The sequence below is a fragment of the Mustela lutreola genome, chromosome 11 (assembly GCF_030435805.1).
Source record: "Mustela lutreola isolate mMusLut2 chromosome 11, mMusLut2.pri, whole genome shotgun sequence".
Lineage (NCBI taxonomy): Eukaryota > Metazoa > Chordata > Mammalia > Carnivora > Mustelidae > Mustela > Mustela lutreola.
In genome coordinates, this window is record NC_081300.1 from 36,955,263 (window position 1) to 37,025,953 (window position 70,691).

The 70,691-nt window shown below is 42.0% G+C and overlaps 3 protein-coding genes, 1 long non-coding RNA gene and 1 pseudogene across 7 annotated transcripts in view; 2 read left to right on the forward strand and 3 right to left on the reverse strand.

Moving 5' to 3' along the window:
• Nucleotides 1-3,645, forward strand: part of ZNF24 (zinc finger protein 24) — an 11,002-nt gene extending 7,357 nt beyond the window's left edge. For both annotated transcript variants that reach the window (XM_059139357.1, XM_059139356.1), the window contains exon 4: nt 1-3,645. This exon is cut by the window's left edge and continues 1,801 nt beyond it. The gene's annotated coding sequence lies outside the window, so the exon portion shown is untranslated.
• Nucleotides 3,646-10,626: 6,981 nt separating this feature from the next.
• On the reverse strand, nt 10,627-12,140 carry LOC131811149 (small ribosomal subunit protein uS2-like; annotated as a pseudogene).
• Nucleotides 12,141-14,941: 2,801 nt separating this feature from the next.
• ZNF397 (zinc finger protein 397) lies at nt 14,942-60,530 on the reverse strand. 3 transcript variants are annotated; one of them, XM_059139355.1, is made up of 6 exons: nt 60,427-60,530; nt 58,524-59,018; nt 58,133-58,256; nt 54,902-55,911; nt 53,910; nt 14,942-17,478 (listed from the first exon to the last, which is right to left on the reverse strand). In XM_059139355.1, exons 2-6 carry the CDS (start codon nt 58,938-58,940, stop codon nt 15,869-15,871), a joined length of 3,162 nt encoding a protein of 1,053 aa, XP_058995338.1. In that variant the 5' UTR covers nt 58,941-59,018; nt 60,427-60,530; the 3' UTR covers nt 14,942-15,868. The 3 variants fall into 3 exon arrangements, with proteins under 3 accessions (XP_058995338.1, XP_058995336.1, XP_058995337.1); XM_059139354.1 differs by lacking the exons at nt 14,942-17,478; nt 60,427-60,530 and adding an exon at nt 59,785-59,846 and having other exon boundaries at nt 52,300-55,911; XM_059139353.1 differs by lacking the exons at nt 53,910; nt 54,902-55,911; nt 58,133-58,256; nt 58,524-59,018; nt 60,427-60,530 and adding exons at nt 26,980-27,188; nt 27,838-28,282 and having other exon boundaries at nt 14,942-17,874.
• On the reverse strand, nt 36,136-38,184 carry LOC131811153 (uncharacterized). Its single transcript, XR_009345826.1, has 2 exons — nt 38,055-38,184; nt 36,136-37,791 (listed from the first exon to the last, which is right to left on the reverse strand). It is a non-coding gene; the product is annotated as an uncharacterized LOC131811153 (long non-coding RNA).
• Nucleotides 37,762-44,051, forward strand: LOC131811152 (zinc finger and SCAN domain-containing protein 30-like). The gene is made up of 4 exons (XM_059139361.1): nt 37,762-39,077; nt 41,109-41,190; nt 43,261-43,771; nt 43,992-44,051. The coding sequence occupies exons 3-4, from the start codon at nt 43,364-43,366 to the stop codon at nt 44,034-44,036; spliced, it is 453 nt and encodes a 150-aa protein (XP_058995344.1). The 5' UTR covers nt 37,762-39,077; nt 41,109-41,190; nt 43,261-43,363; the 3' UTR covers nt 44,037-44,051.
• Nucleotides 60,531-70,691: the final 10,161 nt, after the last annotated feature.

Genomic DNA, 70,691 nt, shown 5'->3' on the forward strand with positions numbered 1-70,691 from the left:
TATTCAGCTCTCCAGCAATCTTCAGAGGTGAGTCCAAGAAACTTTTAACACAGTTTGGAGGTTTGTGGGTCTTTTTTAAAAAAAACTAATCAATCTCTAATAGCATTGAGGTTGTACTTACATGTTAAGTTGAATGGATTGTTCTATTTAAAAATAGGTTATTAACAACTAGTTTATTAACTATCAGAATTGATTGAACTATTTTTTTTTTTTAATTTTAAGTCTTAACACATTTTAAAAAATGTATAAAAAGTAATACATTGTAGTAGTAGGATTATATACTCCTTGGCTGAGAATCCCAAGTACTGTGGTTTTACTGTTTAGTGGAAAACTCTGGAAGTTAAAATAGAGAATATGAGGAAAGACTTCTTTATAGTGGGCATTAATTGTGTGGAAAATGACCCATGTGAATAAAAAGATTTCACAGTTCCAGAGATTTTGGTTACATCTGGTGCTTGGATCAAATTTGAAAATGGAAGGTGAGATTTGCATGAGCCTGTTAAAAAGCATAGTAATAAATGCAAGGCCAGCTGGTGGAAAAGTGAGGCAGAATGGAGCTTGTTTATAGATTTCCTGATAACAATTAATTATAAGAAATGTGCTTTATAGATTAAGATTTATTGAAGTATAAATATGTAGTAATGATATAATGTATTTTAAGTTATACAAGAAAATGTAGGGACTTTTGTTTGGGTCTTTTTCTCTTTGTGGCTGAGAGGAAACAAGTCAATGTCCAATAAAGCTATAAACTCCTCCGCTCTAAGATAAAACGATCTTGAGTTGATTTATTTATTTATAACTGGCTTCTTTCCAAGTAGGTTTTGAAGTGGCATATTTTTACTACTTCTGCTGAAATGACAGAGTTCTTGTATCAGAGTAGGTAAGAAGGGAGCAACCTCTCAATAGCTAGAATTTCACCCTTTTTTTAGATCTTACATCTTTCCTGTATACAAAGAAGCTTCCCTGTGGTACATTTGTCACAAATGCCAAAGATGTTTGGTATAATGTCAGAGCTTAGAAAAAGTGGTGTTAGACTTGGCATATACGAGTTTATCTTGTCAGCTCTGATACCTGTGCGTTGTTTAGAAGGGATTCTGAAGCTAAGGCAAGGCTCTGTGGGGAAACTGGGCTGGACCCAAAAAGACTGGATTTTAGGGTATATGGGAAAAGAAGTGGTAGTCTGTGTAATCACCATCTTCTATTAGGCTAAGTCCCTAGACCAATTGATTTAAAGTAACTCTTCAGTGATGTATTATTTCATCCAGACATTAATTTATACCCCCACAGATAGTCATAGTTAGCAATCTGGGGGCTGCCCAGCTTCTGATTAAGTAGTGAGCTGTCCATTGCCAAGCAGTGCCATCTGTTTGGTTAGTAAAAGAGCAGTCATTGTTCACGGCACGCAGACCGCTGATAACTGCCCAGTAGTTACTGAGCATTTGCTCATTACTGCTAAAGTTTCTTTTGGTTTTCTTGGAGGTTAAATCCCCCGAATTTGATTTAGCAATGTGCATATCACATTTAGTAAATTGAAGGGAGGGTTGTATGCATTGAGATAATCTGCACACCAGGCCTCAGATCAGTCACTATACCTATCTCACTTAGATTGGTAGGCAAGGAAAGAAAGATTCCGAGATTGTGTGATTTGCATGTGGCCAATTAGAGCTAAAACTCAAATCTAGTTTGTAATTTACCCCTGTGAACTTAACAGGGGTATCTATCTTTTCACGGTGTAGTGAGTGATGGCTGTTCAACCTTGATTTCTAAATGTCAGTACAGAAGTGTTAAATGGAAAAAGGATATTCCTCTTCACACTCTTCCTCAGAAGTAATACTTACTTGGTTTGCTGTTCTTCCAGACTTAGGAATATACATATTTAAGCAAAATGTGTTAATAGTTGACACTGAGGTTGCTGCGCATGGGCACTGTTGGAAGCGCTTTACCATGGATTAGCTCTTAGTCCTCACAGCAACCATATGAGGTAGGTACATATCCCTGTTTTCCATGTACTGCACTGAAAATTGCCTCCCCTCCCTCTCACCTTGATGTAGACATTGTTCTTTATGGCTGCACACTGCTCTATTGCATGAATATACAGTAATTTATTTAACCCCTTATTGATGGAAAGGAAGTTCTTTCCAATTTTTTATTATAAAGGGATAGGTACCATCCTTATCCATCTATTTTGCTGCCTGTGTGGATACTATTTCTGTAGGATAAATAGCAGGAAATAGATTTATCAGGTCAGAGAATGTGCACATTTAAAGTGTTGAGAACTAGCACCAAAAAGATGGTACCAATTTGCAACTCCCATCAGTAGAGTGCCTATTTGCCCCCACTCCCACCAACCCTGAATCCTGAATGTTTTTCCCACTCTGGTAGGTGAAATTCGTCTTTTTATTAATAAGGAGGAACATCTTTTTATGTTTATTGGCCATTTCCATTTCCTGTTGAGAGCTGTTTGCCATTTTTCTTTTTTTAATTATGAAAGTATAAATGACTACCATCTCATTATACTAAATACACAAGTATAAGAGCAGAGAGGCCCTTCTCTCCAGCACTTCCAGTCACATTCCACCGTCCACAGTTTGACATAAATCCATCTAGCTGCCTTTCCATACATTTCCATATGAATATACATAACAATAAATGCTATTTTTACATAAAATCATAGATATGTATTGTTCACCTTCCTTTTTCTGGTTTTTCCTTTAGTCTCAAAAATCCTGAGGTCTTTACATTTCTTTAATGGTTGATTAGGATGCAATACTATGAAAATCCCATTATTCAACTATTCCCTTAACTTTTTCTCTTGCTATTTACACTGCCAAAGGAAACATTTTTTCATATATTTCTGTGCACATGTTAGGATGGAGTTGTATGAGGTGGATAGTTGGGTCCAAGGATATGCTTTCTGATAGACCCATCTTAGCCTTCCCAAAGGTCTTCATAACTTTCTGTTTTTACCCTTTGTATGGAAAGTGCTCATTTCCCCACATAGCCTTACCTACGCTTGGTAATTGCTATCTAATGGGCAAAAAAGAAAAAAAAATCATCTTGTATTTCCTGATTAATGGTGAGGTTGAGGTTATTTTCATGTTTATTATTGGCCACTTTTATCATGGATTGTTTGTTCATGTCCTTTACCTATAATAGCTTTTCTGTTGGGTTATGTGTGGATCTATGTTGTTGGGTGTTTTGGGGTTTTTGTTGTTGTTCAGCATCTCTTTTCCCATTGTCTGGTAACAGAATCCTTATTTATTGTGGGGAACCCATTCCCTGTGGCTTAGATGAGTAGGTGACCCGGTTTGGCCTTCCTGAGTCCTGCAGCTTCTTAGCCACAGTGATTAAAAGAATGGGCATGTAACTCAAGCCAGGCTAAAGAGAGCTCTCAACAGAACTTCTGCTGGAACTATTGGAAAGAAGGCTCTACAGAGATTCCGTGAACTAAGGACTGTGTAAGCCTGAATTTATACCAGGTGGAGAGAGTCTGAGGAGAAACTCAGAGGCTAGCAGAAAGAAATGAGAACTCAGTTCTGATGTCATTTTTCTGGAGGCCCTAGATCCAGCTGTGCCTAAAGCCTGCCCTACCTCCGAACTTTAAAGTTTTGTGAGCCAATAAAGTCCCTTTCTTGTTTAAAATAACTGAATTGGGTTTCTGTCCTGATTAATATAGGTTCTTTGTATTTTCTTACTGAATTGTAGAAAAACTTTGTAATTCTAAACTCTAGAATTAACACTTTATGCAATGTATAGGTTAATAAAATTAGCATGGCCTTCCATGACTTGGCCTCTGTCAGCTTCTGCCACTTGTTACTCCACCCTGTCTGTACCACATACATAACATTTTACATTCCAACAATAACAAAGCATTGGCATTGGAACATCTGCGGAAGAGAAGCTTTTTGCACAACTGTGTCTGACATTTCTCTTCCATCCTTCATATAGATTCATTCATTAATCTAGGACTCAGGACTGGGGATTATGCTGCCAAGTCTATGCTGTACCCACCTCCAACCATTGCTCTTTGAATATTCACCTCAAACTTCGCCTGTATGTGACCCTTGAAGCTCCTCCCCATGGCCATCATTTTACCCTCCCCTCCCCAAATACGATTCTCTGGGGCCCTAATTTTATTATCAGACCTGGGGATTTGAAGTTGCTAACATCCAAAACTTAAGAGTTCACGTCTATTGCTTCTGTGTGTGGAAACTACACACAGCAGTAGAAAAAGGAAATGCATATTCATATGCCATGTGAATGAATGATGAGAAAATATTGGGGGGAAAAGGGAAATTTGAGGAAAGATGGGAATAAGTATAAGAAAGCAAGCCATGAGACTGGAGGAGAGACATTCCATGCGTGGGAACAGCAAGTGCAAAAAGGTTGATGTGGGAGCAATGCCTGATTTGTTCAGGAAACAGCAAGAGGGCAGAGTCACTGACGAAGAATAAACATGAGGTAAAATAAGGGGTTAGCCTGCAAATAAATAAGGGAAAGGGGACCAGATCGTGCAAGACCTGGTTAGTCATTGGTAGGGTTATGATAGGAGACCATTTTTGGGCAAAGAAGTAGCATAACTAAGTGCTAAGAATAGAACAAAGTGTCCAGCTCCATATGTAAATTCTTAAATAATTTATTTATTTATTTATTTTGTCAGAGAGAGTGAGCCCAGGCAGACAGAGTGGCAGGCAGAGGCAGAGGGAGAAGCAGGCTTCCTGCTGAGCAAGGAGCCCGATGTGGGACTCGATCCCAGGACGCTGGGATCATGACCTGAGCCGAAGGCAGCCGCTTAACCAACTGAGCCACCCAGGCGCCCCTTTGCATATTTTCTTTATGAAGGTAATAATAGAGTTTAGAAGTGAAAATCACCCAAAAAGTGACCCATGAGTCTACAATCTTAGTAACATCCCATTAACATTTTAAGTTTCTCTATACACATATATAAATGTTCTGTCTATACCTATCCCCATCTGTACCTATTGCACTGATATTTACAACAGGGGGAAAAAGAGAGGGGTAAGGTGCCCATATCTTGGTTTGTTAATGCCTTCTTTCCTCTTAATTTTGGATCATCTGTGCTTCTGCCTGAATCCTCTACTGGCTTTAAGCTGTCCTCTCATACTTACTCAAAGACATGTTTCCAACATTCTCCATCTTGCATTATCAATTTTCCTCTCTTGGATTTTTTATGATGCAAATTTTGTTTTGTTTTTAAATCATGAACACAATCCATTGGGCCAAGATGACCAGATCTAACTTGCCTGAACAAATGTAAAATATATACCATAAAGAATCAGAGATGGGAGCCCTGAGAGATGGGAAACAAGTGAAGCAACCTTGGGTTGTCTCAGTTTACTACCTGGAGATAGGTAAATAATTTTTTTATTATTACTACCTGTGCTAGGCCTCAGCACAGGTAAGGAGAACTCAAGCGGAGCCTGGCACACTCCCTAAGTTCAGAAGATAGAGCAAGGGATTCTGGGAGGCCACAGTGGTGGCTTTTGCCAGGCGATGTACCAGATAGGAAAGAACTAAACAGGGAACACTGGAGAGCTGCAGAATGCACCCCCCCACCTCCAGCTGAGTACTGAAGAGCACATTTGTATAGGGAAACTACCTGAGGTAGGGAAAAAAACATCCATAAGGATGAGAGAGAAAAATCACTGGAGCTCACCAAGGGTACCTGTTAGAAAATCTCAATTCATAGGATATCAGAACCCTGGTTCTCAAGTGCAGTTTTGCCTGCCACTACTGCCCGCCCTCCCCGACATTTGGCAACATCTGGAGATATTTTTTGATTGTTACAACCAGACAAGATGAGTTCTACTAGCGTCTTGTGGGTAGAGGCCAGAGATGCTGCTAAATAGCCTACAATGCATAACAAATTATCCAGCCCTAAATATCAATCTTGCTGATGGTGAGAAACTCTGGATTTGAACAGTAGGAAGGGTCCTGCCTCCTTAGCAGAGAAAAACTGAACCCTAGACTCATATTCCCTAAAAGATACTTCAGAGTAAGACCTGAGAGGATAAACCTGTACCCAAATAATTTAAATACATCCCAGAACAAAACCCAAGAATATATATAAAAAGAGAAACTCCAGCGCCTGCTAAGGCACAATGCATAATGTCTGGCATCCAATCAGAAATTATAAATCAAGCAATGAACCAGGAAAATATAACCCATAATAAGAAAAATCACTCAATTACCCCAGAAATGACAAAGAATTAACAGACAAGCACATTAAGACAATTATAACTACATTCCATAAGATCAAGAAGCTAGTGGAAACACTGAACATGTTTGGTAGAGACATGAAAGGTATAAAAAAGCAACCAAACTAAACTTCTAAAGACAACTACAATGTCTGAGACTTTAAAAAATAAAAAGCAAAACCAACAAACAGATGGGATTAATTGTAGTTAAGGCATAATAGAAGAGATGAAGAAAAAAAAATATATATAAGACATACCAATAGAAACTCTTCAAAATGAAAAATAGAGGAAAATATTGAGAAAGAATGCATAGAGCATCAACTTGCTGTGGTACAATATCAAGTGCCTGATATGTGTAATCATAGTCTGAGTCCTCAAAAGCAAGAGAAGTATAGAGTAATATTTGAAAAAATAATCTATGGATTGCAGTACTTATGGGGAAATTTATAGCAATAAAACAGAAAAAAAAAGTTGTGGGGCACCTGGGTGGCTCAGTTGGTTAAGTGCCCAACTTGATTTCAGCTTAGGTCATGATCTCAGGGTCCTGAATCCAGTCCTGCATCAGCCTCTGCGCTTTGTGTGGCGCCTGCTTGGGATTCTCTCTCCCTCTGCCCCCTGCCCCCACTACTGTGCACTTGCTCACTCTATCCAAAAAAAAGAAAAAGTCTTAAGGTGAGCTACCTCACCTTCCATCCTAAGAAACCAAAATAAGAACAAATTAAACCCAAAGTACAGAGAAGAAAGGAAATAGCAAAGATCAGATTGGAAATCAAAAAATAACACAAAAGCTAGAAAAAATTTCTATATTCTTTTCAAACCAAGAGTTAACTTATAAAAAAGATTAATAAAATTAATAAACTTCTAACCAGATTGTTGGGGAGTGGGAGGGGGGAATGTGGGAAAAGAAAGAGAAAATAAATATTATGTCAGGAATGAGAGATGTGACATTACTGTATGTTAAACAAAATCTTATCCCCATAAAGAGTTGTAGTATAGTTTGCTCACCTCCATATTGCTGATTCCAATACTCATTTACTAGACATCTATTGATTACACCATCAGCAGTATTTTGCATAATTGACATATTTACATTTGGCTTCAAGAACAACATGTTTGGTTTTTCTCTAACCTCATGGGGCATTTCTCCTCAGTCTCAATGCAGCTCTCTCTTCATCTCTCTGGACTTCTATATGCTGTGGCGCTTGAGGGCTCAGGGTTCAAGTCTCTTTCCTTTTCTATCTATATTCTCTTCCTGGGTGATCTCATCTGGTCTGGTCTTCTTAAATTTTACCTATGACTGCAAAGTCTGTGTCTCAGCCTAGACCTCTTCTCTGAACCACAGGCTCATATACCCCAGCAATAGCCACTCCACCTGCTTTAGCTCGAGTTCCTAAGGAAATAGGACGGAAGATAAAAACAAAACCAAAAATGACAAAAACAAAACCTTATTGGTAAGACTTTTTTGGGGTGATGCAATCCCAGAAAAGGTTGAGGAGGGTAAATGGGAGGTGAAGGAAGGAAGGAAAGCACATACAAGCGGGTGTTGCTGGGGCATCTCATAGCTTCCCAACAGCTGTTTGCCTAGTCTCACTGTGTGTTCTGAGCACCAGCGCGGTGGGGGAGCTCACCATGGCAGCAGAGGAGGGAAAAGATGTTTCTGCAGACTCTCCTGCCCTCAGGTCTGTTTCTACCACTGAATGAGAATTCCTCCACACTACCAGGTGGTACCATTCAGTTTCACACAAGAGGAGCTGCAGGCCAGAGGTCAAGTACAAGTCAGTAGCTCCTTGGACCTGCAGTTCTGTGGCCCTGCAACTGCAGGGGTGGATGGTGCAGGCAGTAGTCTTAGAGGGTTATGGGTATCCGAGCACAACACCCACTCTGCAAATAGGAAGCATCTTGTAAAGTGTTTGGAGCAATGACTAATTCAGCATCTTAAACCTAACGTACCCCAATGTCAAACCTTTAGTTTCTCCCACACCTGTTCTTCTCATAGTCTCCTTTATCTTAGAGAGTGGCAGTTTTGTCCTTCCAGTTGCTCTGGCCAATAGTCTCCCTGCTTTCCTGCTTGCCCTACTTCACTCAGTTCACAGCACAGCAGTCAGCTCATACAGAAGCTCATAGAGAATGCAGACCATGTCACTTTGGCTTAAAATCCTCTTCTTTTTTCTCCATTTAATGTCAAAGAGGCACTGCATCTGCCACTTACTCTTAAACTATTTGGAAAAAAACTCTACAGATGATAGATAAATAGGTAGATAGATAGGTATCTGGTTAGATAAAACAGGTAGAGAATTACAAAGAAATTATAACAAAATGCCAACACCTGGGGAATCTGGGTGAAGGATGTATAGGAATTCTTTGTACTATTCTTGCAATTTTCTATAAGTTTGAAATTATGCCAAAAGTCAAAGTTAAGGAAAACATAATGGCCCAGTAAGGGTGAATTACTAAAGGAAAATCAGGGTGGGTGCTATTATTGAGAAAGCTTGGGGTGGGGCCGGGGTGGGGGGAATACTGAGAAAGCAACTATAAATATCCACCATAGCCATAATTTAATGTGATGTTGTAAAGCTGTGCTTACAGACATATAAAATGTTATTAACAATGGAGAAAATTCAGTTTACCATTACCAGTATTATTTTTGGAAAAATAATACATACATACACACACACACACACACACACACTATATATAGAATGGCACATATCAAATTTCCAGGTTCACAAAATAGACTTCTTGATATAGTGACTTTTATCTTTATTCTTTTACATATTTTACATTTTTTTGCTATTTACAGTAAGTTAGCAGTATATTTATAATCAGAAAAAAAATCAAAATCAATAAAATTAAGAAGGAAAGTTCTCATTTAGGTCAGGAGTCAGCAAACGTGGCCCTTCTGTAAAGGGCCAGATAACAGATATTTTCAGCTTTGTAGGCCCCACAGTTTCAGTTGCAACTCTGCAACTCCGCCATTGTAGCAGGAAGCAGCCATAGATAACACATGAACAAATGGGCATGGCTGGGTTTCATTAAAACATATTTACAAAAACAGGTGGCAGTACCTAGTACTTTGCTGACCTGTTATTTAGATGGGTAGGTACCCTTTTCCCTAAAGAATGGCTTACAGCAGGGTGCCTGGGTGGCTCAGTTGGTTAGAAGTCTGCTTTGCCTCAGATTATGATCCCAGGGTCCTTGGATTGAGCTCTGCAGAGACCCTGCTTCTCTCTCTCCCCTGCTTGTTCCCTCTAGCTCTATCACTCAAGTGGATAAATAAAATCTGAAAAAAAAAAAAAAAAAAAGATGGCTTACAGGCAAGAAATATTCCCCTTCCTATGGAACTTCGTATGGGGCCTCCTGGACCAACTGATGGTCTGAGAATTCCACTGGCTCCATGCTCTATCACTGAATAAGTAGGTTAAATGAAATTCAGTGAAAATATCTAACTCAAACCACATTTATAAACAAGTAACAAACCCTTTGCCTAGAGAAGCGGAATGTGGTAAGTATGCATTGTATGATATTGTAGATGGATTTGGTCTGTCAGAGAACTGGATCCCAACTGTCTGAAAAAAATACTCCTTTTAATATGCCCTGGGGGCTCAGCAGCACCTCCCTGACTGCTCAAGTGATCAAAGGCCTGAAGGGAGTGCGAAAATCTAGAAAAAGCCGGGGTCCTCCTGTTCTCATTCCAGGAATGAAATCTTGCTCTGTAAAGAGCATAATCTACAGCTTCCATAAAATTAGCTGGGTAATGTACCATCTTTTGCTATTGTAAGGGCCTATTTAGGCAGAGCAATTCCATCTGGTTAAACAGTGATTTTGTTGTTTACGCAGTAAAAAACTTAAACTGACCCTGCCACCACCACCACCCTGCCTCCCCCCCAGGGGAACTTACTTAAAAGCAAGTCCAGGAAACTAGTAAAATATGGTTGACAGTCCCAGGTAACAGAGCCCAAGCACGAGAGCAGGTCATGCCAGGTGGAGACATCCAATCGTGGAGTGCGCATACTGTCTCCCTAGCTACCAAGGAGTGTGGGCCCTGCCTTTTGGGCGCCTTTTGGGTGCCAATTCTGACCACGGTGATAGGCTAGTTCAAATATCTACTATAGAGTAAATTGTAATTCAATTGGCCACCCGTGTGTGACTTAGCATGACTATGCAACTTTCTCTGTGTGTTATAATCTTATTGGCCACCTGTGTGTGGCCAGGCTCAACCACATAGCCTTTGCCTTTTAAAAGGTAGTCTGTAAGGCAGGGAGGGGTCGCCCTCTCTGTAAGAGGCGGCCCCGAACAGTTTGATTCTCGATGCTTGGTGCGAAATAAAGTTTTTTTTTTTTTTTTAACATTTTTTTTTTTTAAGATTTTATTTATTTATTTGACAGACAGAGATCACTAGTAGGCAGAGAGGCAGGCAGAGAGAGAGAGAGAGAGAGAGAGAAGCAGGCTTCCTGCGGAGCAGAGAGCCCGATGCGGGGCTTGATCCCAGGACCCTGAGATCATGACCTGAGCGGAAGGCAGCAGCCCAAACCACTGAGCCACCCAGGCGCCCCCGAAATAAAGTTTTACTTGACCTTCGCTTTGTATCAATCTCGCTCCTTTGATTACGGACCCATCTCTATTACCTTAAAGACTGTGGAAGATTGGTTTACTTCTTCCTTTAACATCTGGAAGTATTCCTCACTGTGGTATCTGGCCTGGAATATTCTTTATAAGAAAAATTTAAATTACAATTTCCTTAGTAGACCCCAAATTGTTTAAATTTTATATTTCTTCTTGAACTAATATGGGATAACATTTCAAAATTTTTGATGAAATTATTAGTCGTATCCTTTATATTCTCTCTGTAACAGCTGTAGATGTGCATTGATGGCCACGTTTGTGCTCCTTACACTGACAGACGGTACTTCTCTCTCTCTTTCTCTCTCTCTCTTTTTTTTTTTCTTGATCAGTTTTGCTGGGGCATTCTCAATTTTATATCTTTCAAAAGCTGAACCAAAATATTTGTTTTCCGTTTCATTAATTCACGCTCTACAATTTCTTTCATTTTTTTCTTTTCTTTTTTTTTTTTTTTTAAGAAACCGTGTATTGTCTGTCGACCACATTTCCATTTTCTGTTTAATGGTCTGTGGAAGAACAGCTTAAAGCCACTCAAGAGTTAGTCATTCCTCTCCATTCAGGGACCTGAGCAGGGATCTGCTGACAAGGCACGGAGGTCACCCGCATGCCTTCAGAGCGGTCTGTGACCTCAGGCTGAGGAGTGGTAAATCCGGGAGCCGGAGCCGTCCGTTCACTCTGAAATTCCTCTGTGGTCACAGCCTTTTCAGCAGCGGTCGGCTCTGCCCTACAATCTCTTCAGAATCTCTGTGGAAGGAGAGGTCTGGGAGGACCTCCTCTAGCTGTACCCAGGACCTGGTGCCACGCATGCACAGACCTCCCTGGGTGGCACCCTCCACATCAGACCCACTGAGTGAGCTCCCTTGCCTATGGGATGGCGATGTCCACGTACAGCAGATGGGTTGCTCTACCATGGCTGTGGTGGGCAGGTCAACACCAGACACGTCTGTGAGAGGCCGGTGGTCAGCCCTGGCAGCAGTAACCACCAGAAGTCTTTGTTCCTGGAACACTCCCTGGACCTGGTTAATGAAGGCTCTCGAAGTGAAGCGGCCAGCCATAGTGGGGGGTCCAAGGACGGCAGCAAACTTTCGCACAACTCGTTGGCCAGTATTCCTGAAGGTCATGACCCTGACATCAGTTGGGTTTCTATGGCAACAATGGCCTGAGCTGCCAACAGAGGCTACTCCTAGGTTCTCTCCAAATTTATGCTAAAGATGCCATCACTTTTCCTTTTGTAGATGTACTATTCCACTTAGAAGTCAAGTTGGTACCACCTGAGTGGGTTCCCGCTGCGAGGAATTTGAGAACACCCTCTTCCTTCATTTGGAGAACATCAAATATTCTGGACATTGTGAAAATTTCCCTTTAAGCTACGATGGGAACCCAGAACAGCACTGTATGAACCTCTCTCTACATTCTTTCTTTAGATCTACTTACTATTCTTTTTCTAACTTCTCGCAATGGATATTTAAATCAGTGAATTGTAGCCCTGTCTTTCCTAATATAGGCACTGAATGCCATAAATTTCTCTTTAATCAGGGCTTTAGTTCTTTCCCACAATTTTTACTGTTATCCAGACAAAGATACCTTCCAAATTTCCACTATGCTTACTTCTTTTTACCTATAGGTGATTTAAATTGTCTTGATTTCTAAACATTTGGGAATTTATTTTTTAGTGTGTGTGTGTGTTACTGATTTCTAGCTAATTTTATTGTTGTCTGAAAACATATGCTAAGTCTTCCTGTCCAATGTGGTAGCCACTAACCAGATGTGACTATTTAAATTAATTAGAATTAAATAAAATGTTGTTCATCAGTCACATTAGCCACATTTTAAGGGCTCAGAAGCCACATGTGGCTAGTGACTATTAACTATGTGATTACTGTACTGAACGCTACTGACAAGAACCTATTAAGTTCTATTGGACAGCACTATACTAAATTATTTCAGTCTGATGAATTTGCTGAGGCTTGCTTTACAAACCAGCACATGGTCAGCTATGGTAAATGTTCTTTGTACACCCAAAAGGAGTTTTCTGCCAGTGTTGGTTGCACTGTTTTCTGTATGTTAAGTAGGTCATTTTATTAACATATCCTGTATGTCCACATGTACTATATTCTTAAACATTTTTTTTTTCTGCTTGTTTACTGAGAGAGCTGTGGGGAAGTCTTCCATTAGGATTGTAGATTCATCTTTCTCATTTTAGTTTTGCTGTCAATTATAACTTTATATACTTCGAAGCAAAATTATTAGATGTATCTACTTTAGAATATTTGTATTTTCTTGGTAAACTGACTCTTTTATCAATAAAAATGTCCACTTTTATCTATAGTAAGCCTTCGGTTTTAAGGTCTACTTCTTGTCTAATATTGGTACAGTGATTAACAGCTTTCTTTTGGTTAGTGTTTTAACGGAGTATCTTTTTCCATACTTTAATTTTGAATTCCCTGGATCCTTGCTCTTACAGTGGGTCTTGCTTGAGCAAGTACCCTATAAACTATAAGAAATGCAAGAATTTTTCTCAAAGTTCATTTATATGTAACGTAATTACTGATGTAATACAACTACTGATCTACCATGTTCCTTCTCAACACTTGTTATTGTCAGACTTTTAAAAATCATATTTATATATATGTAGTGTTACTTTTGTAACTCGTTTCTAAAACCTAGTGAGCAAGTGGATTTAGAAAACTTGGGAAAGTGGAGAGTGCAGGATGGCTGTACAGCAAGGTGCTTAGCCAGGATAGGGAATTCAGGAAGATGTCATGGGGGTGTATAGGAAGCAGTTGGTAGAAATGTGCAGTAAGCAGTTGGCTCTTAAAATTTATCCTCAGGAGAGAGGGGTAAACTTGATACAAATTTCATCATCCTATTTCTTCACTTTTTAAATCCCCCAAAGAATAAAGCTAATTAATTATACCTTTTCCTATTCTCTTCTCAACTTACTGTCATGTCAATGCCTCTTAGCTCTTCTGCTTATGACCCTCATGCTTTTATTTGCAGACTTCAAAAGTTTTTCTTTTTGCTCCTTCCCCATTTGATTTTACTCTTCCCAAGGCAGTAAGATGATCATACCATTCCTTGGTTCAAAGATCTCAATGGCTTTCCACTATCTTGAGAACAAATACAGAAATATGAAACTCAATCCTGTTATAACTAGTACTCTTCCATTTTACGTGATACTAAATGCCAGAAAGTTGAAGTGCCTGCTCATTTAGCATCATACTCCTTAGCAATCTTTTCTCGTACTTCATTTTGATTTCCATCTTAATCTTACCCTCTTAAGTACATGTTTTAGTCATTATTTGCAAAAACACTTGAGTGTAAGGGCAGGAACCCTTCCTATCCCCTTGAGTAGTACTCAGTAGTGCCTGACACTGAATGTGTATTGAATGAATTAATGACTAAGCACATACTCCACATCATTTCTTACACCCTCTTGCTGCTGTGACTTTGTTGACTACTCCCTTCCTGACTCTATGCCTCTAATCCCATCCTTCAAAACTCAAATCTCTGGAGCTCCCCAAACTTTCTTTCCAATTAGAATTGAACCCTACTTCCTCTTATAAGCATCTTATCTACCTCTACGATTGTATTGAGCCATGTGTTTTCTTTATACATCAGACTTTATCACATATGCTTTGTATATTCTCTGTGTATACCACAAAACCTTTAAAAAATGCCTTGCACATTGTAGATAACAATAACTATTAAAGTGATATAGTAACTGGATGATTATAGGGAATATTCAGCGTATAGCAGTGGAATCTTAACAAATGGTTAATACTAGAAAAACAATTTTAAATTTTTATTCTTAAATAAGTTTCTATTTTTCACTTAAAAACTTTGCATATAGTAGCCTATTACCATATGTATATCAGAAATCAATGGGGTGCCTGGGTGGCTCAGTGGGTTAAGCCACTGCCTTCGGCTCAGGTCATGATCTCAGGGTCCTGGGATCGAGTCCCGCATCGGGCTCTCTGCTTAGCAGGGAGCCTGCTTCCTTCTCTCTCTCTGCCTGCCTCTCAGTGTACTTGTAATTTCTCTTTGTCAAATAAATAAATAAAATCTTAAAAAAAAAAAAATCAAAACCAGTCTGATAAATGTTGCCACTTGAAAAAAATCGACATCTTTATTTTTAGACAGAATATGGTATACAAATTAGTCATGTGGGCACTACTTCAGCTCTCATTTTTGTTTATCTATAGATGACATAGTGCTAGACTCTGACATATGGAATTAAAAAAAATTGTCTCATATTTAAGAAACTGTGATTAAATGGTAATATGGAAGAAATGATTTCAAACCACTGGTCTATGGGCTGCATTACTGAAAGCAAAATAAGTCCATATTTTCTGTCCCTATTGCAGGAACCTGAAAATTCCTACTCTTTAGGAAAACCGAAACTAGGGCAAAGAAAAAAATTTTTCTGAGAAAATAGGGCACTGGAATTATGTAGTTAATAAGTTTAATACCAGAATGTCATTGCATGTTCACACACGGGGAATTTAAAACAGATTAAGTAATGTGAGCATAAGGTAGGACTCTCTGTTGTCAGGTGGTAAGTGGCATGCCGATTATGAGTGAATGCTAATTAAGATGTAGAAGGGGTTTAAGTTTTCCCCACATTCTCTTAATGTAACTTCTCTGATATGTAATAATTAGGGCTCACTCAAGGTTTGAGATAATGACACTAATACATTTCCTTCTGAGCTGACTGCACACCCCATCACACTGATCTTTACAGTATCTGATAAGGTTCTGCATTAATATTGTTATTCATTTCTTATAATGATAAAACTCTCCCCTTGTAGATTATATTTGAATAAAAGACCAGAGGCTTGTTTTGTTTTTTCATTATAACAGGCAGAAATTTCTTTCCATTGTTGCTGACATTCAGTAATATTTATTCATATTGAAGGTTTTCTCAATTACTCATGGAACTCAGAATCTTTCTTAAGTTTAGTAATGTCTGAGCTCTCAGTTAAACTTTCATTGTAGAACTTAGTGTTTTCTGTCCAGTGTGTTTCCTTTTAATGTAGCACAAGAGTTGAGCACTGATTAAAACCATTTTCATAATCAATAGCATTCCTAACATTTTTTTCTGATATAGTGTCTCTGGTATGAAATAAAATCTGTGAATACTCTGAAGGTTTTCCCACATTTATCACACTTAGCCTGTCTTCCTCAGAATGGACTGTCTCATGATTAATAAGCTCAGAGAGCTGGCTAAAATTTCTGTTGCACTGGACAATGTGGGGTCTCTCCCCAGTGTGGATTCCCTGGTGTTCAGTAAGCTCAGAGCATGTGCCGAAGGCTTTCCCACATGCATCACATTTACATGGCTTTTCACCAGCATGGATTCTTTGATGGTTAATGAGATCAGAGCGCCGACTAAAGTTTTTACCACACTGATCACATGAATATGGTTTTTCTCCAGTGTGGATCCTCTGATGTAGGATAAGAGCTGAGCACTGACTAAAAGCCTTTCCACACTCGGGACATTGATAGGGTTTTTCCCCAGTGTGGATTCTCTGGTGTTTGATAAGGTCTGAGTTCTGGCTGAAACTTTTGCTGCACTGTGTGCATGGGTATGGTTTTTCTCCAGTGTGAATTCTCTGATGAAGAATAAGGTCAGAACTCTGGCTGAAGGCTTTCTCACAATGATCACAATGATAGGGCTTTTCCCCAGAGTGCACTCTCTGATGTTTGGTGAGGTCTGAGCTTTGACTGAAACTTTTATTGCACTGGTTACATGCATACGGCTTCTCTCCAGTGTGTATTCTTTGATGTTTAACGAGGTCTGAACGACGACTAAAACTTTTAGTACAATCACTGCATGGATAGGGTTTCTCTCCAGTGTGGATTCTCTGATGGAGAATAAGATTTGAGCTCTGACTAAAGGTTTTCCCACACTCATCGCATTCATAGGGCTTCTCCCCTGTATGAATTCTATGATGTTTAACAAGGTCTGATCTTCGACTAAACATTTTGCTGCACTGGCTACATGGGTAAGGTTTCTCTCCAGTGTGAATTCTCTGATGATTCATGAGATCTGAAAGTCTACTGAAGGTTTTGCTACACTGATTACATGGATAGGGTTTCTCTCCAGTGTGAATTCTCTGATGCAGAATAAGTACTGAGCTCTGATTAAAAGCTTTACCACATTCATTACATTTATAGGGTTTCTCTCCAGTATGGATCCTTCGATGTTTAATAAGATCTGAGTTTTGACTGAAACTTTTGTTACACTGATTACATGGATATGGTTTCTCCCCAGTGTGAATTCTCTGATGCAGAATAAGATCTGAGCTCTGACTGAAGGCTTTTCCACACACATCACATTTATATGGTTTCTCCCCAGTGTGGATTCTTTGATGTTTTATAACATCAGAACTCTGACTAAAATGTTTGTTACACTGGTTACATGTATAAGGCTTCTCTCCAGTATGGATTCTCTGATGCTTAACCAGATCTGAGCGCTGGCTAAAACTTTTACTACAGTGACTGCACTGATAGGGTTTTTCTCCTGTATGGATTCTCTGATGGATGATGAGATCAGAACTCTGACTGAAGGCTTTCCCACATTCATCACATTTATAAGGTTTTTCACCAGTGTGGACTCTTTGATGTTTAATAAGGTCTGAGCTCCGACTGAAACTTTTAATGCACCAAGTACAAGGATAGGGTTTCTCTCCAGTATGAATTCTCTGATGCAGAACCAGAGCTGAGCTCACACTAAAAGCCTTTCCACACTTATCACATTCATAGGGTTTCTCCCAATGGGTTCTTCGATGCCTAATAAGGCCTGTACTCCAAGCAAAGCTTTGCCCACATTCATCACAGTTATGCTGTCTTCTTTTAAAGAAATTTTGATCCTTCTCATTTAATTTATCCCCAAATTCACAAAATCCTCTGCATTCAGAATCCTGGAGGACATCATCTCTGGGGCTGCCAGACTCCTCAGGCAATGGTTCAATTTTTGTTGTAATTTCCTCCTCTGAAGTCACCTCTCCAATCTTGGTCTTAGTCTCACCACCTAGAACAATAAAAAATCCAAATGGAATGTATTCTTCATACTGTATATCACAATATGAGAGTGCTCTAAAACACTGAAAATTATCCTCTGAAAGAGCAATTAGGAAGAATCAATAAGTAATGGATCATAAGAACCATGTATTGAAATGGTTTACCAGATATGTCCTGCATATGTTTGTCACAGGAGATCTGGGAATACTGAAACCTAGTCAGAGTAATTATGAAAGTTTTGATTAAATTAAAACTAATACACAAGCAACATTAACATAAGTAAGGTAAGCAATATGAAAGAGTTCTTGAGGGATAGCGGAGAAGGAGAGAGAGAAGGCAGCAGTGGCAGCCTGGCTGTCACTGGGAAGAGCACCAACCAGCCTGATCAGAGGCTACTATTGGGGGTTAAGGCAAGCTCTGTTTAGTATTACTAGCCAACGCAACAAGACATGAAAAATAGGGGTGCCTGGGTGGCTCAGTGGGTTAAGCTGCTGCCTTCGGCTCAGGTCATGATCTCAGGGTCCTGGGATCGAGCCCCGCTTCGGGCTCTCTGCTCAGCGGGGAGCCTGCTTCCCCCCCTCTCTCTGCCTGCCTCTTTGCCTACTTGTGATCTCTATCTGTCAAATAAATAAATAAAATCTTAAAAAAAAAAAAAAGACATGAAAAATAAATGAGAGATACAAACAAGAAAAAAGTCAAACTGTCTTCACTTGTAGACTATACAATCATGTATATAGAAAATTCTAGGGGCGCCTGGGTGGCTCAGTGGGTTAGGCCGCTGCCTTCGGCTCAGGTCCTGATTCAGGGTCCTGGGATCAAGTCCCGCATCCGGCTCTCCGCTCAGCAGGGAGCCTGCTTCCTCCTCCCTTTCTGCCTGCCTCTCTGCCTACTTGTGATCTCTCTCTGTCAAATAAATAAATAAAATCTTTAAAAAAAAAAAAAGAAAATTCTAAAGTATCTCAAAAAAGTTATTAGAGGGGCACCTGGGTGGCTCAGTGGGTTAAAGCCTCTGCCTTCAGCTCAGGTCATGATCCTGGGGCCCTGGGATTGAGCCCCACATAGGGCTCTCTGCTCAGTGGGGGGCCTGCTTTCCCCACTCTCTCTCTGTCTGCCTCTGCCTACTTGTGATCGTGGTCTGTCAAATAAATAAATGAGTTTATTAGAATAACATACAAAACCCAACTGTATTTTAGTATACTACCCATGAAAAATTAGAGCCTAAAATTAAAAACATTTTTAATTACACCAAAAATAAAATATTTAAAAACAATTCAACAAAATACGTGTATATGTTTATAATGAACACTACAAAACACTGCTAAGAGAAGTTAAAGAAGACATAATAAACAAATATATGCCATCACTTATGGAGAGGAAGATTTAATATTGTTTTTTTTTTTTTTTTAAAGATTTTATTTATTTATTTGACAGAGAGAAATCACAAGTAGATGGAGAGGCAGGCAGAGAGAGAGAGAGGGAAACAGGCTCCCCGCTGAGCAGAGAGCCCGATGCGGGACTCGATCCCAGGACCCTGAGATCATGACCCGAGCCGAAGGCAGCAGCTTAACCCACTGAGCCACCCAGGCGCCCAAGATTTAATATTGTTAAGATGGTGGATTTCTTCCCAAACTTTGCTATAGGTTCAATGCAACTCCAATCAAAACCTCAGCAGTATTTTTTCATAGAAATTGACAAACTGATTCTAAACTTTATGTAGAAAGGCACAGAAGAGTCTAAACAATTTTGGAAAAGAAGAACAAAATTAAAGAAGTTACACTACCAGATTTCAAGCTTTATTATAAGGCTATAGTAATCAAAGCAGTATGGGACTGCATAAGGACAAGCATATCCCCTAATGGAAAAAGACTGAGTCCATAAATAGATCCAAACATTTATGTAAAACTGATTGTCAACAAAGTTGCTAAGAAAATCAATGGTGAAAGGATAGTCTTTTTCAAACAAAAGATATTGTTATATCTTTTCAGCTGTAACAGTAACATAAATTAACCATCTTTTCTTATGCTATATACAAAAATTAACTAGAAATTTAATTTAAACATAAACATAAAAACTAAAACTATAACACTTCTAGAAGAAAGCAAAGCACAGATGACAAAAGTTAAGGTACAGAACTGTGAGAAAATAAATTGCAGTTTAAGCCACACAGTTTGTGATACTTTGTTATGGGAGCCCTAGCAGACAAATAAAGCATGTTTTTGAACTATACACATTTATGGAATTATATCACATATATTCTATGATTTGTTTTTTTGTATTTTTTTTTTGCTCAACATTATGTTTGGAAAATTCATCCATATTCAATCGTGTAACTGCAGTCTACTTATGTTCACTACCATAGTGTGACATATACCTCAATTTATTTAGCCATTCTCCTTCAATGGACAGTAATATTTTTTATTTCAAACAATGCTCATATGAATCTGCTGGTACATTTATCTTTATGCATATATTCAAGTGTTTCTCCAGGTTACATAAACTTAGGACCAGAATTGCTGGGTCTTATTTTTGAGTTTGAGTTCACACTGCTCTATATGCTAACCAATATTAAGTCTATCCTTTTTTTAACTCACTGCAATCAGGCTTTTATCTCCTTAACTCCATCAAAACTGCACTTATCAGAATCCCTAATAAGCTCTATCTTAACAAATCTGATGGTCAATTCTCAATCTTCTTCTGTATTTATCTGACATAATTGATTACTCTCTTCTTAAAACATTTTTCTTCTAACTTACCTTTCCCCTACTCTCCATAACACAGTATACTTTAATTTTTTTTTAATTTATTCATTTGTCAGAGAGAGAGAAAGATAGCAAGAAGGCACACAAGCAGGGGGAGTGGCAGGGAGAGGGAGAAGCAGGCTCCTGGCTGAGCAAGGAGCCTGATGCAGGACTCCATCCCAGGAACATGGAATCATGACACGAGCCAAAAGGCAGATGTTTAACTGACTGAGCTACCCAGGCATCTCCAGAGTAATCTTTATATGTTATTATCATGCACAAAATGTTCCAGTGGTTTCCTATTACACTGGGAATACTGTGTCCTTACTATGGCTCAGAAGGTTCCATCCCGTCCTTTCTCTCTCTGCTCTCATTTCATTCCCGTTTCCTGTCTACCCCAAACTGACACTGTTCCTGCTACATTAAAGGGCCTCTGGCATTTGCTGGTCCCTGTGCCTAAAACACTCTTCTCTCAGATAGCCATGTGGCTTTGTTTTCTCACTTCCCTTATATCTCTAACCAACTGTTACCACCTCAGAAAGACACAATACTTGGAGAGCTCTGCATTTTTGAAACAACAGATATCACAGTCGAATGTGCTGAAACGACCAATATTAGTACCCTGACTCAAAATTTTAAAAAAGGCTTTGCATGGGTCCAGGTTGCAATGTAAGCTGTCCTATCACATGACTTTATTAACCCAGATAACCAATAGTAAGAAATGTCTGCAGTAGTCAGGGATGCTGTATTAAGGCTTCTGCAAGCCTCCAGAAGAGAACTACACCGGAGTAAGGCCATATTCTCTTCTGCCATCAATTTTCTAAGTGAAAAACAGATGCTGGCTTGCTCTTGGGCACTAATAAGACTTAATGCTTCACCACAGAACACTAAATGACTATTACAAGCTGATCAATGTGAGCTACCCAGTTGACCCACCAAATCCTAAAACTAGACATACAGACCAGCGTTCCATTATAAAAGCAAGGATGGAAGACAAATTCCATGAGCTAGTGATGTGGGTGTCCTTATTGCTCCACGAATCCCCTCCTTATTAGCCAATATTCATGGCCTAATGGGAGTTCCCTCTTATCAGTTAACAGAGGAGGAAAATGTACAGAACTGAGTTATAGATGGGTCTGCTCAGTGTGTGGACACTAGCAGAAAACGAATCTTTCACTTACACCTTGACTCTGAAGTGACCTTAAACATACTGGTAAAGGCAAATCCTCCCATTAGACAGAATTTCAGGTATATACCTGGCTGTCCACTTTCATGGAAGGCAACAGAGCCTAAGATACACATCTGTATTGATTCATGGATAATGACTAATGGGTTATTGGTTAGTTAGGTAGCTAAAAGAACAAGCCTGGAAGATCAGATATAAGGATTATAGAAGAAAATTATAACAGACCTCCTACGATGGGCAAAGAATGAATGTATTTGTGTTCTGTGTGAATACTCACCAAAGGACATCCACTTGAAAGAAGCCTCTCAATCAGATGGACATGGTGATCCACGTTGTGAATATCAGTCAGCTTTTTTTTTTTTTTTTTTTTTAAAGATTTTATTTATTTATTTGACAGAGAGAAATCACAAGTAGGTAGAGAGGCAGGCAGAGAGAGAGAGGAGGAAGCAGGCTCCCTGCCGAGCAGAGAGCCCGATGCGGGACTCGATCCCAGGACCCTGAGATCATGACCTGAGCCGAAGGCAGCGGCTTAACCACTGAGCCACCCAGGCGCCCCTCAGTCAGCTTTTTTACTAATGTTTGCCCAATGGATTCATGTACAAAGTGGTCATGGAAGCTATGTGTGGGCTCAATAATATGGGTGTCTACTTACAAGGCTGATATGCCTATTATCACAGCTATATAGCCAGGCAGCCAACTGCTGGGACCAACCCTGAGCCCCTAACATGGTACAATTCTCCGGAGAGGAACGAGCCCACAACTAGGGGGCAGATTCATCAGTCGTGGCTCCTTCTATCATGAAGAGGGCAAAAATTTGTTTTCAAAGGACTAAATATATAGTCCAAATACAAATGTGCACTGACCTAAGAGAATGCTTTATTTATTACCATGGGATTCTATACAATAATACCTCCAGAGGAGTAGTTTTACAGGGAAAAAAGTACAGCAATAAGCTCACACACATGTAATTCACGGGTCTTACCACACGGCCCATCATCCAGAAGTAAGTGGATTCCAATAATAGTGGAATGATTTACTGAAGGCTCAGTTACGGTACCAGGCTAGGCAACAACACCCTAATCTTGGGGTGCTGTCCTACAGGATGCAATATGTGCCTTAAACCAGAGGAGAATAAACAGTGTTGTCTTATCTATGGCCAGAGTACCTGCGCATAGGAGCCAAGGGTAGAGGAGTAGTAAAATGTCTCCTTTCACTATATAACTAATAATCCATTCATATCATGGATTGTATTATATTTATATTCTTAAAGATTTATTTGAGAGAGCACATGAGTGTGCATGCACATGTGGGTGGGGGCAGACAGAGAGGGAAATAAGCAGACTCCCCACTGAGCAGGGAACCTGATGTGAGGCTTAACCCCATGACCCTAAGATTACAACCTGAAATGAAATTAAGAGTCGGACAATCAACTAAATGAGCCACCCAGGTGCCCCCATATAATTTTTAATTCCTATCCCCATAATCTTGGGCTTGGTGAGTTTGGGGTTCTGGTTCTCAAAGAAGAAATATGTCTACCATGGAACAAAGTCATGATTTTGTTAAATCTGAAGCTGAGACTGTCTCCTGGCCATTTGGGTTCCTCATGCTGCTGAACCAACTGGCAAGAGAAAGGGTTGCTCTGCTGGCTGGGATGACTGATACCAATTGATACTGGGGGTTGGCTGCTGCTACATAACAAGGGCAAGGAAAAAAAGGCGTGGAAATCAGGTAATTCAATGCGGGTGCTTCCTAGTTCTCTCCTGTCTAAAGGCCCAATCAATGGTACACTGAAATAACATGGAAGAGACAAGATCATCAAAGACTCAGATCATCCAGGAAGAAAGGTTTATGTTATTAAACTAGGTAAAGAAGTCTGCCACTGAGATCCTGACAGAGGGTAGAGACAACGTAGAATGAGTGATGAAAAAAAAGTTATGATTATCAGTTTTAGCTTTATGAATAGTAAAACCTGCAGCAGTGATTTTAAGTTAATTATGTCTTCACCCCCTTTACCTCACTACCTAATATGAGGAGCATCAATGGCAGTGAAGTTTCACGTTTTGGTGGGGGGGGTATAATTTAATTACAAGTCAACCTGTGAAGCAGAAGCTTAAGAGACTGTTTTTCTCTGTGTTAGGAACATGATAAACCAAAAAAAGGACAAAAGTAAACATTATAGGTTAAAAGGGATGGACTGTAATGGGATATTCTCCTTTTGCCCCTCTAGGTCTACTGTTCATGTTTCTCTGTGCTCCAAGAGGCTGATACTAATTTATGGACTGCAGCACTTGGGATTCTGTGTCCTCTGGCTTGCAATTAGATTTGGCCCAAAGTAGGAGGAGAACTGTAGAATGACCAACTATCCTGGTTTGTCCAAAACAGATGGGGATCTTGGGATATAGGACTTTCAGTGCTAAACCCCAGGGGAAACCAGGATGAGTTCTTCACTCTACATCCTGACTCCCTTCTTGCTGGGCCAGGAGTTGCAAGTGACTGTGCTTCTTTTAGCAAAGGCTATTGCTCCTACTGGGGAGTTCTACCCTACAGCTATACTCTCCAGGATCTGGTAATCAGTCTATCCCTTTGTAACACTAGGCCTAAGGGTAGTAACTGCTTATTTTTTTGGTCCCAAAGCTGTACTCTAACCCTTATTAATTTCTGTAATCCTGCCCATCTTCTTCATGAAATGTTGAATTACCAATTTGAATGAACCATCTGTTTCCTGCTAGAATCCTGACTGATATATCCTGGTTTATTTTCTTTGTAACCATTACCACTATCTGATGTTCTACCATATATTTATTTATTTCCTATTTCCCCCACCAGACTGTAAGCTCCTTGAGGGCAAAGGCTTTTCTGTTCAGTTCACTGCTATATGCCCGCACTTAGAACAGTATAAGAGTAGCCCCTCAATAACTAACCATATTATATGGTCAGCAATAATTAATAAGCTATATTCTGATTAACTAATAAACATTTATCAACAATAAATATTTGTTGAATAGGTGATTACTTATTAGAAGGACACATTGTTAGTAGTGACTATCTTTTTTATTTTTAAAGATTATTTATTTATTTAACAGGCAGAGATTACAAGTAAGCAGAGAGGCAGGCAAAGAGAGAAAGAGGAAGCAGGCTCCCCGCTGAGCAGAGAGTCCGATGCGGGGCTTGATCCCAGGACCCTGGGACCATGACCTGAGCCGAAGGCAGAGGCTTTAACCCACTGAGCCACCCAGGCACCCCTATTTTTTTGAAGATTTTATTTATTTATTTGTCAGAGACAGAGAGAGAGCAAGCACAAGCAGGCAGAGGCAGAGAGAGAAGCAAGCTCCCCGCTGAGCACAAGGAGCCCAATGTGGGACTTGATCCCGGGACTCTAGGGTCATGACCTGAGCCAAACGTAGTTGCTTAGCCAACTGAGCCCCCCAGGCATTCCAGTGACTATCTTTAGATGGTGGAGCTGTATGTTATTTAAATTCCCTGTTTTGTGTCTTTCTGTATTTTATAAATGTACTTTAGTATAATTATATTATTCTATAGTAAAAAAATGTTCTTTCACACACACTCTAAGAGACACAAACACATGCAATATGTAAATTTATATAAAACTGCAAGAAGGAGACCCAATTCTGTAGTAATTCTCATGAAAAATGAGAGCTAGATGCCTTACAATAGATTCTTAAGGAAAGACAAGTTCTAAATATAGAAGAGAGAAACAAAACAAAATAAAAATACTCAAAACTATAAAGAGGCAGAAGATCTGGAGTATAAAAAAAAATAAAAAAAGACAGTAAAATTTCACAAGCAAAATGAGAGGACCAAAATCAGAAAATAGCAAAATATAATGTGAAAATGAGACCCTGCAGAACACCTGAATAAGAATGGGATTAAAGAGGGGCCTGGGTGGCTCAGTGGGTTAAAGCCTCTGCCTTCAGCTCAGGTCATGATCTCAGGGTCCTGGGATTGAGCCCCAAATTGGGCTCTCTGCTCAGCAGGGAGCCTGCTTCCCTTCCTCTCTCTCTGCCTGCCTGTCTCCTTACTTGTGATCTCTGTCTGTCAAACTGATAAATAAAATCTTAAAAAAAAAAAAAGAATGGGATTAAAATTATCTAACTAAAAATAACAGTGCCTACCACTTATAAAGAATTTACTAACAGTCTGGTCTGTGTGCAGAACTTTATATAATGTAATATTATTAGTGCTTGTGGTGTAAGGGATCCCAACTACTACTTACTACTGTAAGGGATCCCAACAAACCCTATCTCCAAATAACTACATCCTTGTGTAGTTCTTTTCCACAATGACTCTGGAACGTCAATATAACACAAACATAAGTTAGAAAAGTGCTTATGCATCCCAAGGCTTTCCCTCTCTCCGTATGGAAAACTGGCTGCCCCGTGAGAAAGAGTGGGCTGAACAGCAGCAGGTGGGTGACCCCAGCCATGACCAGCACCAACAGCCAGACATATATGGCTGATACTCAGACCCTGGCCCTAGTTGAGCCACTAGATGACTGCACAAGTGATCCCAGACGAAACCAGGAGAAAAAACTGCCGGCTGAAACCAGCCCAAGTTGAGGACATACAGAACCATAAGAAAATAGCATGGTTTAAAAATGTCTGATGTTTAAGGTCACTAAATTTTGGGGTCCTTTATTATGGAGCAATAGACACAACCCTCAAAATAACCTCCAAGGTATGAGTTACTAAATACTTATAAAATGAGGAAGCAGAAAGCAGAATCGTTTCAAAAAAAAAAAAAGAAAGAAAGAAAGAAAACGCAAGTAATTTACTGAAGCTAGTACATGACAAAGCTAGTATTTGAATCCAGGGTGTCAGACTCCAACCAAACTTTTAATTAGCCCAATCCGTACTTGAAAAAGATGACTTGAAAAGATTTTAAAGGGAAAATATCAAACACTGACAGACCGGTGAGAAAGTGATTATAAGGGGGAAAATGGGCAACTGGGAACTTAAGGAGAGGAGGGAACTCCATGAGAATCTGACTCTGCCAGAATTCACAATAAAGCTATGTGACTGGGCTTGTAGCACTCAAGACATGATACCGCCTAATATAGTGAGGGATAGGGAACGAAGAATACCGATAGCCTGGAAGACACTAACACCGCACCATTAACAACCCTCCCCACCACCTGAACCGCCTAAGAAAGGTAGAATGCACTGCTTCTCACCTGACAGAAGGTGGTGTTCTTGAGACTCAGAATTGAAGTGGATCTCCATGGGCTGCTTGGCACCTCGGGGAGCAACTGGAGAATTACCATTTCCTCAGTAAGCTTTTCTTGTCCGCATAGGAGTCTGAAACCTGGAGGCAACAGGGTACCACTGGGCTTGGAAGGCAATCATCGTGGAGACCGGAGATATAATTTCGGAGAAACATCCTCTAGATATAAGAGAAGTGAAGGAGAAAACAAAATCTCATTTAATTTCCAAGTGGTTTTCTCCGAGAATTTATTAGGCTTCCTCCCTCGTGATGAGGCTCGGACATAAACCATTTTGGACGTGCAGTCTCCATTCCAAGACTAGGGACCTTCAAACATAACTGGCGATTAAGGCTCCTGAAATAAGAATGTAACTGGGAAGAGAAGGCAGGGGAGGATATTGTAAAATTCTGTTTCGGCGGTTAACGCTCTATTCGCTGCCTCTCCTATACCGTCCCGGCACTACTGGTCACCATCGTTATCCCTTTCCCTCCTTCCCTTTTCCCAGCGCTCGCACATTCAGGCTGCTTTTCCCCCGCACGCTCTGCGGGTCTGCGAGGATGCACCCCCCTTCCTGATTCCACATGTCCCCAAAGTTTCCGGTGTTCATTCGGTTGAACCCAAGGCCGCGGAGGCGCTGCCCCGGTACCCAAAGCACATTAGGCCGAGGACCCACCGCCCCAGGAGCAGCGCCTGGGGGCGACCCGCGCGGCCGGGGACTCTCTACGGACTCGAGAAACCCCACAGGGTTTACTGGCGGTGCCGCAAGGCAGCCCAGGAGGTGAGATCACCCGAGGTCCCCTGGCTCCCATGACCTTACATCACCCATACCTCGACGTGTCCTTCAGGTCCCTGTCAAGCCCCAAGCGCTGCGAAACCGCCATCGCCGCGTCCACTCTAGGAAACTGGGAGGATTGTTCAGCTCTATGGCGCGGGGGGCGCCCGCCCGGGCGCAGGCGCAAGGGGTCGGCGGCAGGCTGGGGCGGGTTGAAGAGATTTAACCCCTGAACACCCGCGTAGCTGATCCAGTCCCGCTGTAGCGAGCGACCTGGTCAGCCAGCGACCGGTCCCTTGCTGCCGTACCTGCCGGTTCTTGACGTGAATGTCGAAACATCTTTCGGGAAAGCTCTCTGGGGCAGGGTAGGTTTTCTGACTACATAATGAGTTCTTCCTTAATATCTCTCTGTTTTAAAATCCCCACGCCACCTCCTATTCATACTCGCTGGTGTGCTTCCATTCTAACTTTCTTCCTGTCGTCTCTGGTTTTTTCCCCTAGAACAGTGGTGTGCCTCCAAATCACACGGAAGCCTTATTAAAAATTTTTACTGGGCCCCACCCCTAGAGTGAACCTAGAACTCAGGATCATAGGTACTGCTGCTGTTGGCTCTGGACCACACTTTGAGAACCATTGCCCTACGAATTAATTACTGACTTGCCGGGAAGCTGGATTTTGATGTACTTTGCCATCACGGAAGGCCATAGGGGTCTTTTTTAAACAGTTTGCTTAAGAGGAAATTAAAAACAAAAAAACAGAAAAACAAAGAAAACCATGGAGACATATGAAAATGAAAACACAACAGCCCCAAAATCTTTAGGATGCATCAAAAGCTGTTCTAAGAGGGAGGTTTATAAAATACCAGCCTACTTCAAGAAGCAAGAAAAATCACAAATCAACCAACCAAAAAAATACACCTGAAGGAGCTAGAAAAAGAACAAACAAAACTCAAAACCAGTAGAAGGAAGGACGTTGATAAAGACAAGATCAGAAATGAACAAAATAGAAACTAAACAATTTGCTTGCCAGTGCAATCCTCATTGTGGCTAAAAGATCCTGCAGGGTGAGAAGGATCTGAAATTTGGAGGAGCAGGGTGCACATTGGGGTAGGAAAGAATATTGTTGTGTCCTTGGATATTTCTTGGGAAGTACAGGGTGAGTAAGGAGAAGGATTGAGACATATAAGATGTTGGGGAGAGGTACAGGTTTGAGAAAGTGGTGGCTGGCTGAAATGATGGTTGAGGTGGAAGTAGAGAGCTTTGTGTCCCTACCCAAGACACTCTTCTGATATATGAAATCTTAGAGATGTATAAATGAGACTCTGATATTCCTTGTATGGAATATCAAGAATGGAGTGGGTCCAGCCTCCCAAGAATGAAGTGAAGATACGTTAGAAAGAAGGCAAAACAGCTTCACTGTGATATAACAGACATACAATAATAAGCAAATATTAGAGTATATAATTTGATAAGTTTTGCATATGCACATAATTGTGAAACCATCACCACAATCAAAATAATGAATGCATCCAACAAGTTCAGAAATTTTCTGTACCTTTTGTATCTCCTCCCTCTTCCCAAAGCTCCCAACCACTGTTCTGCTTTGTGTTACTAGAAGTTAGTTTGTATGTTTTAGAGACTTATTTAAATGGAATCATACAGAATGCAGTCTTTTTTTCATCAGACTTCTTTCACTAGGCATTATTTTTATTATTATTTTTAAATTATTATTTATTTATTTATTCGACAGAGATCACAAGCAGGCGGGGGGTGGGGGGGGAAGCAGACTCCCTGCTGAGCAGAGAGCCCAATGCGGGGCTCCATCCCAGGACCCTGGGATCATGACTTGAGCCAAAGGCAGAGGCTTTAACCCACTGAGCCACCCAGGCGCCCCCACTGAGCATTATTATTTTGAGATTTATCTGTATCACGGTTGTCTATCAACGGTCCATTGCCTTTTTTTTTTTCTGAATAATATTTCATTAGCTATATATATCACAATTTGTTTAACCACTCACGAGTTGATAGGAGTTTGGGTTATTTGCAGGTTTTTTACTATTACAAATCAAGCTGCTATGAACATTGTTGTCCAAGACTTTATATGGACATGTACTTTTTTCTCTTTCATGGTAGTTGTATGTTTAACGTTTTGAGAAACTGCTACACTATTTGTCAGAGTGGTTGAACCATTTCGCATTCCCACCAACAGTATATGAGAATGCCATAGCTGATATACTACTTTAAACAGGTGTTGAGTAAAAGAGAATGAGAAATGTAACCAGAGGTTAATTCTTATGTACAAAGGTGAGGCTTTTGTTCACTTTTTACCTGGAAGTGATGATGTGACTGTGGATTTTCTGAGTGTTTAACCAAGGAAATCAAACTTTTTTTCAGATTGTGCTAGATTTGTGGCTTTGTGGAGTTTTACCGAAGATGTTGCATTCTCCAAGCCGAGAAGCCAGCTTGGCATCTGTTTGATCAGTCGGCCAGAACAACCGGAGACCCAGCTGTGGTCCACACCAGCTGACACTGAAGGTGTTCCTCTCCGTAAGGTAAAGGAATTCAAAGGTTTCCAGAGAGATCAGGAGTGATAATACGGGCATGGGAAAAGATAAGAGATTCTCCAGAATGAAAGTGATAGGTCACCCGCCAATATTCTACCTGATTTTCATTTCTTATTCCATTTCCTCTTGGGGGAAACTAGGCCAAACTAACAAATGTCTGATTTATACATAGATTCTACAGCAGTGGTTCTTCATCTTTTGGGGGGTAATGTAACTACTTTGAGAATATGATAAAAACTACAGATCTCTGGGGCACCTGGGTGGCTCAGTGGGTTAAGCCTCTTCCTTCGGCTCAGGTCATGATCTCAGGGTCCTGGGATTGAGCCCCGCATTAGGATCTCTGCTCAGCGGGGAGCCTGCTTCCCCCTCTCTCTCTCTGCCTGCCGCTCTGCCTACTTGCAGTCTCTCTCTCTTTGTCAAATAAATAAATAAAATCTTAAAAAACAAACAAAAAACAGGGGCACCTGGGTGGCTCAGCTGGTTAAGCGACTGCCTTCAGTTCAGGTCATGATCCTGGGGTCCCAGGATCGAGTCCCACATTGACTCCCTGCTCAGCAGGGAGTCTGCTTCTCTCTCTGACACTCTCCCCCCTCATGTTCTCTCTCTCTCTCAAGTAAATAAAATCTTAAAGAAAAAAACAAAAAACTATAGACCTCTTCCTCACAAAGTTGGACTTAAAGACCTACTTCTTATCCTGTATTGCTTATCATGTATTATATTGTATTAGAAATTAATTTCCCTTGATAGTTAAACTTCACAAAGAATGAACTTCAATCTAAAAATCAATTCCCAGGGACGCCTGGGTGGCTCAGTTGGTTGGACGACTGTCTTCGGCTCAGGTCATGATCCCGGAGTCCCGGGATCGAGTCCTGCATCGGGCTCCCAGCTCCATGGGGAGTCTGCTTCTTCCTCTGACCTTCTCCTCGCTCATGCTCTCTCTCTCACTGTCTCTCTCTCAAATGAATAAATAAAATCTTTAAAAAAAAAAAATCAATTCCCAGGTCCAGGTAAAAAAGGGAAATAAATCCAAAGTGTGAAGCCAAATGAAAAATTTAACATTCCTTTTGATCAAATAAATATTTATATGTAGGCTGCTGCTGTTTAATTTTGAATGGCATGTCTAAATTATGGACAACACAACAACTTTGAAATATTAATATGCATGTCCAGTTGACTGTGTCTTTTTAAAAATAGAACAAATGCTGGGACGCCTGGGTGGCTCAGTCTATTAAGCTGCTGCTTACCGCTCAGATCATAATGCTGGAGTCCTGGGATCTGCTCAGCAAGAAGTCTGCCTCTCCCTCTGCCCCTCGCTCCTGCTTGTGTTCTCTCCCTCACTCACTTGCTCACTGTTTCTCTCTCTCAAATAAATAAATAAAATCTTAAAAAAAAAAAAAAGAAGAAGAAGAACAAGTGCTAAAAACTGAGATTCAGAAAGCAAAATAATGGCCAATAGTATCAGTTCCTAAGGTTAACTTTGACAGAGATGAGTAGGCTTATATTCCAAACACCAGAATTCTTCAAGACCTTTAGAGTTGAATTCAAATCAAATTATTTCTTTTATATTCAATCAGTGAGGTCATTGGCATCAGTTTGAAAAGTCTTCAACTTCAAAACCAAGTCACAGTCATTTAAACTCTTGGTCTGTACTTAACACATTGTTGTGGGTTGAATTGTGTTCCTCCCAAAAGATAATGTTCAAATCCTAACCTGTGGTACCTATGAATGTGACTTTATTTGGAAATAGGATCTTTGCAGATATAATCAAGTTAAGATGAGATCATACTTGATTAAGGTAGGCCCTAACCCAACAACTGGTGTCTTTATAAGAAGAGGTAAATTCAGACACAAAGGAGACTCAGGGAGAGGAAAGGACACCATGTGAATGTGGAGGTAGTCATTAAAGTGATGCATCTACAAGGCAAAGATCACCAAAGATTGCCAGCAATTACTGGAAGTTAAGAGACAGGTGTGAACTTCAGGGTCTTCAGAAAGAGGATGGTTCTGCCAGCATCTTGATTTTTGGATTTGTAACTTCCAAACTGTGAGCGAATACATTTCTGTTGTATTAAGCCACTCTGTAGTACCAAAAGTGAGGAGCTGCTTTAACAAATACCTAAAAATGCTGATGTGGGTTTGGAGTTGAGTAATGACTAGAATTTGGAAGGGTTTTCAGGCTCATGACAGAAAATATCTGGTTGCCTTCAAGAGACTGTTGGTAAAGGTATGGATGTTAAAGGTGACTCTGGCAAGGGCTTGGAAGAAAGTGAAGAGGAAAATAGAGAACTTTTCTGTTATCTTAGAGAATACATATATTGTCATGAAAAGAATTTTGCCAGGACTAACGAGCATTAAATATATTGGTGAGGTCTCAGACTGAAATGAAGAAAACATTATTGAAAGCTGGAGAAAAGGTGATACTTGTAAAGTAGCAAAAACTTGGCTGAATCATTTCTCAGTCTATCCTTGCTCTGGAGACAAGGCCATGGAGCTGGACAACATTTTGGTGGATAGATTGGGTGTATAATTCATGGATCCAACCAACTACCTCAACGGAAACCAGTGATAAAGTGCAGTGATTCAGGAAGGATCTGAGAAGAACCCCTGCATATAATTGTGTGGATCTCCTTGATATCCACAGACACCAGCATGGTTCTTGAGACTCTTATATCACCAGAAACACTGCCAGTATGGACTGAACTGGACAGAGAGAACAAAATGAAGGAATCTTTCTGGGAAATTGCATGCAGGAAATGGGGTGACCAGTAGGCTGGTCCACTTGAGGGCTGAGAGACCAGGGCCACCTCAGCTGAGAGGGACTGATGGGGCTTCCATTGGCCCAGGGGACATATTGAGCCACAGAATAATTTGGGAACTCTACAAATATTTGGAAGTTAAATAGCCCATATCGAAATAACCCATGGTTCAAAGAAGAAATCACAAAGGAAATTAGAAAATATTTTAAACTGAATGAAAATGAAACACAATGGGGTGTGGTGAAAAAATAATGAATACTGTTTTTCTGAAAATAAATAAATTTAAAAAAAAAGAAAATGAAGCACAACATAAACAATTTTATTAGATGCAACCAAAGCAGTGCTTAGGGGAACACTTATAGCTTTACAATGCCTAAATTAGAAAAGAAAATCTCTTATCAGTAACCTAAGTTTCCACCTTAAGAAGCCTGAAAATGGGCAGCAAACTTAAAAACAAAAAAGCAGAAGGAAAGGAGTAATAATGATTAGAGTAGTTATGAATGAAATGGAAAACAGAAAAACAATAAAGAAATATCAATGAAACCAAAATTTTGTTCTTTGAAAATATGAACAAAAATTGACAAACCTTTAATACGCAGAGAAAGAGGGGACATCACTACCAACTCTATAATAATTTAAAAGAATATAAGGGAATACTATGAATAACTTCATGCCAACATATTACACACCATGAGCGTCATGGACAAATTCTTTGAAAAATACAAATTTACTAAAAGTAACTGATGGACAGACGCCTGGGTAACTCAGTCAGTTAGCCATCTGTCTTCGGCTCAGGTCATGATCCAGGGTCCTGGGATCAAGTCCTGCCTTGGGCTCCTTGGCTCAGTGGGGAGCCTGCTTCTCCCTCTACCTGCCTCTCCCCCTGCTTGTGCTTTCTCTCTGTCCCTGACAAATAAATAAATAAATAAATAAAATCTTTTTTAAAAAAGTGACTGAAAAAGAAATAGAAAATATGAATAAATGTATGAAAAGTAAAGAAGTTGAATTAGTAATGAAAAGTTTTCTAACAAAGAAAATCGCAGGCTCAGATGCTTTCACTAGTAAATTCTGTTGAACAGTTAAAGAATACCAGTCTTAAAAAAAAAAAGAATACCAGTCTTTTACAATCTCTCCCAGAAAACAGAAGGGCCAGTAGTAATTAATTTGATGCCAAGGCAGACAAAGACATCACAGAAAAAGACAGCTACTGACCAGTATTTCTAACAATATAGATGCGGGGCATCTGGGTGGCTTAGTGGGTTAAGCCTCTGCCTTCAGCTCAGGTCATGGTTCCAGGGTCCTGGGATCGAGCCCCGCATCGGGCTCCCTGCTTAGTGGAGAGCCTGCTTTCCCCCTCTCTCTGCCTGCCTCTCTGCCTAGTTGTGATCTCTCTGTCAAATAAGTAAATAAATATTAAAAACAAAACAAACAAACAAAAAACAATATACATGCAAAAGTCCTCAATGAAATATTAGCAAATTAACTTCATTAATATAGGGGTGCCTGGGTGGCTCAGTTAGGTGCCTGCCTTTGGCTCAGGTTAGGATCTCAGCTTCTTGGGATGGAGCTCTGTGTTAGGCTCCCTGCTTGGTGAGGAGCCTGCTTCTTCCTCTCCCTTAGCCCCTCCCTGTTGCTTGTGGATACTCTCTATCTCAAATAAATAAATAAAATATTTAAAAAAATTAACTTCATTGATATGTAAAAAAATTATATATTATAACTCAATAGAATTTATCCTAGTAAGTTGGTTTAATATTCAAAAATAAATTACTAATATTTGAAAATAAATTAATGTGGTCAGAGATATAAATAGAGATATAAATATCTCTTTCAATAATGTTTAACAATAATAGAATGAATGAGTATTGGTTTAATCATACCATGTAACATTATTAGAAATGAAATATATACAGTGTACATTTACACAAAACAGTATGAACAGATTTCACAATGATGAATTCATCCAGACTTTAAAAAAATACATATCGAATTCCATTTCTATACAATTCAGAAAGAGGCAAGACCAACTGTATCATGTCAAAGTTCAATGTAGTGGCGATCTTTCAGGGCTAGAGGAGGGTGGTGACTTGAGAGCACAAGGAGACTTCTGATGATGGATAATATTCTGTTTCTTCATCTGAGGGCTGGTAACATGAGTATGTTCAAAAAATAGTATGTGCACTTATTTACTTGTAAAATCAGCATTACTAAGCAATTCTATTTGGCTCTTCTGTATTCACAGCATCAAAACAAAGACCAAAATGCACCATTTTTTATTAAAACGCTTCATTTTATTTTCTGAGACTCCATCTACCTATCCTGTCTCATTCTCTCCCCATCAGGTCTGTATTCCTCTTTTCTTCTATCTTCAATTTTTCTTCCTACTCACATTTTACCTTTTTTTCCCTACAAATATAATTAGGTGCCTAGTATTTTTATTTTATTTATTTTTTAAAGATTTTATTTATTGACAGACCGCAAGTAGGCAGAGAGGCAGGCAGAGAGAGAGAAGGGAGGAAGCAGGCTCCCTGCTGAGCAGAGAGCCTGATGTGGGGCTCAATCCCGACACCCTGGGACCATGACCCCAGCCCAGCCAAAGGCAGAGGCTTAACCCACTGAGCCACCCAGGCGCCCCAAGGTGCCTAGTATTTTTTTAAAACAAACACCTTTCAATCCTGTTGCCTAGTCCAACCAAATGTCCTTTCTTTTTCCTTCTTGCACGATTGCATTTCTCAGAAGGAATTACCACCTGTTTTCCGTATCTGATCCTAACACTTCTTACCCCGGGCAAGTAACATTCCACAGATAACATCTCTCGAGCCCTTCCTGTATCCCTCCCCTTAATTCCAGCGTCACCAAAGCTCTGGCCTCCTCCCCTTCTCTGCCCGACTGCTGGTCACCTGTTCTCTCTCCTGAAACACTCTGTTGGCTTTTATGATTGAACCATCTGGGCTTTCCTCCTTCTAGAAGTCTCTCTTTTCTATTGAAAGACCCTAGAGGACCCGCACCCAAGGACATACTCACAGACCACTGGATGCAATAAGCAAGAGGATTTTATTCGGGCATGCTCGGACTCCCAGGGACACTTGACCATGAAATCCGCGAGGGATGGGTCAGTGTCTGAGAGCCCCGATCTGTTTCGGGAGTCCCTTAATATAGAATTTTACAGTCCATTACATCAGAGCCCTCACTTTTCTAGCCAGTAATTTCAAAGCATTACAGTAAGGCCTACACATAGGTAGCCAATCCTTTAAAACCAACCATACATTCTGGCCAGTCACCGTTCAGGTAGTGTACAGTAGAGGGTACGTGTTGAATTGCACGTTTCTAACCTTTATCTGTATACGTGCTGAACCAGACGTCTCCAGCTAGCGTACGTGCTGAACCGTATGTCTCCGGCCTTGGTACGGGACGCAACCCTTATCAATTTTACTTAGTAATAGGGGAAATTCTTAACAGGGGAAGAGTATAACTTTATTTGATTACACAGCGAACGAGGGTTTAAGCAATTTTTCATTTCTTAGCAAAGCATTAGAAGCATTATTATACAGAAGCCAGAAAAAGCCGGGTTAAACACAGATGTTCACTATTCGTTATCCTGTTATGCTGCTTGCTGACTCCCTTATCTATGGTCAGCTGGCCACAGTTTCTTAGTTAGCATAAGCTGGTTATAAGAAGAATGTTAAAACTTATAGGCTATACTTTAGTTCTGACCTGGGGTCCTTCACTATCTGTTCTTGCTCATCCCACCCCCAAACATAGCTATTTTATAATTTCCTGTTTATTTTCCATACGTTTTCCTTTGGATCTCATCCCCTTCTCCATTTTCAGTCATACTTTCAGATATTACTAAAATTCTAAGTTCACATCTCTAAACGTCTTTTTTCTTCTCCGTTTTGCCCTTCAATCCAATCCACGCAGTATGTCAGATAGTGCCCCGAAGTACCATTCCTGCCATGTCACCTGAAAATGGCCTGCACTGATTACTAAAAGCATTTCTAATTCCCGAGGCTGGCCTTTGAAACTCTCCAAACCTGACCCACCGCATCCCTCAGCCTAGGTTCTAGCCCACGAAGATGGGCTAGTTCAGGCCAATGTCCTGAACTTCCCACTGCTGCGCTCTCCCTCAGACCACTCCTCTAAGTCAACAGTGGTCTGGTAAGACTCAGCCTGAGTAGCGCCTTCTTCCATCGAATTATTCTGACTGTCCCGCTACGTGTTCAAGCCCTTGTCCACGACGGCAAGGTCGATCCTCCGCCTGGCCCCCTCGCCAAACCTGGGCTGGGCCCTTCCCCTCAACCTCCACGCACTCCTCTAGTTAGCTTCTAGAACTGCCACTGGGGATAGCGTGTTTGTGGTGTACGAACGCAGTTTTGTCCTCCTCTTCCCCAGATTTGCAGAGGCAGGGTTCTATTTTTATCTCCTCGGAGTTCCACCAGGCGCGTGCTCTCTCTATATTTCTTTTGTCCTCCTTCCGTCGCCTGTCAACCATTTTGAATCGGGGCTGTCCCCACCAGGTCCCACTGGAGACACACTCCCCTCAGCTTCGCGTCTCTCCTCCCACGCCTCGGCGCCCGGCGCCTGCCACAGAGCCGCAGTCCTCCCGGCTTCCTAGAGGGGCGCGCCCGCCCGCACTTCCGGCGCCCGCGTCCCTAGGCTGTTCTGTCGCTCCCTGGGGTCGGTGCGGCAGCCTGCCGAGCGAAGGGTGAGTGAGGCGGTCTGGCGGCGCGGCCGCGCGTGCTTCCCAGATCGCCCCGGTCCGACTTCAGCCCTCCCCGCCGCTTTGCCTCGGCCGTTGCTGCCGCAGGCAGAGCCTGTGGCGATACCAGGTGGCCACCCCACCTGGATGCTTCTGTCCGCCCGTCCGTCCGTCAGTCGGTTCATTTCTTCATGCATTTGTCTGTCCGTCTGCTCACCCACCGCCCTAGCGTCCTTTGACTTCCCAAGCACTTACCCGGCGCCTCCTGTGTCCCAGGCATAGGCCGCGCAGTCGGAGAAGAACTGAGGCAGTCTTTCTTCCCACTTAACGCGGCCAGAACTCGCTCTTGAGTCAGGTCTCAGCTGTTCGTCTTAACTTCCCCAGTCTAGCTAGGTTCGACCCTCACGGCCCTTTCCACTTTCCCCTGTATAGTTCTTACCAAGACTAAGTTATGTAATTGTGTGTCCTTTCTGTTTAACGTCTGCCTCCCTACGAAAATCTTAAATTGTATAATGGCAAGGACACCAACTGACTTACAACTCTCTGCTCGGTGCCTCGCGCAGGGCCTGCACAAAGTAGGCATTCTGTAAATATTGTTAAAGAAATGTGTGGGAAAACACAGGACCTCCTCCACAGGGCCACTGGTGTGGTGCGGAAGGCAGTTCAGCAGACTACATATCTAAGAGCGTGGACTGTGGAGTCAGACCGATTTGTTTGAGAGCAGTCCAGACTACATCACTTCCACACCATGGGACCTGAGAGAAATTTTGTTTCTGTTCAGTAAAACAGTAGAACCTCGACCATAAAGTGCTGTGAAGAGGAAGTGAACAGGTAGACTGTGCTTGATTGTACAATAAAAGCTCAGAGTTCTCTGTTACAACTAAGTAAGAGAACGGTGCAGGTATATTAAATAACAGCCATACTGCCGGAAGCAGTTTTGTCCAAAAAGTGTCCTGGAGGTTCTTGGGTTGCTTGGGTTAAGAGCTAGCTGGGGCCAGGTTCTCACCTCCCAGAGGGAAGGGCCATATTTAAGCTCAGTGCTTCCAGCCCTCCACGATGGGTTCCCTAGACAGCTCTGTAAACATGGATTACTTAGAAATACAGTTCTGGTCCCAAGCAGTCGCCTATGGCTCCCACTGATAAGGCTGCTTTCTCATATTTACACTATGAGAAGGTGGAAGGAGCTCTTCCCTGAAGCAGCAGCACCTCCCCAGGATTCTCTTTTGTGGGGTGATGGAAGAATCACAGGACCAGTGATCATTTTACTCAGCCTAGCTGGTAAGTTTCCCCAATAAAGCCTATTCTATAACCCATGCCTTGTGATGTGGAATTTTGCCTTTCCCTTGCACCATGTCTGTCATGCATTGAGAACCTGTTCTGGGCCCAGTGTTTTATTTTTTTATTTTTTCTTTTTTTTTTTTTTAAAGATTTTATTTATTTATTTGACAGAGAGAAATCACAAGTAGATGGAGAGGCAGGCAGAGAGAGAGAGGGAAGCAGGCTCTCCGCTGAGCAGAGAGCCCGATGCGGGACTCGATCCCAGGACTCCGAGATCATGACCTGAGCCGAAGGCAGCGGCTTAACCCACTGAGCCACCCAGGCGCCCAAGGGCCCAGTGTTTTAAATATGAGTTTTATTATTATGTATGGTGAGGCCAACAGATCAGGAGATGATTGCCATTCAAAAGATAGTTTGTTACTCATAGTTCTCAAGAGGAAGAGGCATGCCATGTCCCACATGGTCATATGGCAGAAATCACAGGTTCAGTCAGGAGACCAGGTGAGGGGAAGTTGGGCGGGAGCCTTTTCTGTGGTTTCCGTGGGATGGTTTGGGTGAGGCAGGGTCAGCAGGCTTAGGATTGACTAGTTTGAATAGCTTAAGTGATAAACTAGGTAATAGGTAAACTCTCTGGCTTGTTCCTAAGTTTTTGGCATCTGGCCCTGGTTGCTTAGGGCAGGGGAATGGTGGCCCTGGATGTGAAAGCCCGGTGCAGGAAGTGATGGGGTGTGGGTTCTGGTTGGTGGTTTGCGTATGAAAAGCACACTTGAGTTTATTATCTGTAGAAATCTGCTAGCCCTGAGAAGAACCATCCCTCCAGTGTAAGCAAGGCCCAGATGTCAAAACCCCAGAATAAAAAGCTATGCTTAATACACCAAGCACTACTCTACCTGTCTTATGTTACTTCCAATTTCTGTAACAGTGCAATGAAAGTACTATTAACTCCATTTTTAGGAGAGGAAATGGAATCTTAGAAAGGTTTGGTTGGTGACTACTGTCACACAGCTATTAAGGTAGTAAGAGGCTATACTATGATTCCAAACTGTTGGGTCACTTGACTCCAAAGGTGGTGTTCCTCCTGTGAGCTAAGTCATTTTTCTGCAGTCTAAGAAGTGCCATGGAAACATCTTTCAGTCCTTATTAGGCATTTGACATGTTGACCACTTCCTCTTTGAAACTCTTTTTTTCCACTATAATGGTATTCATTCATATATATATGGCACCTACTCTCTGCTGTGCATTGGCTTGGGTGGTAGGGAATAGTGAGCAAAAATGCTGATGTAACTTAGAGCTGAATCATGGAGAAGACATTTATTAATGCAATAGTCTCACTAAAATATATAAACTGACAAAATGAGAGCAGGGCTCTGAGAGAAAGGAACATAATTTTCTTTAACTGTGTCTCTTATGACTCCTTGACTGACCCAGCCCCACCTGCACATCAGAGTCAAAGAATGTTTTACAAATATAAAACCAGAGGTTCTGACTCAGGCTGGGGTGCAGCTCAGGCATCTGTAACATGAAATTTTGCTCCCCTGCATTTGCTTTTTAAAAACTGGTCAGAGGAACAGGGTCAGATTTGCAATTTTGTAAAGGTTGCTCTGGTTCTAGTATGAGCAGACAGTGTGTTATTGTATAGTGTGACAGGACAGTTAAAGGGAAGAAGATGGTAGTGGCAGAGATGGGGAAGGGCAGATTCTGGAGACAGGCAATAAGTCATTAGGACTTAATTTGCATTAAATACAGGAAGGAGGTGTTAGGGATGCTTTCCGTTTTCTAGAAATGCAGCCAGGTGGATGTTCCTAATTCCTGAGGGGACCACTGGGAGAGGAGCAGAATTGGAGTGGGAGGAATCATCAATTGGTCATGGATGTGCTGTTTTAGGTCCTTTCGTGAAATTCAAGAGGCATTATGGGAGTGAGGAACAGTAAATAGGGCTTGTGCTCAGATAAGAAGTTCGGAGTAGAGATGCCTGTGAGACAGTGAAGACAGTGCCAGACTTAAGGGCTAACCTATGGAACTCTGATGTAGAAGAGGTGGGCCCGTGAAAGATGGAAGAAGGAAGAGACAAGCTTTATGATGGAAAATTTCCCTTCGGCCGCATAACATAGAGGTAAGTTGGTGAGGCATAATATTTATAATAGAAATTTAGTATCACAAACATTGAAGTTAAAGGGCAAGACCCATGACATAGACCAGTGATCATTAGGCAAAGCACACATATCCATGTGATGTAGCCCTTGGTAAATGCTGTATACACAGTGATACATAGATCTGATGATGCTTTGTTATGGGATTTCTTAAATGGCAATAACCACATAATAAGAACTAAAGAAATGTATTTAGTATTTTTCAAATACTAAAAAATTAGGAGGAAAATATCCCAGGTTTCTCTGTGATTATATATGTATGCCAAGAAACAGTTTAGGAAATGCTCCTTTGTAGTATCTCACACGTAATTTTGTCATAAATAACTCAGGAAATGATACCACCATCCTTTCAGTCACCAGTGGCAGGGGAAAACCTATCCTTGACTCCTCTTCCAAACCCTTATCCAGTGTGTCCCCAATTCCTGTCAAATCTCTCATCTTTATCTTTGGCTCCCATAGCTTAGGCCCTCTCGCCCAAGTGGTTGCCATAGACCCTTCCTGTGCCTTCTCCATACCCCTTCCTGAGTGGGCAGATGGACCCTCCAGCCATTCTAATGGCTGTGGGGCTCAATGCAAACTCTGCAATACAATCTTCCAGACCCTTGGCTGCCTCTCCCTCTGTGGGTGCCTCCTTTCTCACTATTCCTGAACTATGCCCCAGGCTCTGGCCTATTTGTTGTTGTTGTTGTTTGTGTTTTTTGTTTTTTTGGTTTTTGGCTTAAAAAAAAAAACACACACACACACATGGGTTCATATCAGAAACATTTGGAGGCACTTATTGAAGTCTCCCACAGAGAATCTGACTCAGGAAGTCTGTTGTGGGGTCCCTGCTCCATGGCTGATTCTGAGCCAGAGAGGACAACCATGAGTCTGGCCTCCCTAAACCACCCGCACCCCGCTCAGTGCAGTCCTTCCACTGTTGTCTTTCCCTGAATAACCTGATGTGACATCTTCACCCGCTCATTCTTATCAGACTCTTGCTGACGTGTCTTCTCCCGGCAGGCATCTCTCCCTGGTCTTAGTTGTCTCTGTGTCTGCTACCATGCCTGCTTCCCTCTATTCTTGGATTTATCACACTGCATTTGCAGGTTTACTCTAAGGAGTCTTTGAGGACAGAACTTTTAATCCTGAGAATCCTGTTCAGTAAACTGCCTAGCATGTAACTCAAGTATTTGTTGAAATAATGAGTGAAGGAATTTATTCTCTTTTCTTGGTACTGTCTTAGAACTTGTGACTTAAAGGCAGGAATTCTTGTACATTTCCTCTGGCCATTCTCCATGACACTTTCCTAACATTTTCACCATCATTTAAAATGTGTAGTATCAACCAAGATGATCCTGGGCTAACCCATTCTGTAATAAAAAACAAGTGCTTTGAAATTGGGCAACCCTAGGTTCGTGTCTCGACTTTGCTATTTACCAGGTTGAGGCCGTGGGTAAATTAAATTACTTAACTTTTAAAAATCTCAGTTTCCTCATCAGTAAAATGGGGATGATAATACCTCATAGTAGTATTGTCAAGCCCCAGTAAAATAGTATTTGTAAAGTGCCTGGCCCATAGTAGGTGTTTATTAAGTGCAAATTCCCTTTTGGGGAGACTCATGGCATAATAAAACTCAGTACTTTCATTGCAGAGTTTGGTTCTGCTGCTTACAGCCTGTGTATCTTTGGTTAACTTATGTATCTCAGGAGCTTCATTTGGAAATAGACATAATTATGATCTTTTGGAATTATTAGGGAAATTGATGATTCTGCAGTGTTTTTCCTGCTTTCCATGATCCAGAAGTATGATTTATTATCCCTGATACTGACCCTAACATTATTTCTAAAGGTTCAGTTGATTTCAGTGATTCTTAAATTTTCTATTTCCTGAAAAAAAATCCTAAATCATCTAAAATGTATTGTTTATCTGGTAGCTCCCTTTTAGTCATTTTTCTTTATAGAGCTATACTCTATGGCAACTTGTCTTTGAAAACCTGCATTTTTATTCTAAGCCAATTTTTTTCCCCCTAACATTAGCATTGTCTATCTCAGGAGTCCCCTGAAGAATCAGAATTCAGAAGGAATCTCTTAGACAAGGGAATCCATTCCCTTCCTGACTCAACTGGGCAGCATTTTCAGACGGTCTCTGCCCAGAATGTCAGGAAAAGCTGCAAGCCTGGCCTCCCATGCTCCAAAAGAACAAGAAGGACTTATAATTGTGAAGGTTGAAGAAGAGAATTGTGTTTGGGGGAAGGACCTTGGCCTTCAGGGAAACACCTGTAGCCTGGAGACCTTCCGCCAGCGTTTTAGGCAGTTTGGCTACTCTGATTCTGCTGGGCCCCGGGAGGCCCTGAGCCAGCTCCGGGAGCTTTGCCATCAGTGGCTGAGGCCGGAGGTGAACACCAAGGAGCAGATCCTGGAGCTGCTGGTGCTGGAGCAGTTCCTGGCCATCCTGCCTGATGAGCTGCAGGCCTGGCTACGAGAGCACCGGCCTGAAAATGGAGAGGAGGCCGTCACTCTGCTGGAGGAGCTGGAGAAGGAGCTTGATGAGCCAAGACAACAGGTAAGTAGGTGATGTGTTTGCTTGTTTTATCAATTTTAAGTTAATGGGGAAGCCATTATGAGTGGACTTGACGTCACCGCTATCAGAGTTATGAAATTCCTGTCTTTTGGGTTATTATTTGTGCACTGCGATCAAGGCACTGGGGCTTTTAATCCTGTTGTTTTCTGTCTAATCATCTGAATTGAGTTTCTGGCTCTAACTGCCTTGCCCATTGTTCTAGGGTTTTTTCCTTCTGTATCCTCAGAATCATAGTGCTGGTACTTGATTACTCCTAGGACACGGTTCATGGCCAAGGAATGATCTGGAAGGAAATGACTTCCAAAGGAGCACTGAAGTCTCTGAGTATACAGCTCCAGCCTTTGGAGAACCAGTGCAAGAGTGAGACTCAGGAGTGCCAGACTTCCCATGAGAGAGGTGAGGAATTGCAGTTTATTTGGGGCTGGGGATGATGGTACGGATATCAGCTGTGACATAGTGCATTTTCTTGACAGTCACTTGTGGCTGTCATTAAGTATGGTGGAATGGCCCCCTCCTTGCCTTGAAATATTTTTCCATTGGCTGTGCCTAGAATCTAAAATTCCAATATAATTTCTAACTTTGGGTTAAGAATTAAGGTCTTCAATAAAATTCTCTAATACCCATAATAGTCAAAGACCAATATACTGTGTTTTTAAGTATTATGGACCACTGGCAAGGCAATACCCAAGAGGGAGATGAATTATGTATTAGTAGCTGAAATACATAGTAATTTAGACAAGGAAGTTCAATATTAAGAATTATGGACTAGGGGCGCCTGGGTGGCTCAGTTGGTTGGGCAGCTGCCTTCGGCTCGGGTCATGATCCCAGCGTCCTGGGATCGAGTCCCATGTCGGGCTCCTTGCTCCGCAGGGAGCCTGCTTCTCCGTCTGACTCTGCCTTCCACTCTGTCTGCCTGTGCTCGCTCTCGCTTGCTCTCTCTGACAAATAAATAAAATCTTTAAAAAAAAAAAAAAAGAATTATGGACTATAATGGGGTTAATTACTGAGTGGTTAAAAAAGAAGAAAGAAACAACTCTAAAGAATACAGGAATAACACATGTAGGGAATCTTCAGGGCTGAGGCCAAACACCCAAGGAAGGCACAAATCTGTAAGAGAGTATCATATCTTCCTAGACGGCATCTCACCGCCTCTGATTCAATCTGCTTCCCATCTCTCTGGTCATCTTAGCACATTTCTCTCGACATTTTTCAGTTTCTCCACATTCATTTGATATACAGGGATCAAACAAAACAAAACAAAACAAACAAAAAAACAAAACAAAACCCAAACCTCTAGTGAGGAACTGATTAATTTAAAATACACGATAGGTTCATTTCCCAGCTCTTATCTGTTGTACTCCATATGCTTTTGTTCCTTCCCAGTAGCACATTACTGTTGTGGACTGATAGATCTCGTTGTGCTCATCTCTTTTTAGTCTTAGGGGTCTTGGTTAGCCCTGCCTCTGAAGAATTAATGTAGAGCATGTCACATCTTTCACCCAGATTGTGAGATTTAAATCACTGGGAGGATCTACCTTGCAAGAATTTTAAGAGTCACCATGTCATTTTTACAACCTTATATCCTGGCTTATAATTTTCCCATAGGTACTTCACTATCCTAACAATAGATCTTCCTAACAATAGATCTCCTAGATCTCTCCAGAAGAAGAACCTGAGATACGGAGATCTGGGTGCATGGGATTTATTTAATTATTTTTTTAAAAAAGATTTTTTAATTTATTTGACAGAGAGAAAGAGATCACAAGTAGGCAGAGAGGCTGGCAGAGAGAGAGGAAGAGGCAGGCTCCCTGCTGAGCAGAGAGCCCTGTGCAGGGCTCAATCACAGGACCCTGGCATCATGACCTAAGCTGAAGGCAGAGGCTTAACCCACTGAGCCACCCAGGCGCCCCAAGGATGCATGTGATTTAAAGGAAGCAGTGCTCTTGAGGAGAAATCTGTAAAGGAGTGAGAGAAGCAGGGTTAGGAAGGGAAGAGATCAAGCCATGATGTGGTCTTGGGTAAAGTCTAGCCTTGGCTTAATATCCTAATCCCTGCCCCACTCCCCTTGAGCATAATGGCACTGCTGAATTGTCCCTTCTTACGGTGTGGGTGGGGTGGGGGAGAGGCAGTAAGGGTATAAATAACATCCTGGGCCAGATGGTTCTCTTCAGCCAGGGCAACTTTCCAGAGAAGTCAGCAGCTGTGCATATTAGGAACCAACACTCCCAGCAGCTGGGGTTGGCACCAAGTTCATAAAGCAGGTCTGGATGGGCAGTGCAGCATACATCTACATAATTTTAAGGCTAAAAGCACGTTTGTTAATGTTCATTTAAAGGCACATCCCTAGGGAAAAGGCTTTTAGACCACACAGGTCTCTGTCAATACTAGGGGACATAGGGAAAAACTGCAGACCTTGATGTTGAGCATCTTTGAATCCTGGCTCTTCCAGTTATGAACTCTGGTCTTACAAAGGTGCTGTTGCCTCTCTGAGCCTTCGTTTCCTGATCTGTAAAATGCAATCAGGTTTAAAGGACTACTGGGAGGATGAAAGTAAATGAACAGTTTTTTAGGTTTTCCTTTTCAAAATAATTCTGGTTTCCTCAGCCATCATCTAGTCGTCTCCTTCTGAGTTACCAGAAATCTAGAAACAAGAGGGGCTGGTTGTGAGAGCTGAAAGTTTGGCTCCAGGTGGTTGCATCTGTCTCTTTGTTTCCATCTGCCTTTGACCATTTGCACATGAGACAGTGAGCATATAAGACTCCCACCTGACCCCAGAATGAGTCAGGAAACCACAACATTCCTTTTCTTATTCTCTGAGTGTCTTATTCTGTTTGCTTATAATTGTTTGATCTAGAACTTGCAATTGCTGTAATGCATTCTTGTTCCTGCTTAAGTAAGTCTGCTCAGTTTACCCTGAAAGAATTTCCTAGTCCTATATTCTGCTCTCCTACTTTTCTAGGAGCACCATTTATTCAGGTTTCTTAGACTTCTTTTTTTCTCCTGAATACTCCCTATTCTCTTTTCCTTTCCCTCATTACCAAAAAACGCATCTTCTCCTCTAACCCAGGATTGTCTCCTAGCTTCTTGGTCTCTCACTGCTACTTCTCTTTACCACCATCTCTTCTAACTAATGTCTTACCCTGCTCACCATCCCTCCTCTCCACTGCTGACTCTCATTTTATGTCTCCCTTACTCTCTGAGGGTGCCATCTCTCACTGCCCTAGGCCACTTCTCTAAATTCTAGATTGGGAAGCTAGTTTTTTTTTTTTTTTTTAAGATTTTATTTATTAATTTGAGAGAGAGAGACAGAAATAGAGACAGAGAGCATGAGTGGGGAGAAGAGGGAGAAGCAGGCTCCCCACTAAGCAGGGAGCCTGATGCAGGGCTTGATCCCAGGTCCCTAAGATCCTGACCTGAGCTGAAGGCAGACACTTTACCAACTGAGCCACCCAGGTGCCCTGGGAAGCTAGTTCTTAAGAGTTTTCCTCCTTTTTAGGAAATCCCCATTTCATTTGGGTAACTTTCAATTCCAGTTATAATAGATTTCTTTCTTCCAGTATGGGGATCCAATGACACTAGTATTTCTGTTCACATTTTTAGATGGCAAGCTGGCAAGTGACAAGGTATTAACAACAAAACAAGAAATTATTGAATGTGTAGCGTCAGCGGCCATGATATCCCCAGGAAGACTTCCTGGGGAAACTCCTTCACAACAGGTAGTTGGAGAAGCTTTGGGAGGTCTGGACAACTTTGAGAAACCAAAAGGAACTGCTGCAAGGAGCAAAATGAGTCCACTTCCTTCCCAGGAAAGATATCTTAGTCTGGCAACCTTCAACAAGAAAATCTCTACTGAAGAGTGTGTCCTTGAATGTAACCAGAGTGAAAGGGCTCTCAGTGTGAACTCAAATGTCTTCACACGACAGAGAGTTCATGCTGCAGGAAAGGTCTACGAGTGCTTGGACTGTGGGAAAGCCTTTTGCCAGAGCTCGAAGCTGATTAGACATCAGAGAATTCACACTGGAGAGAGGCCTTATGGATGTCAAGAGTGTGGCAAAGCTTTCAGTTTGAGCTCAGACCTTGTTAGACATCAGAGGATTCATAGTGGTGAAAAGCCCTATGAATGTTGTGAATGTGGTAAAGCTTTCAGGGGTAGCTCGGAGCTCATTAGACATCGGAGAATTCACACCGGAGAAAAACCGTATGAATGTGGTGAATGTGGGAAAGCCTTCAGCCGGAGCTCAGCCCTCATTCAGCACAAGAAAATTCACACTGGAGACAAAGGCTATGAGTGTATTGAATGTGGTAAGGCTTTTGGTAGAAGCTCTGTCCTTATTGAACATCAAAGAATTCACACTGGAGAAAAACCTTATGAATGTAACGAATGTGGAAAATCCTTCAATCAGAGCTCAGCCCTCACGCAGCACCAGCGAATCCACACTGGGGAGAAGCCTTATGAATGTAGCGAGTGTCAGAAAACATTTAGGCACAGGTCAGGCCTTATGCAACACCAGAGAACTCACACAAGAGTTTAACTCTTGAGTAAGGACTGTACAATTGTGTAATACCAAGTATTTGGTGAGGTTCCCACCAAAGTGAGAAGTCTCCTGAGAGCAGAGTTTCTGTCCTTCCCGTCTAAGTCAGTACATGCTGTACAAGGAGATCCACACAAAGATGGTTGTTGATGTGCTGAATGGGCACCTTCACAGTAAAGCCAGGTCTGGGGCAAAGATCCTGAAAGAGCTCCTTCTAAGATGGGCTGAGAGGTGGTTCCTCCAATGGCAAGGATCTCTGTGCAGCAAGAAGAGCGTGCATTTGGCAGCTGGAGGCATGGGCAGAGAGTCATTCGGTTCTCTAAAGTATTCAATTGTGAGGCTGTGAAATGTTCAATCATGCCCTGGATCAGTTTATAGTTCATTCTGTGCCCTTGCCAGCTCTCTTCTCGACCCTGAGCTTCCTGAGGTCATTTTGTTTATTGTGTACCTGCTGTGTGCCAGCCATCAGGGCAGACATAGCATTGCCCTCCCAGAGTTGAGAACTAATAAAATACAGATATAGATATAGATATAGATATCTATCTATCTATATATATATATGGCAAGTAATTACAGTAATTACAAAGTGGTAAGTGCTTTGGTGGAATAATCTAGGATTCTGTCAAAACACATGGCAGGGGCACCTAACCTGGTCTGCAAGTTATTGAAGTCTTCCTCAATGTGATGAAATCTCTGTTGGGAAATAAAAGGTTGGTATAAGCCGGGTCAAGGCTAGAGGGAAGAAAACATTACAGACAGGTTATGACACATACGAAGGCATGGAGAGAGGATCTAGAGATGTCTCTTCACAAGGACTCCTCTAGCAGGAATGTGTTCATGTAGACCCTGGTTTGGAAGCCAGGACATGTGTTGGTTCCTCACTTCCTGTTCATAATCAGTGAGTTGGGTAGCCTATCCCAGACCCAGAGTTACCTAAAGACCTTGAGGGACTCAGGAGAGTTAGTGTGATGATAGACTTTGCTGCATTGTATGGAAAAAGGCATGTAGGTACACCAAAGAAAGAAAAAATGTTGGAGGCTAGAGGGACAATGTCGGTGTCCCATAACCCTAGGGCTCAGGAAATGGGAAGCTGACAGGAGCCTGGGAGTGAGAGGTATGCCTTCCTAGGATCCACTATTCCTCATTTCCTGTCATCTCCTTACATCAGGCTGGAAGATACTAAGCTACTTGAAGGCAATGAGTACTTATTGAATTATGTCCTTAGATTCCTTAAAACTCTGTTTCTCTGTTAATTTTTATTTTGGCAGTTTTAATTAGCCCACCATTAACTGCTGAAGGCAATTCATATGTAAGAGAAGGTTTGATTTCTCTTCTAAGATATCCTGATTTCCCTTCCAGATACTATCTCTTTTGAAGACTTGGTGATCAAAGATGTTTTGGGTAATAGGGAGGTGAAATTGGGTTGGGGGAGGGGCAGAATTTGTATCCACAGGTTGGACGATTTTCATTGAGTGAGTCAGTCGGAATTCTGGAGAGACCCTTCAAATGGATGGAGTTGCTTTTCCTCTAGGTGACAATCAGATGATTTCATGTTTTTAATTTTACTTAATAGGTTTTTTCTAGTTTGTGAATTAATTGTAAATGTTGATAATATAGAAAATGAGAGGGGTGCCTGGGTGGCTCAGTGGGTTAAAGCCATTGCCTTCGGCTCAGGTAATGATCTCAGGGTCATGGGATCAAGCCCTCATTCAGGCTTTCTGCTCAGCAAGGAGTCTGCTCCCCCTGCCTTCTCTGCCTGCCTCTCTGCCTACTTGTGATCTCTGTCAAATAAATAAATAAATAAAATCTTAAAAAAAAAAAAAAAAGCTTTTTAAAAAAATATAGAAAATGGGAAAGTAGAAGTCACCCTCAACCCCACCACCCATGAAAATACTGTTAGTATTTTGCAGTTCTATAATTTTTTTTTCTTTCCTCAGTTCTAGTATTTTTTGGTAAAAATCATGTTTGGTAAATCATTTTTAGTAACTGATTTTAACATTTATACTTTCAATATATACTTAAACTGTTTAGTATTAGAATGTAATACAAGATGTATTGTAATAAAATTGGAATCTTAAGGTTTGTTTTGAAATGACTTGTTCAGGAATAGGAAGCCTAGTAACACAAGAGGAGGTGTGTAGGGAGAAAGGGGGAGGGAATTGTGGCAAGAAATCAGGGAATGGGTGTGCTTAGCTTTTGTTTTCTTGTCCAGGTGTCTGGAAACATGCCTAGTCCCTTGCGCTGCAGTTCACCAAGTGAAGACACAAAATTTAGGGGCAGCTGGTTGAGAAACCATGGGAAAGAGAACAAGTAGCCTCTTTAAACACACATACACATTGTGTCCCCTCCTTTAGGAGCAGGAGCCTCAGAGACTGCCATAGACCTTCCCTTCTCTCTCAGCAGGTCAACAGAAACATGTGCAGAAAAACCCTAAAACCCTTTAGATTTGTGATCATTTGCACCAGCCAACAAGAGTGTTGCAGATGGTAAAGTTACTGAGTAGCAGTATGTGTTTCTGATCCCTCAGGAAGCAGGGAGCAGATGGTATCAATGGGGTCTGGCCATAGAGCTCACCCTTCCTCTTTGCAGAAATGCTCTCCAGGTCAGTTTCTACTGCATGGGAAATATTCTAATTGGCAGTTCCCTGACTTGGAAGATTCACTTAATGGGGCAACAGAAGCAGAGGATTTCATAGGAGAGTTTGGAGACCCCACGGTCAGATTTACTTAAATTTCCAGTCTCCAGCTGAACAGAATTGCAGTCTATGGAAATGAGGAGGGAGAAGGAGAGAGGTAGTAAAGTGTTATTAAGCAACCTGCCTATATTGCACATTTTTTTTTTAAAGACTTATTTATTTAACAGGGGGAGAGAGAGAATCATAAGTAGGCAGAGAGGCAGGCAGAGGAGGGGGAAGCAGGCTCCCTGCTGAGCAGAGAGCCTGATGTGGGGCTCGATCCCAGGCCCTGAGTTCATGACCTGAGCTGAAGGTAGAGCCTTAACCACTAAGCCACCCAGGCACCCCAAATTGCACATCTTTTATTTATTTATTTTAGATTTTTATTCATTTGACAGAGATCACCAGTAGGCAGAGAGGCAGGCAGAGAGAGGAGAAAGCAGGTTCTCCACGGAGCAGAGAGCCTGATTCGGGGCTCGATCCCAGGACCCTGGGACCATGACCCGAGCCGAATGCAGAGACTTTAACTCACGGAGCCACCCAGATGCCCCAATTGCACATCTTTTAAAATCACCTTTGACATCTACCTTATATTGATGCCTGCTCTCTTTCATAAACACATAGAACTTTGAAGTTTTACCTCTGAAAGTTCATCTACTTCAGCTCCTTTAAACTGAGAGTTGAAGTGTGACTTGCTGTTGGCTGCAGAATTATGGAAAAGCACTAACATGAACAAAGGACTCTACTTCAAGGTTATTGCTTTTCTCAACTATAGATATCCTTCATGCAAATAACTTGTGTTTGCACAGAGATTTATAATTTGCAGGACTTTTCTGTACACTAGTGTGAGATGGTTGTGTCTGCACTGTCACTTAACAATGAAGTCGTCATGGATCAGGGACTCCTGTGTGGTTCAGTGGGTTAAAGCCTCTACCTTAGCTCCAGTCAGGACCTAGCCCCGCATTGGGCTCTATGCTCGGCGGGGAGCCTGCTTCCCCCTTTCTCTCTGCCTACCTGTGATCTCTGTCAAATAAATAAATAAAATCTTAAAAAAAAAAAAAAAAAGTAATGGATCAGAGTTAAGTTAGACAACCTCCTAGGACTTGGGACAGAGATGCTACAGAAAGCATGTGCTTTCCTTAGTATTTCTTGACTATCCTGGGTACTCATTCCTTTTAACCTTTTTTTCCTCAAAGTTTAGAAGTATTTATTGTAGGCAAGTTTGGAAGACAGAAAATCACAAGAAGAAATTCGATCACCTATAATTCTGTCACCCAGAGATAGCCAGTGTAGCACTCTGAGAGTACAGATTTCCAGGATTTTTAATGCATAAATATATTTTTACATGGAGTCATACTGTACGTTTTATTTTTACTTAAGATATGCTGTCATTTCTTTTGACATCAATCAACATCACTTTTTTTTTTTTAACAGCTTTTAAGAGTTTGTATACATTCATGATGTTTTCTGAAGCATACATTTCCAGGTAGAATTTTAAAGTCAAAAGGCAATGGTTAAGGCTTCTGGTACAGATTGCCAGAGATCCTATCTATTCACAGCTTACCAGCAGCACTGGAATCCCAACTTCCCTGAATCTTTATGAGGGGGAAAAAAGTACCATCTCAATTCTTGCTTTAATATACATTTTTAATTCTACCAAAGACTGCCTGCTTCTCACCCACTGGCACTTGTTCTTTTGTGATTTGCTTACTGAAGTACTATTTTTTCTACTCGGACTTCTTCATGAGGATATACTACAGAGAGATGGCTCCACAGAAGGGTTTTTTCCTTTTGCCTGGGGTCAAAGTCTGACCTCACCACTTTTTAGCTGTATGATATTGACTAAGCCATGATTCTAAGCCTTCATTTTCTCATCTTCAAAATATGTGCTGTCAGAGAAACAACAAATATATACAAAGCCCTCAGCAAAGTACCTGTTATATGTTTCTTTGCAGGTTAAGAACTATCTGTAAAGAATCTCTCCCTTTTGTAACATGTGTTCTATCAATTCCTACTTAACAATTGTCCTACCCTTTTCAGTTTGTTTATCCTGGGAGAGAAAACTGAGAGTTGAATATTAGGAACTCTTGTCATGTTACTTTGTTATCCTATCCCTTTCTTTTCTTACCTTCTTTCTGGAAGCAGGGGGATTTAGCCCACTGGCCGTTCTTACTGGTTAGTTTCTGTTATCTATGTATGTTCCAACAGGAGCATTCTCTACTTATCCTCCTGAAAACTCGTCTTTTGCTAAGCTCAGGATTCTAAATTCCCATAGATTTCTATTTTTGGCAAGGTGTTTGAACTCTGACCAGTTGGGTATTTCTTATTAATAGGTTCTTCTGTTGCTAACCTATATCCCTTCTCGCATCGCACTGAGAAGCACCAGACTAGGGATACTTTTCCTGCTGGGTCCCCCAGAAGACAGTAGTCTCTGGATGGACCAGGACTGTTACCTTTTGTTGCCCCTTCCCTTCAGCATTCTTTAAAATTCGTAAGACTGAAATACTGCAAAATGACAATGACATAAGGCAAAACTGAACACATGTGAGGTGCCTGGAGTCTCAGACCCAGGGACTGATACTGTTTAGCACCTGAGCCCAAGGGAGTGCACCAGAACTGTGGGGGTACAGCCCCAGAAACAGATGTGGTAGTCATAGCCGCTTCTGACCCAGAGACTTGCGAGTGAGCAGGAAGCGGACAACAGCTCTGATAGCCTCAAGAACCAAAGGAGCTCTTCCGTTCAGGAAAGAGAAGATTTAGAATTCTAACAGGTACTTAACATTGAGGCTAGGCTGGGCTCTTTCTAACCACCCTGCCTTCCCCAAACACACAGAAGGTCTAGCGGAGCCTACAGGCAAGAAACTAGTTATTAACCCTTTCCTTTGGCTCACACCAGACCATGACAAAGCTCCACTCTACCCTGTGGCCCAAGGACTCGGGATTTTGTCTAATAACAGGTGCTTCTCTGCTGGCTCCTACTTTGCTACATCCACGTTTCTTACACACCTGACTCCACTTCAAAAGGAACTCAACAGCAACACTCCACACAAAATGGCCTTTTCTCAGATGTGCCAGACATTCTTCCTGACCTTTGTCTGTTCCCTCTGCTGGGAATATTGTTCTCTAGCCTGCCTGCCTACTTCCCTGGCTAACTCCTGTACATTCTTCAGTTTGTTTTTCTCAGAAACTTTCCCTGATCCAAGGCTGGCTCAGGTACTCAATGTCACAGAGCCCTGCTCATGCCATGATGCGTTCACCTTGCCCATTCAACCACAGAGACCGTCTGATTCCCCGTTGTATTCCTCGTGCCTGGCAAAAGACAGGACTTCGAAAAGTGAACAGCTGGATAAGTTAATATGTATTCTTTCCACTACCTCATTTCTGGACTGCCCTGGGCTCAACACATCATCTATGCACTGCTTCCCTATCGCTCTTGCTGCCCTGTCACTGTTTTTAATTGGCCAGTAAAATTCTGTATTCCTGAGACAAATGTCCCTCATACTGTCCACACCATATCCCAAATCTGGCATGTGGACAGTCAGACGTGGTTGACAGCCCGGGTTGCTGTACCCCCTCATGGAAAATGAGGTTTCAGTTATGTTCCCATTTTTCTTATTTCCTGAGTATTCCTAATGGTAAGAGGAAAGCTGGAAGCAGGGATTCTTCCATCTGCTGCTCTGATTAGTCCTAGGAAAAGCTTTCAAGGAACAATTTGCAGTAGCATTGGGAAGTGCTGTTCAGTTAAGTCGGCAAGACTCCAGACCTGGGTGTTTACTGCCCCGGAGTCTTGTTCCAAAAGTAAACCCTTTCCACTAACAAAGATAAAAATCTGACCAAAATATTTACAACATCCACTGTACTGCCAAGTTACTTGACAGTGTGCACCCTCTGATGGCGCAGGAGGACTGATCTGTGCCTGAAAGCCTTCCCACATTCATTACATATGTAAGCTTCATCCCCAGAATGGATTCTCTGATGCTGAACAAGGGCGGAGCTCCTTTTGAAGGTTTTGCCACATTCATTACACTGATAGGGTTCCTCTCCGCTATGAATTCTCTGATGTCTGATGAGGTTTGAGCTCAAACTGAAAGCTTTTCCACACTCACTACATTCATAGGGTTTCTCTCCACTATGGATCCTCTGATGGGTTATCAGCTCTGAGCTCTGCCTGAAAGCTTTTCCACATTCATGACATTCATAAGGTCTCTCTCCCGTATGAATTCGCTGGTGTCTAATAAGCTTTGAGCTTTGGCTAAACGTTTTCCCACACTCGTTACACTCATAGGGTTTCTCGCCAGTGTGAATTCTTTGATGTATAATGAGATAGGAACTTTGACTGAACGCTTTGCCACATTCGTTACATTTACAAGCTTTCTCCCCAGTATGAATTTTACGATGTCTAATGAGGGCTGAGCTCTGGTTGAAGGCTTTCCCACACTCGCTACATTCATATGCTTTCTCACCACTGTGAATTCTCTGATGAATGATAAGGTATGACCTCAGACTAAAAGCCTTCCCACACTGGTTGCACTTATAAGGCTTTTCTCCAGTATGGATTCTCTGATGTTGTGTTAGAGAGGAATGCTGTTTGAAGCTGTGCCCACATATATCACATCTATAAGGTCTCTCTTCTGTAGGAACTTTCTGGTAAGTTATAGAGTTTGTACTTAGAATCAAGCTGCTTTGAGGCTCAGGATGGTCTCTCTTTCCCAGAGATTTATGTGTGACGATTACTTGACTAAAACTGCCCCCTTGGGTAGGGAATCTTCTTAATTTCTCCCCTGTAGGACTTTCTTGTTGCCACTCTAAATTACTGTCATGTTCACTAACTCCTCCAGATGAAGGCTCCTGGGGACGTCCTTGTGATTTTTCTCCTGAAATGTCCTTCTTGGTCACAGATTCGTGGTTCTCACGATCTGAAATGAGAGCAGCCAAAACAGACTGTTTTATTTCTCTAGTCACTCTCAGTACCCACTTTTCACGTGAGAGAAAACAGAGGCTTCTATCCACAAGAGGTTGAGGTCCACACCCATCTTTCTTTAACTGCCTGTAGGTCCCTCCTCCTTTCTAGTATGAAGGCCTATACCTACAGTCTGAAGTTTATTCTTTCCTGCTCCCTCTGAAATTTCACTTGATCTCTACCACCTAGGTTTCAGTTACTACGTATGTGATAAGCTAATGTCTCCCCAGATCCCCAACTCTATTCTATTAAGCTCTAGACTCTCATCTCCAATGCTAATTGGGATATTACTTGTGAATACTCCACAAGCACTAAAATGGCCCAGACAAAACACACATTTTCCCCCCTTGTTTCCCACTTCCATTTACACAATAGCACCATCATTAACCAAGTTTTTCTAGACTAATACCTGAGTATCATCCCCAACTCCTTTCCTACAGTCTCCACTTGTAACCATGACCAGCTACTGCAATGCAATTTGAAATGCTGGTGAACAGGAGGCAACTTTGATCTTCCTTCTCACCAGAATAGATCTTGACTTACTCACTGGGGCCATTTAGATTACAACAGTCTCTAACAGGATGCCACTCTTGCCTTCCTCAAATCCATCCACTCTGCAGCTAAGTTCTAAAACACAAGTTCAGTCAACTACTCTCTTGTCCAAAACCTTTCAACTGTGCTCCACTGTCCTATCCAAACTAATTAGGATGATCTCCCAAGTTTTCACAACCTGGGTCTCATTTCCCTCTCTAGTTGTGTTTCGCCATCTCTCCCCTATGAATTCTCTTTTCAGTTAAACTGAATTACCTGCAGTTCCCAGGATGGGTTGTATTCTCTCACCTTCAGGACTTTGTGGCCTTGCTTGTGTGATACTGTAATACAGTATATATGAATTTGATCTGCACCCTCAGTTCCTGGCATAGAGCTTTTAAAAGCCCTTATAATCTCCTAAGTGGTAGAGGTTAAGAGGCGTATCATTTGTTATTCATAATAAGCCCCTATCAACCAGTACCTCAGTTTATGCTTATGAGGTAACTCAGGGGGCTGGCTGCCAAAGGAATGAACTATGTGATTAGGAAGTTGAACTTTCTGCCCCACCTTTAGACCTCCATGGAAAGGGACTGGAGGTTTAACCATCAATGGCCAATGATTTAATCAACCATGTCTATGTAATGAAACTTGTATAAAAACCTTAAACAAAAGGGCTTAGAGAGCTTCCAGGATGGTAGATGCATCCAAGAGCCACAAGAGTGGTGAACCTCTAACTTCACAGGGGCAGTAGCAAGCTGGATCTTGTCCTGCGTACCTCTCCATCTGGCTGTACCCTTGCATCCTTTATAAACTGGTAAGAGTAAGCAAGGTGTTTCTCTGAGTTCTGTGAGCTATTATAGCAAATTATGAAACCCGGAGAGGTGGTCATGGAATGTCAAATTTGCAGCCCAATCAGACAGAAGTGTGGGTGAGGTGGGGATTCATGACATGCGTTTGGCTTCTGAATTGGGGGATGGGGAGGGAAGCAGTCTGGTGGGACCAAAACCTTAACCTGTGGGGTCTGCATTAATTCTAGATAATTAGGCTCAGAATTAGAATTGCTTAAGATGAGGGAAAACCCCACATATCCAATGTGAGAAGTGCTTTGAGTAGAAAAGTTTTTTTCCTTTAGGATGGAACACTCCCTCCACTTATTTACCAGTTTTCTCCTTAGTCACAGTTCAGATCTTAGTTTAGGTGTTTCCTCCTCCAAAAAGTACTCCTTGAACCTCTAAGGTTGGGTTCGGTGTGTTCATATGTGCCCCCATAGTACCTATGGCCTACTTTTATTCTGTAATTTATTATACTATATTGCCACTGCCTTTTTGCTTGTCCACCACCCCATCTAGATGCAACGTCTTGAAGACAGAGACCCAGTGTCTCCCACAGTACCAGACATATGTTAGCACCCTATTAAGTTACATAATCAAGGAATAAGTTAAGAAATGACAGGGAAACTGAAACAAGAAGGGCTCACTGCACTTCATGAGAGTTGCTGAATACAAAGTTGCTGAAAAAGGTACATCTGGTCTAGAGTAAGACAGGTGAGAAGTTCACATGCGGCATCTTTGTAAAATGCAATTAATTCTGTATGCTCAAAACCAGAGGCCTGATAGCGGTTCCCAGAAGAGTTTCTACTTTCTTACCACTTTTGGGGGAAAGGCAAGGTTCCCAGGGTTTCAGCTGTGTCTTTAAAGGCTGGAGTTGGATGTTTGTTAACTCCTGGGATGTTCCAAGACCTGTCAAATCTTTCCATGGCACCGCTGGTCCCTGAAATCAGGAAAAAAGTGGTTAGCTTTCTGAGAAACTCCCTAGGGAAAATGCTTAGTAAAAATTTCGAAGAGGGCAACAAAGACAACTCCAGGAATGAGTGATAGGAAAAAGAACTATTTAAGGACAGAGATAGGTATAACCATAGTAGTCACTGCAGGGTATGGTTTGGTGGAGACAACTTTCTCTTCCACTGCTGTGAGGATGCCACATGCTCTAGTCTGTACATTTCTCTTCCCCCAACATATCACATCTCTCTGTTCCCACCTGCTGCTGCCCTGCATCATCAAATTCCCTCTCCAAATCCTCCAACAGGGTCACAGCTTCCTCGCCGCTTTTTGGACTATGTTGCTGAACCCAGATCTGCAGCTCCTCAGGCAGGATGCTCAGAAACTGCTCCAGCACCAGCAGCTCCAGGATCTGCTCCTTGGTGTGCAACTCTGGCATGAGCCACTGATAGCAAAGCTCCTGGAGTCGGCCCAGAGCTTCCCGGGGTCCAGGTGTCTCCTGGTAGCAAAACTTTCTGAATTGTTGGCGGAACAATTCTTGGCAGGATCTGGTGCTCCCACCTTGCTTACATTTCTGACCCCAGAAAAGGCTTTCTTCTACTTTCACTAGTATTAGTTCTTGATCCTGAGGACTCTGAGGTACCAAGGTTGAAATTGTTCTGGATTCCACAGCCATTCTGGCCTAAACAGTGGAGCAAAAAGCTCACTACAACTGGGTACAGTATTTCAGTTTCTTTGAGTAATCTCTTTGTTCCTGAAAGATATAAAAGCACTGTTAACTTATAGCAGTGAGAAAAAAAAAATCTTGTAAGAACTTAAAATAAAGGTCAGTCATCAGTCATCCCAATAATGTATTGAGAGGGAAGAAGTTTGAGACTGTAAAATAATCAAGTGACAAACTAAAGATCACTCGCCCATTTATCATCCATTTAGAATTTTTACCACTAATAATAGAAGAAATTATTTTAGAAGCAAAAGAATGCAGTATTACCATGAATCACATAACACAAAATCTCCTTTTCAATTCCTTCAATCCTGATGGTTATCAAGGAGAAAAATCTGTCTTTAATTTGTAGAACTTCCTCTTTAATAAAGTATAAGCCTCAGACTTCTAAGGGTAACAATATCTAGCTAGGATTTAATAATGTTGACTTTCAAATATTTATTTTTATGGGTGCCTGGGTGGCTCAGTGGGTTAAGCCTCTGCCTTCAGCTCAGGTCATGCTCTCAGGGTCCTGGGATCAAGCCCAGAATTGGGCTCCCTGCTCAGCAGAGAGCCTGCTTCTCCCTCTCCCTCTGCTTGTGCTTTCTCTGCCAAATAAATAAAATCTTTAAAAAATAATAATTTATTTTTAGTTACCTTCTATCTATGGCAGATAATGACGGCTTCCATTTGCAGGAGTAACAACATTTTTAAAACTTTATATTAAATATGAGTTGACTTAAATAAAAATTTTCACCTGCCACTTGATCAAATTTAGTTTTCAATGCATTTCTTCAACAAACGCTGAGGCACTTACCATGGGCTCTGTCGTGAGCCAGGCATAAGAATACTAAGGTCTTTGCTTTTGAGTAAACGAATCTACAGAGGAATTAACCAAGTGTTTGTTAATTGCGTACTGTGTGCTCAAAAACACGTCCGTTATCGTAGAGACACAAAAGCAGCAAAAAGGTCAATCTCCATTCTCAAGCTTAGCATATAGGGGAATAAACATTTTTTAGAGTGAAATATGGCAACAAATAATTACGTATTCAATTTTGTGATATAGCTCACACAGGACCTGATTCGAGGACGGGTGAGTATCGACCGGAGGGTATGCCCTTGAAACTGCGGGACACATCAATACCATCTGACCCTAACACGACAGTTAACTTTAGAGATTAGAACAGTTAGGCTAGGCATCAGCCCATTTTCATAGCCCGGCTAAACGACAGCATTTGCGAAGTCACGGCGGGGAGGAGTAACTGCCCTTTCCCCTGGAAAGTAAGGGCTTGAGCTGGCCTCCGCGGGCTCCCAGAACGCTCGGAAACACCGCCCGGACAAGGGGCCGCGCGACCCAGGGATGGCCAGGCCCGGGGAGCAAGGCCCCTTCGCCTCGCGCCCGCCGTCCGGGCCATGCGCCCTCCCCGCCCTCCCTCCGCTTGGGGCCCGCGTCCCTCACCGCGAAGCCCAGCAGCGGCCAAGGCGCCAGCCGCCGACTCGGAGCGGCGAGCCACAAAGACCGGAAGTGCGCTCTCGCGGCCTTCCGCTCGCGCGTCCCCCGGAGCCTCCGCGCGCCCCACCCCGTGCTCCTAAGCAGCCAATCGGCGCCGCGGGTCCTTCGTTCCCACCGCCTTCCGTCTCCGGCGCCCCGCTCCGAGGAGCGCAGAGGCCCACGCGGGGGAGAGCTGGGATGGAGGCGTCCTTGGGAGAGGCCTCTCCTCGTCTCGGCTGCCTGCTACCCAGACACCCACCGCCACCCACCTCCCGTGCACCACTCCCTATCGTCTCATCTGCAGTTTTCCAGAAAAGTATTAAGATTTGCGTGTAACTCTTGTGCGTTTCCATCACCTCCGGCAAAAGCAAACGCATGAACAGGCTGAACAAAAAATGACACCCGCTCCTGTTGCCCTTTCGGTGCATACCGTTTCAGCCTTACGAGAGCTCTGCGCGTAGCTCTGTTATGCCCGCTCTCCAGCCGTAGACACTGCCCAAAGTCAGGGCCCGTCGAAGTCCCCGTAGCTCAAGAAGACTTTGGTGTCCCAGGCTGCGACTCTAAAGAGGGGTATTCCCATTTTTCACTGGAACCCAGTTGGCATTAAGACTAAGTGATTACATTTAGTAGTTGAAAGTGATGTTTCATGTTGTTTTAACTTGCATTTCATTTAGATCAGAGACCTTGAGATTAAGGTATTTTCTTTGATGTCTTTGCACCATTTACGATATTTTAAGGAAATGGCTTTTCCCATTTTTTAAAATTGAGGTGGAACTATTTTCCTTTTTTTTTTTTTAAAGGTTTTATTTATTTATTTGACAGAGAGAAATCACAAGTAGATGGAGAGGCAGGTAGAGAGAGAAGTAGGCTCCTTGCTGAGCAGAGAGCCCGATGCGGGACTCGATCCTAGGACCCTGAGATCATGACCTGAGCCGAAGGCAGCGGCTTAACCCACTGAGCCACCCAGGCGTCCCACTATTTTCCTTTTATATGTTCCATAGGTATTTTTACTTGCAAGGCTATCAGCTCACTTGTTAAAAATACTTCCTTTAATTTTCTTTAAAATGTTGGTACAAGGTGGTGTGTATACATGGAAACATCTTTTGTAAGCTAAGGCTATTGAGACATATTTGGGAAAAAATAATTAGCTTTCAGAGTGCTTAAATCTTAATCATTGTGAACCAGCTATGGTAATTTTACAGATCAAGAGAACAAATAATATTATCGTGTGTTTCAGTTATCCGTGTCTGCATAAATCAAGCAGCAGATGTTTTATTGTTCCCAGTTCTGTGGTCAGGAATTCAGGCAGGGCTTAGTAGGGGTGCCTGGCTCCTGCTCGCTGAGGTGTAAACTAGCAGAGCTTAACTGGAACTAGAAGGTGCAAGAATGCTTCCCTCACATTGCTGTGGTCTTGGTGCTGCCTATTGGCTACGATTACTTGATTCTCCTCTGTAAAGCTTCTCTCCCTGTAGTCTCTTCATCATTCAGGAGGTTAGCTGAAGCTTTCTTATAGGGTGCATGGGTTCCAATGGAGTGAAGGAGAAAGGGAACAGGCTAGTTCTCTTAAGGCCTAGGTTTGGAATTGGCATTATATTAATTCTGCTGTACTCTGTTGGCAGAAGGGCAGGGCTCCTGGGAAGGGGAAATAGACTCCAGCCTTTAATAGGAAGAACAGCTTAAACATAGAAGGAAATTTAGACAATTATCCTTGCATCCAGTTTACTTCAACTTTTTATACCAAGAGGGCTACTACTTAGGAGTGGAACCGTTGAAAGAAAGAAGGAATGCTTTCAATTACAGTAATAGAAAACCTTACTAAATATCCAGATGTAAGCCTTTTAATATTTATTTATTTAGCCACAGAACAGAATCATTTTATTAGAACCCTGCTGTTTGCTTGTTTGTTTTAAATTAATATATATTCTTTGGTTCAGGGGTACAGATCTTTGGATCACCAGTCTTACACAATTCCCAGCACTCACCCTAGCACACACCCTCCCCAATATCCATCCCCCGGCCACCCTATCCCTCCCACCCCCCATACCCCAGGGCAGCCCTAAATTTGTTTGTTTCCTGTTATTAAGAGTCTCTAATGGTTTGTCTCCCTTCTCAGTCCCATCTTATTTCATTTTCCCCTCCCTTCCCCCCATGAGTCCCTGCCCTGCCTCTCAAATTGCTCATATCAGAGAGATCATATTAAGCCTTTTTATTATCCCACATAGCTACATGTGTGGAGATAAGGCCATCCCTAGGGTTGTGAAGGATGATATTGTGATAATATTGTGAAGGATCCAGGTCCTTTCCATCTTTCTGCTCTGCCATTTTTAGGTTTGTTGGCCTGTTTTCCAATATGGCTTCCCTCGTGGTCCTAAAATGACTTAGTTTCAGATTATAGATGATACCCACAAGCAAAAAAAAGGAACCCCCTTATGTTCTGCCCATTTTTAAGACTAAGAAAAGCCTTGGCCCTCAGCTGATTTCTTCTCACATCTTAATTACAATTACTTCAACTGTCTATGCCTATCACCAACAAAGAGTTGTGAGACGTCCATAATGGGCTCAGGCCAATTAAGATTCATATCCTAGGTGAGAGGAGCAAGTCAACCTCTCCTGAAAGACAATCTGGGAGAGGTAAACAAAATTAAGATTATGTTAAAAAGGCAAAAATGTTAAGGGCAGTGTAGGAGTGCTGACAACACTGATTCCATGTTTGGCCCGCCATCTCTTTCATGCCCTCACAATGATCTCCCCTCCAGGCTATAGGCTTCAGGCCCTGTGGAGGTTAATGCATCCCCGGACCTGAATGCAGGAAGCCTTGTTCTGATCTCTCCTAACGTGACACACAGAAGGCACCACTTTAGATAACTAGTAAAGATGACTGGCCCGCAGAAGATTCCACTTGAGATAACTACCCTGTGACCTCACCACGAGACTGGCTGTGTAGAAGGTGGGTATTAAGGTCTGGATTCAGCTGGGGAATGGCTGCCTCCTGCGCTGGATCCTGTCTGCCTGATTCTCCCTGTAAGTTCCCGTGAGTAAGACTGTAAAGAGTTATGGTGTCACTTGTGTTGTTTTTCTGGGGCTCCTGGGTGGTGCAGTCAGTTAACCATTGGACTCTTGGTTTCGGCTTAGGTCGTGATCTCAGGGTTGTGAGATTGAGCTCTATGTCAGGCTCCCCATGTTCTGCGCCGTCTGCTTGAGATTCTCTCTCTTTTTCTCTAAAATAAATATATTTCTCAAAGTGCCTTCTCAGTTTGGAGGATACTTTACAAACTCTCCTCGGCCTCCTGAAGGCTGAAAAAGAGGATAGGTTGATGAATGCTGAGTGTGTTATAGTAGCATTTACTTCATGTAGGTAACATGATTTACCTCTGTATAGGTACTAGGAAGAAAAAGATTCCTGTCACTCCTTGTAATAGGAGGTGTATTTAAAATATAAACCAGTTTCTTAGTTGCAGGAGATGTAAGCTGGGGATTTATGGGTAGGACTTGGTTAAAGTTTCTGGTGGGAGAGTAATTCGTTACTCTTAAGAAAGAGCCTTAGACAACATTTTCCAGTTACATGATGTCTTAGTCTGTTTGAGCTGATAATAACGAAAATACCGTAAACTCGGTGACTTATAAACAACAGAAATTAATTTCTCATGGTTCCACAAGATGGAAAATCCGTGATTGAGTTGTGTAGGTTCAACTTCCAGTGAGGACCTTCATGAGCTTCATAAAGTCGTGATGGGTGAGTAAGGCTCTCTATTCAGTATATTTTAACTGTTTGAATTACTGTATCACATTCAACAGTGCTCTCCTTCAACTTCATTGGGCAAGATAAAAGTCTGAAAGATTGAAAGTCTCTTCACTGTAAACCACTGTTCTGTCACAAATGACAGAGAAAATGGTTTCTTGCTGCTTCAGGGAAGTGGATGGAAGTAAGTGGATGCCTGGTAAGAAAAGTGAGGGATTCAAATGAAATACAAGTGAGGTTTTTTCACTTGAGTTACAACTATGAATCCTGGAGCATAAACTCCATCGGGCTTTGGTTTCCCACATTGTCTCTCTAGTATAGCCCAGCACACGCCATACAAAAGGGAGGAGCGGGTCTATTCAAGTATTTAGACAAGGAGCCGCTGAGGCGGCCCTAATGCCTTAGCAGCTTATGTAAGCAAACGAAAACCTGAGCTAGTATGGATGCCTTTAAAAGCCTCAGAATTAAGAACTAGAGGCTTAAGAATAGCTAATCACAAACAGCCAACTAAGCCTTCTCAAATTAGGCAACAAGTTGTAGCCAATCAAAGAAATTTCTTTGATTTGCTTCTCCATTTTTGCTGTTCGGCCTTTCCCTCAGCCCTGGCTGGTGGAGTGCCCCACGCCATTGCCAGTTTGGTGCTGCCTGCTGTTCCTTGAAGTTTGTTCAAAAAAACTTCAAAATGGGGGCTTCTGGGGGACTTAATTGGTTAAATGTCTGACTCTTGGTTAGGCTCAGGTCGTGATGTCCGGGTCATGGGATCGAGCCATGCATTGGGTACCATGCTCAGCAGGGATTCTGCTTGGAGATAGTCTCTATCCTTTTCCTCTGCTCCTCCTGCTTGTGGTTGTGCCCTCTCTTTCTCAAATAAATCTCAAAAAAACCAAAACCAACAAAAATCTTCAAAATTTTTGGATGTGAGGGTAATCTGGCTGTCTCCCCGATGATGGAGAGGGTTGATTTGCTGATCTGGCTGGCTAGGCGCATGTCCTGTTTCTCCCTCACCCCTACCTGTGTGTCCGTCCGAAGTTGTGCAGTTGGTTAAAGAGGATGACCCTCCCTGATAACAGAGGACTCTTCCTGGGTCAAGGGTATACGAGTAGCTACTCCCTCCCCTGCTGGAACCTCTAAACAAGTTCTCAAGGTCCATTAGTAGGAGAATTAGGGTGGTCAAGCTTCAAGGATTCCAGACCCTTCCAAATGAGGCACTGCACGGGGCAGTCTGCTTTTCTTTAAAAACAAAACAAATGAAAAAAACCCCACAAAACTTCAAAATTTTCATGTACCTCCATTTACATTTTAGTAGTGCTAAAACTAGTGATTGTAGGTATTTGAAGGGTTCAAAGATGGCAAGTGTTCAGAAAGAAAAAAATACATTTTTAAAGATTTTATTTATTTGACAGAAATCACAAGTAGGCAGAGAGGCAGGCAGAGAGACGGGGGGAAGCAGGCTCTGTGCTGAGCAGAGAGCCCAATGCAGTCTTCAATCTCAGGACCCTGAGATCATGACCTGAGCTGAAGGCAGAGGCTTAATGCACTGAGCCATCCAGGCATCCCAGAAAGAAAAATTTTGAAATAACAGACTTTTTTAAACCCAGGATTTATTTTAATCGGGTATAGTAAGAGGCCAGACATGGTGATAACTGCCTTGGGGGGAAAAAGTTTATTACAGTTCCCTAGAGGGTGGAGACACTGCATGCCACACAAGGCCACGTGGGGTTACAGGGAGAATCAGACACAGAGAGAACTGGAACTAAATTTATTTTTCCTTTTTTTAAAAAATACTGCTGGGTAGCTGAGTGGGGATGCTCCCTATGGAGGAGAAGGCAAAACGCCTGGATGAGGCTTGCAGTTGGAGGGTTTGTAATAGATTTCCTGAATGCCTGATGATGGAGATGTTTGTAAAACAAAAGAAAACCTTGGACTGTTAGCATGACCTTGCATTTCCAAAATGCTATATCTTCAGCTACAAAATATCAGAAATACGGACTCCACCAGCATATTGTTACTCTTACTCTGATGTCACCCCTTCAGCTTTGTATTATTTAGAGACCCATAATAGACATTGTAAGGGAATGGGACAGTGCTCACTTGTAGTATGCAAAACAGTAAACAAAGACCTTATTTACCAAGTTGTTTCTTTTTGCATCATTGTAAAAGAAAGCCCTTGAAGTTGCTGGTGATGCGGTTGTTTACTTACCATGCCTAGCGGAGTTAAAGCTACAGGTACACTCTTCCTGTCCTACTTTTCCCCCTTTCATTTCAGCATAACCGCAATCACCGGTCTCCTCCTGCTTCTTAATCCTGTCCGTCACTTCAGAAAGATCTTTCCTTAGGATTCTGTTCTGCCTTGAACAGAGTAATTATGGAGTGATTCAATGAAGATAAATTCTAAGATAAGTTTGGTGTTGGGGGGTGCCTTTCTAAATGCATAGAGTATGAGTAATAAAACCAACAATTCAGCTAAAAGCTGAGTGAAACATTTCCTGATGGTTTCGTGAGCGGGAAACAAGAGGCTGGAGAGAAAGCTTTAAAAAAAAAAAAAGCTGTAGGACTTGGGTACTAAAGACCTTCACCTCATTTCGTTATAACTGTTGTTTGTGGTAAGGTGGAAATGTTTAAAAATCTCATCTGATTGCCTTGAGCTTGTAGTATTTGTCTAAATTCTTTTATTGTAGCAATCATTTAGAAGGAAATCTAGGTTTTATTTGAATTTTTCTACAGAAGAGTGAATGTATTGAATACCCATTGGGTTTCTCTCTGACCCTGCCTAATGATAAATTTAATTAAAAAAAAAAAAGATTTATTAGAGCATTTGTGTACACACACACACACACACACACGCACGCGCGCGCTGACGGGGGGGGGGGGGGGCGGGGGGGCGTCCGAGGTGGGGGAGCATAGGGAGAGAGAGAGAGAGAAGCTGACTCCCTGCTGGGTAGAAGGTTCTCCCTGGAGCTCTATCCCAGGACCCTAGGATCATGACCTGAAAAGGCAGGTCTCCCAACCAACTGAGCCCCTGAGAAATTAATTTTTGCTCTTGTCAGGCATTATGGTGGTAAGTGACTAATAAGTTTATATACTACCCAGTATTTAGGCCTTCTGAGGGCCATATATGTTATTTTAAATTATATTAAATTATATTTATTATTTTTCAGAAGGTACAACCTAATTTGCTTACCTTTTCTGGATTTATTTTGCTTTTAAAAATTACGTTATGTTTTAGTGGTTGGGATTATACTGCTTCAGGTAATCACACTTCCCTTTATAAATGGTGACTTCTTTTAATTATTAAAAAGATCCAGTTGAATAGCTATTTGGATTTGCCTGATGGTAAGAATTATTTAGGGTCTTTTTAAGGCTAAACGTTTCTAAGCCTTCCGTTAGAACACCTAAGGAGGGTTCTTAGAATTTGTTTTTGACAAACCCCCCAGACAAACACTACCAAAATCCCTCTTACTTTTGTCCTTATTTATAGGCCATCTGCATTCCTATTCTAAGATGCCAACCAGGGCCTGTCAGGAGAGACTTAAATGAACTATGGAAACAGTAAAATCTTCCCCCACCCACCCCATACCGCAGAAGCATTGATTTCATTTAAAAAAAAAACAAAACACCAATGGGAGAGTGGGTGGCTCAGTTGGTTAAGCTTCTGCCTTCAGCTCAGGTCATGATCCCAGGGTCTTGGGATTGAGCCCTGGGGACTCTCTCTCTGCTCAGCAGAGAGTCTGCTTCTCCCTCTTCTTCTGCCGCACACTCTCTCTCCTCTGTCTCAAATAAATCTTTCTTTTCCTTTTTTATGATTTTATTTGAGAGAGAGGGAGAGCGTGCATGTGAGAGAGCACACAAGTGGGAAGGAGAGGGAGAAGCAGGCTCCCTGTGAGCAGGAGCCCAATTCAGTGCTGGGGACTGGATCCCAGGACCCTGGGATCATGAACTGAGCTGAAGGCAGGCGCTTAACAGACTGAGCCACCCAGGCACCCCTGTCTCCAATAAATCTTAAATAAGAACAGAAAAGCTATGCACCATAGCCCAGTGAGGTCATGTTGGAGAGGGAAATCCTCAGCTTCCAGAGGCCTGATGTTAAATTAATACTGAGTGAAAGCATTTGGCGGGGGGTGGGGAGAGGGGAGGGGTAGGGTGGTGACTTGGTGGTGGTGAAGATGTCCAGCTGCTTTTACCTTTAAATGGGAAATTGAGGCGCTTGACCACGGAAAAGCCAGTGTGACCAGATCTAGCTTGCTTGGCTTTTGGGTCTTTGTATTTACCATCTGATTGGTTGGGTGGCAAACTGAATAGCGTGTTTTGACAAATCCCTTCAAAGTTGCCTTTTGAAAGGAAAATTAGGGCAGCTCAATATTAGTTTGCTCTTCTCCAGAAAGATATGATCAAACACAGGAGAAAATGTTTTGATTGATGGCTTCTTTACATACTAACCTTTAGGACATATTTACCTTTGAAAAGGGTTTTGTTGCTTTCTTATCAGGGGATACCGAGAACTGCTTGACAGAGGTTTGAATCAGGGTTGAATGTCCCATAACCAGTGTCCTGTTTGCTTCTAGGGTCCAAGCAGGAACAGAAACTCTATTTTCAGGTTTTCAGAAATTTTTATTATTTTTAAAAAAGATTTTATTTTTAAGTAACCTCTACTTGAGTGGGGTTCAAACTCACAACCCCAAGATCAAGAGTCACACGCTCCACCAGCTGAGCCAGCTAGGTGTCCCTTAGTTTGTTTTTAGTTAATGAATTAAGGACTACTAGGTTTAAGATTGATTCAAGAATGCTATTTAATTCTATGAAAACTAGATAAAGGATAAAATACTGTTTTCTTTGACTCTCTTGAGTATCTGTTTTTATCCTTTGATTTGCATGTTCTAGATTTATTTCACAGGGGCATGGAGGTTTATTGCTCTCTGCCTTGATGCTTATGCTTTAAGGACAGTATAAAAATCACTAAACAAAAATACATGTTGGACATTGCTGTTGGGGAAATGGAAGTATTCTTTTCAGTGACAGTGGAGAGTGCTTAATGCTTGCTCTTTAAGAACCAAAGATACCATATTTTTGCACTTTTTAAATGTACGGCACATTACCATTCCCTTTGAAAAAGAGTGTATTGAAAAATTTTAAAGCTGTAATTTATACTAATATATGATTTTTGGAAATTATGGAACTATGGAGATAAAGATACATACTTAATCCTTACTCCGCCTGACACAAACGTTTCTTTATATCATTCCTCTAAAGTTGAACTTTTGGAGGCAGTGACTTTGTAATTCCCAGCACCTTGCAATGGCCTCTTATCAATCCTTATGTATTCTGAACAATAACATTTGTCTCTCTTGACAGCCTATCCCTCCCCTCCCCCCGGCCTATCCACACTTGGCCTAGCTAGCTCCTCTTTACTACCTACCTTTTTCTCTTTTCTTTTTTAAAGATTTTATTTATTTGAGATAGGGCATGTGTTCATGGGCGTGGGGGTGTGTTGCAGTGGGAGAGGGAAAAGCAGGCTCCCCACTGAGCAGGGAGTCCATTGCAGGGCTCGATCCCAGCATCCCAGCATCATGACCTGAGCTGAAGGCAGATGCTTAACCAATTGAGTCACCCAGGCCTCCCACTACCTCCTCCCTTTATATCTAGTTCTTTATACCACTGCCAAGCTTATGTTCAACACTCTTCTCTTCATAAGCATTACTTCTCTAGGAGAGTGACTGAACTCTATTTGTGTGTAAGTGATGCCTAAATTTGTTTTTCCATCCCTGACTTGTCTACTGAAGGAAAGTGGCTTGTTTCCTCCTTTCCCTTCTGATACCCAGTGTGTGGGTTTTCCACATACAGTGGTTGTCTAGTCCCACACCTGGGTGTGCCACTGCTCATTCAGCTCCGCCACCAGGCCCTGCAGGTTATAGGGGCTCAGTCCCATGACCATCTCCTCACTTCAGACACCAGTCACAAGGAGCAGATACCCAGCTTGCCCACACTTCTCTCTGACCTGACCACAAATTGGAGGTTCCTGCAGCCCCCATAAGGTTTGGGCGTTTGTTAGGCTAGTTCATAGAAATCGGGGAATACCTGACTTACTATTGTTGGTTTCTTACAAAGGATGCAAATGAACAGCCAGATGAGGAGTTAGGGCGAATTCGGGAAGAGTCCAAGTGCAAGAGCTTCTGCCCCCAAGAACTGGGGTTGTGTCCCCAACCTGCAAGCTCTCTTCATTGGTGTAGGATTTCTGTGGAGGTCCCATTTTGTAGTTACAATTGACGAAGTCATTGGCCACTGACGATTCACTCAATCTCTATTTCTCTCTCCTCTTCCTGGAGGTTAGAAGTAGGGTGCGGGACTGAGTATTCCAGTTTTTCTCATCCTGTCGTTGGTTCCCCTGGCAACCAGCCCTCCTGCTCTCTCTCATTAGCTAGCCAGTGTTCTTGACAGGGGCTTCTTGTGAATAACAAAAGCCTCTTCTCTTACACCTAGCTCAGAAAATCCCCAAGGG

What these genes read in the sequence shown, in the direction of transcription:
- LOC131811152 (XM_059139361.1), top strand. Translation starts at nt 43,364, where the DNA reads ATGTCAGGAAAAGCTGCAAGCCTGGCCTCCCATGCTCCAAAAGAACAA. An exon ending in TTGATGAGCCAAGACAACAG is followed by an intron (nt 43,772 to 43,991) that starts GTAAGTAGGTGA and finishes CCATTGTTCTAG; the next exon opens with GGTTTTTTCCTTCTGTATCC.
- ZNF397 (XM_059139355.1), bottom strand. Translation starts at nt 58,940, where the DNA reads ATGGCTGTGGAATCCAGAACAATTTCAACCTTGGTACCTCAGAGTCCT. An exon ending in ATGATGCAGGGCAGCAGCAG is followed by an intron (nt 58,257 to 58,523) that starts GTGGGAACAGAG and finishes TCCTGATTTCAG; the next exon opens with GGACCAGCGGTGCCATGGAA. An exon ending in TTGCCTTTCCCCCAAAAGTG is followed by an intron (nt 55,912 to 58,132) that starts GTAAGAAAGTAG and finishes CTCTCATTTCAG; the next exon opens with ATCGTGAGAACCACGAATCT.